The 56,981-nt window shown below is 35.0% G+C and overlaps 1 protein-coding gene across 1 annotated transcript; it reads left to right on the forward strand.

Annotated features, from left to right (window-relative positions):
- Nucleotides 1-862: 862 nt before the first annotated feature.
- On the forward strand, nt 863-46,966 carry LOC306865182 (SRC kinase signaling inhibitor 1-like; the record flags this gene model as incomplete). The annotated part of the gene is made up of 18 exons (XM_079409640.1): nt 863-983; nt 12,561-12,815; nt 18,182-18,205; nt 25,525-25,729; nt 26,787-27,112; nt 28,700-29,478; nt 30,587-30,670; nt 30,839-30,879; nt 32,941-33,101; nt 34,211-34,386; nt 34,486-34,616; nt 35,630-35,777; nt 35,877-36,097; nt 36,687-36,919; nt 37,422-37,710; nt 37,840-37,982; nt 38,942-39,118; nt 46,808-46,966. Exons 2-18 carry the CDS (start codon nt 12,624-12,626, stop codon nt 46,964-46,966), a joined length of 3,489 nt encoding a protein of 1,162 aa, XP_079265766.1. The 5' UTR covers nt 863-983; nt 12,561-12,623.
- Nucleotides 46,967-56,981: the final 10,015 nt, after the last annotated feature.

Here is a 56,981-nt window from a genome sequence, read left to right on the forward strand (position 1 = left end):
GCGAACCGTGCCACCCCTACTATCTATCTATCTATCTATCTATCTATCTATCTATCTATCTATCTATCTATCTATCTATCTATCTATCTATCTATCTATCTATCTATCTATCCATCCATCCATCCATCCATCCATCCATCCATCCATCCATCCATCTATCTATCTATCTATCTATCTATCTAAACTGCTATTAAGCTCTATATCCTGCAGGGATGCTTTTACATTCATGAAACCACATTTCCCCTTAACAAATCTCACAGCACCTTTTCCTAGATAAAACAAATTCTTTCCAGCGTCTTTATACCTGCGTCTCTGGAGATTCAGCCCTACACTGAGCTATTGCTGCTGAACGCTTCAAATGCTAAAACGTCACGCTGTTGGTGAAGCAGTAACATATGAAGTGATGAGATGTCAAGAGGGAGGAGAATGTTTACAGTCTTTCATTTGGGTTTCAGATCGTTCCATCACTCACTAAGGGTTCGGTTTGTAAAATAGACATTTTAGTTGTGAGTAATTGTGACGCTGTTGCTGACTGAACACCACTGCATAGCAACAGGCTAAAATTCACTCAGAAGAGCTTTGGCCAGTAAAAAAACTGGGTAATACTCACTATTACCAGTTTCTTCAAATGACTAACCTGAAGATTGAGCAATATATGATGCTTAAGAGATCAGCACTTAGATATTCTTGATGAAAGTCTTAAATCAGTGTGAAAGAGGACGGTCAGCTATTTATATTACACAAGCGTCGTACTTTCTTCTTTCGGAATATTTTGTTTTGTTCAGACAATTATCTGACACGACAGTTTCTCCTCCCGCGAGGCTTTGCATTCTTGTCAGAAAAGACAGTGCAGAGAGGAAGACAACGACTCTCTTTCATTTTCACCCTGTCTCTCTCTCTCTCTCTCATTACTGTTTGGATTATGGATTTTCATATCAGGGCAGAGTTTCCTTTGAAGGCCCCTGCAGCGGTGCTGCTGTACAGTAAGTGGGTTGCGTGCTTCTCTTCTCCATCATGCTTTTCTTTTTTCTCTCTCTCGTTCTCTCTTTTCCCGGACATTTTTGAAGTCGCTGGCTGTTAAACGCCTTTGGAGCCGTGCGAGTATTTTTAAACGCCTAGACCTCTTGCATATACCTCACACACACATGCTCAAAAAAAATAAAAAATAAAAATCTCTTCATGCTCTGAGGTCATGATGTGGGCACTCAAATCTCTCCATTCAGACTTTCATATGATGTAGGACAGCTGCTGCCCTGCTTCTGTTTCTCTGTGTCTCCTTCTCTGTCTAGTAAAATGGGAACATAGGATCATGTTTTTGAGTGAGCAATAGTACAATTAGCACTGTTGCACTGGTATTTGAAATCTTCAAGTGTTAGGTGCCAACTATCTCTGATTGAACAGTCATTGTCAGCCCACAAAGAACAAAATCATGTTTTTAAGGTACGATATTGACATTATGAACAACTGGGGATAATAATCACTGGGTTCTCTCGATCTGTGAAATAATTGGTATTTATTACTTTTAGGTAGAAATTCTGTGCAAGGTCTAAACCACATGTTTTTTTCTGTATCACTCTTCACAAAGACTGCTGCAACATGTTGAGCTTTTTTCCCCTGAACGACATGTATAAAGAAATGAATTGTGTTTGTGAACTTTTATTTGAGTTACTTGGCCTCTATCTGTCTTAAGACTGTTTTCAGACCTGTAGTTTGCTTGTTTTTTTTCTGAAATAGAGACTAAGCTGTTACAATGCTGCATTTTCTCCTTTTTTGGTTTTAACATAATTCCAATTGGACCAGATTTTCTGTTTGTGATCTCATTGTTTATGTTCCTAAAAGCAATTCCGAATTTCAAGATTGACAGACAATGGCTCTGTGAGCTAATTATGACTTTCCTTCTGTTAATTACGAGAACAAACAATACTGGAATGCTAAATAGTTTCGAGCAAGAGACATGGTTATTATGAATTATATAATGAACCGTAGAATGTGGTCCAAAGATCCATCAGTATCTGTAAGGATATTTCATGTTTATAGCGGTATTTGGCTAGATATTTTTTGCTTAGATAGATAGTTTGCTTGCAGCGGAATATTTAATTTTTTTTGTAATTCCTTACTGGCCAAAGCTGTTCAGACTGAATTTCAGCATGTTGATTTGTGTTTGCTTGGGTGTTTCAGATGGTTCCTACATCTAAAAACTCACCATTCTCACCAAAACCGATTCAGAGTGTTGCAAATAAATCTTTTTGAAAGTGAAATTCACAGCACTGTGTTATGCGACAACCTATAGCTACACTGTAAAAAACAATTCCTTAAAATTTACTGTAAAATAATGGCAGCTGTGGTTGCCGGAATTCCACCGTAAAAAAAATACGGTAACAACATTTTAGGTTTTATGGTTTTAACTTAAATTTACATTTAAATACCATAATTTCATTAACTGATATAATATTAATATACCAACCTACTGAAGTACTGAAATCTGTTTTGTATGAGAAAGTCACATGATGAACCAAAGCCCATCACAAGCAGCTTTTAAATAACATATATAGAAGGTGCACAGTGTCATTCACACAAGCACTAAACACCATCATGCTGAGACTCATTAAAATGAAATATGCAATAAACATTCATTTAACAACATTAGATGTAACATACAACCCTAATAAACATAACTGATAAGAAATAAATTAAGAAACATAGTTATTTCAAAGAAAAAACATCAAATTCAAACAACATTTGAAATGCAACGCAGGGAATTTTGGGAACATCAGTTTACGTTTTTTCCCTGTAAATTTTACAGGAACTTACCGTTAACCATTTAACAGGTTTTTACTGTAGCATTTTCACAGTTTTTTACCATTAAAGTCACAGTCATTTTTTACAGTGTACGCAATAAGCAATGTTGGGGAGCAACTAGTTACATGTACAGTAATGACGTTATGTAATTTAGACAGGCCACCAGGCCTACGGGGGTGCTAGAGGGTGCTTTGCAGCCTCAAACAAAATCAATAGCACCTTCAGATAAAGCTGCAATAATAAAGCATTTCGTTGCATATTTGGCAAACTATCTAGTGCATTATGGTTTGTGCTCTGGAGATTGGTTTCTATTTCAACATGGTTTTGCAGCGTTGAGCAGTGTAGCCAATCACAGACATATCTGTTGATTTCTTGAGCGCAACAGCCAATCAGACGTTACATCAGCGTTTAAGTTAGAATCCACTCACCTCTCAAATTGCAGGAGTTTGTTCAGATATTGTGTTCAACACAAATCATTTCATCATGTCATCATCAAGTTAGGACAAAAGTATTCAAAAAGTAGTCTGATTATATTATCTAAAATGGGTAATGTAATGGATTATGTTACTAACTACAGTTTTGTCATGTAATTTGGAATCAATTACAATTGGTAAGTAATCTACGCAGCACTGCTCTCTATACAGTCTTTTTTTCAGCCAACACTGCATTGATGGCTACAGTTTAATGTGCATGCATATTTAACCAGATTTGGTCTTCTGGACATGTTTGTGATTCTTTCACACAACATCTGTAACCCCATATGTTGGTTTTGACATCAATATGCATGCTGATGGGTTTACATGCATGCTTACAAATAAAAGCATTGCAGTTGCTGCAAGCAGCCATTAAATCTGCTTTTCATTATCGCTAGATGACACTGAGGTCAGCGCAGCATGTTTTACCACTGATGAAGCATGCAGATAGGATGGTTATTCATTTAAGACACGTCCTCCGACACCCGGCGGTGCTCCTCACGAGGGGACTGACCCTGAGAACGGCTACATTAGTGTCAATCCTCAATCTCTGACCGTTTAGAGCCTCCTGTGGGCGGTCTGTCACAAGGTCAAAGGTTAAACAGAATCCCGTCTCCGCCGAGAGACTCCTGAGAGACTGAGGGAGAGATGTTAATTAAAACGTAGTGGCGAGGGGTCAGATTTTGTGCCTCATTTAAATCTACTGGTGTGAAATCTTGGTCCGCTGACGATTTTCGTGATGCGGGTTTCTCCTCGTGGCAAAATTAATTAACATTCAGCCGTCGCCGCAATGATTTAATACTCATAGTTATAATTAGATAGTTTCCTCGTTATTTTCCCAAAGCAACATGCCTGTTCGATGTGTGCGTAATAAGTTGTGCGCTGGATAACAAGCAGAACGAGTTGGAGTTTCATGTCCTGCTGGTTTATCCGCTAACGCTGATTAGTATCTAATCAGATGTTCACCTTCCAGCAGGTGTTGCATGTACTCTGAAATATCAGCCTCAAGTTATGATTGCTTGTTCATTTCCTCATCACTTCAGTATCATGATATCTTTAATTTGGGATCATGCATATCTTGCGGCCTAATTTCCTGTGAGTAACTTGTGAACTGCACTGCAAAGAGTATTTTTGTCTTGTTTTCCAGTACAAATATCTTAACATTTTTAAATCAAGAAACATACACTTGAGAAGCACAATGACATATTATCAAAATTATTATTAATGTACAGTACATATATATTATCAAAATGTGTATGCTTAAAAAAAACAAGAAAAATGTCAGCCAATGCGGTAAGAAAAATAAACAAATAAAAGTAAAAAAAAAAAATATATATATATATAAAGTTTGTTTATTTATTTTTTATTTAAATTTTTCTTGAATACTTTGATATTTGGACTGGAAAGCAAGATTTTTTTTAACAGAGAATCCTGACAAAAATGTGACCCTGGAGCACAAAACCAGTCTTAAGTCGCTGGGGTATATTTGTAGCAATAGCCAAAAAAACCATTGTATGGGTCAAAATTATCTATTTTTCTTTTATGCCAAAAATCATTAGGATATTAAGTAAAGATCATGTTCCATAAAAATATTTTGTAAATTTCCTACTGTAAATATATCAAAACTTAATTTTTTATTAGTAATATGCATTGCTAAAAACTTCATTTGGACAACTTTAAAGTTGATTTTCTCAATATTTAGAATTTTTTGCATCCAGATTCCAGATTAGTTGTATCTCAGCCAAATATTGTCCTATCATAACAAACCATACATCAATAGAAAGCATATTTATTCAGCTGATTTATGGTGATGTGTAAATCCCAATTTAAAAAAATGGACCCTTATGACTGGTTTTGTGGTCCAGGGTCATAAATATGAAGCAGCACACCGTTTTCAACATTGATTATAATCAGAAATGTTTCCTGAGGTGCAAATCAGCATATTAGACTGATTTCTGAAGGACCATGTGACACTGAAGACTAGGGTAATGATGCTGAAAATTCTGCTTTACATCACAGGAATAAATTACATTTCTAAATATATTCAAATAGATAACAGTTATTTTAAATTGCAATAATATTTCATAGGGCTGCAACTAACGATTATTTTGATAATCGATTAGTTGGTCGATTATTCTTTCGATTAATCGATTAATCGGATTAAAAAAATATTGACCAAAAAAAACACTATTCCACATTCTGCCCAATGTCCTTCAAACAAACGTGACAACTGAATGCTATGAAAACATACAGTGCTTAATTTATTAGACCACTTAGCATAATAAAGAGAAAACATATTTTAGAAATTTGTCAAAAATTTGTTTAAATTTAAAAATGTTATTGTCATTTATTAGACATAATAATAAAAAATGTCCTCATAACAGCTTGCATTCTTGCTGGTATTGTTTATGTACTTTTTGACTGCAATTCGCGAAAAAAAAATACTCAAATAAAAAATACAAGAAAAAATAAGTGCTCTGGTTTTCTTTCATAGATAACAGCAATAATGATAGTATAGCATTAAAAATAGCCTACTACTGTTACTAAAGAGCTTACACATATTGGAGTACTAACCAGTACAGAAAGCCGAAAAATGATTTTGGTTATCACCAATACTGTTACTTTAGAGCAGCAGTGGCACAAACCTTACATAAACACATTGTTAAAAAACTCACATAAATTTGTTAAGCATTGTAAAAATTGAATATAGTTTAAACCTCTATTAAAAATTAAAATAATAAAGATAATAATAAAGACGAATAAAAACACAAACTCAGTGTTAACCAACAGGTAAGAGTAATGTTCTGCAGGAACTACTTTGATCACAGTCACCTCGTCATTTCTTTATCCTGTAAAAGGCCGTTATGGAGCGTCTCATGTTTATATTCAGACAGACAATTACATGCTGTTATCCCTTTAGAGTTCCTACTCTCATAAAATATTTTAATTTATTTTAAACCTTAAATTAACTTTCAACAACAGATAATTCAGCACAATGGATATGTTTGCGCTGAAAAGCCTATTAATTGTCTCCCTCTCTACTGTGTTCTGTCCGTCTGACGCGCGTGCGCGCGCCCGCCGCGCCGGCGCTCATTCGGTATTTTAAACTTAACGCAGACTGTCAGGACGGACCTTTATGCAAAAATGGATATGCTCGCGTGAATTTGTGGCATTTATAGATAAGGATATGACCGTAAACTGAACGTTTTTGCGCTGAGGACGCACACGCATCTGTCAAAGCGCCTGACAGGGCAAGCCATTACTCTTATGCATTAACTTAAAGCTTAAAATAAAGAATTATCATGTTTTGGGCAGCTTGGATCACGTGCTTCTCCGGCAGAATCTCATTCTGTTTCCTCCACTATTTTTAGATGCATTTTGTCCATAGAAATGCATTATTCAGTGCCGTAATTTGACTAACCAGCTGAAGTTGGACGTGCACTGTGGGCAGACCCGATTAATCGATAATGAGAATCGATAATAATCGATTTGATCGATTAGTTGTTGCAGCCCTAATATTTCACAATATTACTGTTTTTACTATATTTTTTTATCAAATAAATGCAGCCTTGGTGAGCATAAGAGACTTCTTTAAAAAAAATATTTGAACATTTTACTAATCGCAGACTTTGAACAGTAGTGTAGAATCACATCTAATTGCACTTGCTTTTTTGTAAATGAGGCCCTTAGACTTTATTTTTCATTTGCTAGAAACATTTTCCCCCTGATTCATGTGATTTCATCAGTTTCTCATCTGATGGTGGGAATTCCCTGCTAGTGGAGCCTGATAACAGATCATGAGATTCGCTGCTGGGGTGCAGATGTTATAACAGCATAGTAAATTGCTGTCAAACAGCGTTAGGCTTCTCATGTTCTCTGATTTTCTTTCATTTTCATTTTCTGGTTAGGGGGTCTTTAGATGAACTTCTCTATTACTGTGTGCTGCTGGACTGGTTATTGAAGTCCAGCCCAGTCCAGACTGCTTTATTAAACACCTGTAGATGATGGATCATCTCTTTTAGATTTCTGCATTATGATATCATATTATTAAACTCAGCATGAATAATCCTTATTATTGCCTCTTTCCTTATTCTTTCTTTCTTTCTTTCTTTCTTTCTTTCTTTCTTTCTTTCTTTCTTTCTTTCTTTCTTTCTTTCTTTCTTTCTCATGTCAGCCGGTTTGCTCACTCTATGGCACACAAACGTATATTATATTATGTTATATCATAATTAATTTATTTGTTGTATTTACTTATTTTGTTTTTTATTCATTTGTATAATTTCCTGCAGTTAAATTAATAATCACACTTAATTAATTTCTTATTTTTTTTTCACTTATGCAATGTACAGATAATTTAAAATTAGATTTTTTTTAATTAGATTTAATTAAAATTGGCCAGTGATCAATCTGTGTGCACTCTGTCACACACAAACACATGGACACATGGGTGATGATCACTAATCAAGTTCATTTGTCATTATAGATGATTTCATGATATCTGCGGTCATAACCAAGGACAGAGAATAAGCAAAGAGAGAATAGAACTAATCTAGCTTTCAAATAAACCTGCCATTAGCCATACAAATATGGTTGGCTCTAGTTATTTATAAGCTAAATGCAAATGTAAAACTGCAAGCCCTGATTGGTTCTTTGACGGCTCTGCTAGCTGCTGATTGGTTGTCACAACTGGTATTAAAATGAGCCTAAAGGTTAAAGTGTAACTTTGTAATGTTTAAATACTTTAATTCTTAGAATGAGTTTAAATGTTGTGCTGCTTTTAACTTTGCTCTTTTTGTTTGAGAGGAATAACATGTCAACCTCTGTCTCAACCACTGCTGTGAATGTACGACTACCAAAAATAATATTTATCTGAACATTGGCAGATGTTGGCATGCAGGGCACAAGGGCTGATATAGGAAGCCTGTTTGGAAATAATTATTATCATTATGTTTGGTGCAGCCAGTGGCACAGAAATGACATACTTCAGCTTTGATGGAAGTTTCTGGTGGCCATCCAGGCGTAATTATTCCTGTCAGTCCTGGATGTTTTTCTTAATAGTTATGATACACCTTGAAAACCTGCTCTCTTCATGTCTTTGTCTGTAGCCATAAAAAATACTTACCATAAAAAACTAATAAAACGCAACCAAATGACTTAATCTTTATCTTAAACAAAAAATAAAAACCTTTCCAAAATATTAATAAAAACTACTGTATAATAGTATCTCGATACTAAAATAAACCTGAATCGTAAATTTGAACCGTAACTCATTTCTTGCTGTTTATGCTACAGACACGAATCATAATTTACATTCATGCATTTGGCAGGCACTTTTATCCAAAGCGTCGTACATATTTTAAAAAAATCAATTTATGTGATATATTACACACACACATATATATTTATATTTATATATTTCAAATCATGCACATTTTCTTCAAAACGATGAAAATGTAGTTTAACTTAACTTTAACCTGATGCATTGTTTGCTTTTAAACAAATATTTATAGATATTATAATTTACTGCAGAAATGACTCAGGTGCCACTCACATAGAAATATAATATTGCGTTGAAAAACACAAGATGCAACAGTGGAATGGAAAAAAAAAAGTCTTCAAGTGGAACAAAAACTATTTTATTTTACCTAGAATTAAGCTGTAATTGTACTTGTATGATACACTTCTACAGCATTTACTGCCTATAATACTGAGTAAGTGCCTTCTATAGCAGGTGTATTGTTTACTTGACTCCATCCCAGTTGTTGGTTTCTTCCAAGCAGCTCGCGTTATGAATAAATGATCTGTAATTAGCATTAAATGTTAAGTAGAGCTGTGTCTGGTTGTATTGTGTGCTCACCTCACATTGCTTGTTACTGTCCTTGCCTTCTGGTGGGAAAAAGTGTGTTAGCCCAGCTGGGAAGACTGTTTACACACTGACAGACATGACTTGTGTCCCTAGAAAGTTCAGTCATAGTGCTCTCAGCATCATATAATGAGATGGAAGTGTATTTTTGAGTGCTAACTTTTCTACTTAAGCCGTCTACTTCATGATGAGCTTTATTTTTGAGCTTTTAGGCATCATATCTCTTAAAACTTGGAACATAGTGCACAAGTATGTATGGACTACTTGCTTTTTAATGTAAATGTACCTAAAAATGTTCTCAATTTGTTTTAACTTGTGGCTATGCGGATTTGTAATATTCAAATATAATTTCAGGCTGCAAGAGACCCAAACACTCTCTCATTGGTCAATTGCTGTAGTCTCCGCCCACTTGTCCATCTCATTAATTACAGCTGCTCTGGTGTAGAGGAGGTTTAAAGCTCTTGTAGATCAGCATATGATGGACTCTGTGGCTTAATCCATTCCTCTCGCTCTCTGAAATGCTTTCTCCATCTATATTTCCTCCCAGCGGTATGCTAATATAATGTTTTTTCCTTTGATCTCCCATCTCTTCTGTGGGTTTTGTTGTTTTGGGTGTCTTTATTAGTTTGGGGCTCTATTTTGGGCTCCTCGGTGGGTGTTGAGTCTCCACAACACCTTTGAAAAAACTTTTTTCTTTCGAGTTGTTTTGTCACCAGTTTTTGTGACCAGATTTATTTTTTTATTGAATTTTTTTTTAAGCTGCAAACTGGGCCATAAAGGGAAGGTAGTATTTTAGTAGTTTATTTAATTTTAATAATATTTATTAATAATATATCTATTTTTTTATTTATGTAGCTTTTTATTATTTATTTATTAAATTGTTTTGTTTTATTTATTTAGTAGCCTATTTATTGTAATTTTATGTATGTATTTATTATTAATTTAATATGTTTTAATAAGGTTTAATTACAGTTTTAACGAGTCAGTTTTAAGCTATTTTCTTTTTTATTTAGTTGTTTGTTTATATTTGTTTTATTTAATTTGTTTATTTTAGTTTTGGTATTTTTTGGTTATTCAGTTATTTATTTAATTAGTAGTTCATATATGTATAAATTTTTAATAGTGTTAACTTTTTCATTAATTAATTAATCAATTTAGTTTTTAGTTATTTACTTTATTATTTAGTTGTTTGTTTTTTATTTATTTATTGTTATTTGGTTAGTTATTTAATTAGTACTTTATTTTAGTGCTGGTCAATGATTAATCGCGTCCAGAATAAAAGTTTTTGTGTACATAAAATGTGTGTGTGTACTGTGTATATTTATTATTTATATATAAATACACACACATGCATGTATGTATTTAAGAAAAATATGTTATGTTTATATATTAAATATATTTATGTATAATCTACATTTATAAATGCATTTTGTTGCTCTGTGTTCCTCACATTAGGTGTGTGTTAATGAAATGCAAAAATGAGCAAAATGCATCTCTCTTCGGGTGTATAATGATTTTCTGTGTGCATGACATCATTCTCAGCTTACTCGTGGTATTGTGAGCGAGTCCAGAGGCTGTAGGCTGTGTTTCTCAGTTTGACAGGTCAGACAGCATTAGTGTTAGCTGACATGTGCTAGAGCTCACCGTGTTATATATCCTCCAGCGAAACACACACGAATCATAATTCTTCGATCAGCATGTGGTTGCCAGGCATTGGTATGACAATCTGCCTGTTTTATCATGTACAACATTTATCACATTATCACACAATTTCCGTCCCACCATCTCGCCGTCTTATCTACATCCCTGATTTCCTCTTCCCTCCTTTAACACGTCAGTTTTCCCTCCCGTTGGGTTTGAGAGATAGGACAGTATCGTACACTGCTGTGTGAAGACATCAGGGTTTAGCTGTATGTGAATGTCACATCTTTACTGTCACTTTGCACGGTTGCTTCATATATTACTGGATCGGTTTTCTCAATCATTTTAGCTGTAATTAATAATATTCACTAATGGAAGGAATATTATTATTGCTCCTTCTTCAGGTTAGTGATTTACTCAAACGCTGCTACATGATGCTGCTACAACACGAATGGATATGTAGTAATTATAATATTCGAAATTTCAACGATGGAACCTTTTGACTTTTTGGGGGTGGAGTTTCTCCACTTACCTGGCAACAACATAGCAATATTGGCAATGCTGGCATGTTTTCCATAGGTAATTTCTATTTATGATCTATACTTACATGACAAGATGCACAGCAGATTTTTTTTTTCTAAAACTTAAGTTATAAAACAGTTTAGTTTTGGTTGATTAATAAAGTCTGATTGTACCTGTAAATGTCTGTACACAATATTATTTATTAATATTTTAAATTGGCTTTTATTTTTATATTTTCAGTTTTATTTTAGTTTTAGCAATTTAATGTGCTTTTTGTCATTTTTATTTAGCTTTAGGTAATTTATTTATTTATTTTTAGTGCTTCAATTTAAACTTATTTTATTTCAGGTAGTTGCCAAGCAATTTCTTTTAATTTTTTATTTTTTTAATAGTGTTCACCGCTTTTTTAAGTTAATTGACTCTTTTTTGATAGTACATTTACATAGTTCTGTGATGGTAAAATTATTTATTAATGTATTATTATTTATTTATTTATTTTAGTGCTGGGCAATGATTAATCACGATTAATCGCATACAAAATAAACATTTTTGTTTACATAATATATGTGTGTGTATTGTGTATATTTATTATGTATATATAAATGTACACAAATGCATATGTATATAAGACAATTTTTTATATATTAAATATAATGATATATAATATAAATTATATGAATATAAATGCAATTAATCATGATTAACCAGTGCCCAGCACTAATTTATTTATTACTACTATTATTATTAAAAATATTGTTGTTAATATTTAATTTATTGCAATTTTTTATTTAATTATTTTTTTACATTTTATTTTAGCTTTATTGCAATTAATGAAAATTGTTTCATTTTAGTTAACAATAATAACACATCTCTAAATCCAAGTTTATTTCTGCAAAGCGTGAGTTATGAAAAGTGTGTGTGTGTGATAAAGCATGTACTTACAACTATACAGTAAGCCAGTACACCGAAACTAGGACATACAACATCAAATTACACAAATTAGTCTTGGAAACACATCAGAGAACCAGTCCTCATTTGTAGCACAAGGGGTTGTGAGTAATATTAGCATAAAAACATTCACTAATGCAAAATACATTGAAAATAACATACCATCCAGTCACTTTAGACATCATATTTTACAATACATTGACTCGGGAAGCTCTAATCCTAATCTTGCGAAGCGTTAAGTATGGAACTGCTTCATCCAGCATACCAGATATCCAGCTCTTGACCTTTTGCTTTCCACTGTTTGCTCTCCACAGGTTTGTGAGGGAGAAGGAGAGAGGGAGAACTAGAAGAAAATCTGGCGAGATAAAGTGCTTGTGATGTTGCGTGGGGATGATGCCGAATATCAGCGCCGCTATCACACTCTGGGCAGCAACACGCGCCGCCTCTCCAACCCCGACATGGAGGCCTATGCTAAGCTCCACAAGAGCGGCGACATGGAGCACCAGAGAAACAAATACCCTCCGCAGCACGCTGCCACGCTGGTCAACACCAACTGTGCACGGCAGCAGGTAACACAGGACTGTCTGTGTGTGTTTGTTGAGCCTTGGTGGTCGTATGGGAGGTGCAGGATTGAATCAGGGCCCGTTTTGTCCCGATTCCACCCAGCTTAGAATTAATATTCTAAAAATGCTATTCCATATTTATGTTCTAACATTATTATGTTTAAATATTGAAAAGGCCTTTGATGAGGGTTTTTCTGCTTGTCATGGTTTTTGTTCTCCGTTTTTTGTGTTCCTATCTCCTCTTCTGTCTGTCATACTTCCTCCCACCTCAAATTATCTCTTTCATCATCCTCCTCCTCCATTCTTCTCTAGTAGTGGCTGTTGATAAGTCAACCATCACTACTGTTATTGCGCATATTGTGTGTGTGTGTGTGTGTATTCACATGAAAAAAATGGTGTAGAAACAATCTTCACTCATTATTAGTAAACATTCAGCTCTGAAGTAGAAAAACCAAAAAACCAAAATAGAATTTTCTTGTAAAAATCTATCTATCTATCTATCTATCTATCTATCTATCTATCTATCTATCTATCTATCTATCTATCTATCTATCTGTCTATCTGTCTATCTGTCTATCTGTCTATCTGTCTGTCTGTCTGTCTGTCTGTCTGTCTGTCTGTCCGTCCGTCCGTCCGTCCGTCCGTCCGTCCGTTAACCTGTTACTTTAATATTATTTATATACTATTTAAATTGTTATTAATATTTTTTAATTAGCTTTCAATTTTATATTTTCAGTTTTAGTTTAATTTTAATAAGTGTATGTGCTTTTTGTCAGTTGTATTATTTGTAAAAATATGTTTGTATATTTTAAAATTTAATTTTCATTTCAGTTTTTGTTAGTAATTATTTCACCTGGTTGCAAGGAAATATATAAAAAAATCATCTAATATTTATATTAAATTTTATTTCTGCATTATTTAAATTAACAAAATTCTTTTAAACAAAATTCTTTCAATTTTATGGTTCGGTCCCAGTTAATGTTCAATGAAATTTCACAGACAAAATCCAGTCATTATTTAATTTAGTAATTAAACTTACAATTAGTTACCAAAGCAATGTTTAAAAATTTTGCGTAGTTTTAGTTTTTCATTTCAATTAACAAAATGTTTTTTAATAGTTTCACTGTTCTGTCACATTTACCGTTATTTGGCAAAATTTTTGTGGACAAAACTGTCGGTCCAATAGGAGTTTCACATTAGGGTGAAAAAAATGAAAAAAATTGCTGATTTTCAAGTTTCCACACCTTTAGTTTTAGTTAAACATTAACAACGTTCTAAAATACCTTGGAAACCGCATAGCGACACCCTGGCAACCAGCCACAACAGTCTAACATCATGACTGTGCAACTTTCAAATGCACAATCACTGAAATTCTCACTATAGGAAACAACAAATGTAACTTATATTTGCAGCTGTGTGCAAATCCATATAGCCATTTGCTCTTTTCTTTTAGCCATCCCTCACTCTCTCATGATCAATCCCCTCTTTCTTTTTCCTCTTGGAATCTCTCCATCCTTCCTTGTATTTGCTGTGTGTATTTGCCCGTCTGGTTGCATCCGTCGTCTCTAAACACCACTGGAATGAGAAAGAGAGAGGGGAGTCTACCGTTACCATGGTAACCGAGCTCATGTAGGGAAATCAATGATATCACATAGCTAGCTGGCATACAGGGGACTGAGACCCAGAGAGAGGAAGAGCGCTGAAGGACAGAGATGTTCGCGTTTCACTTGCATAAAGTGACATATCTGTGCGTGAAATGGGAGGAAATGTAGGGCGGGACTTGGATTTGTTCTTTGCGAGCTGATTGGATCTTGCAATGTGAACATTATGAATCCGAATGTGAGTTTGCAGTGGATTCTGGGGGTTTGTTCTCCTCCTCAAAAACCACACTTTTGAGGATTTTAGACCGGGACGTGGAGGCTGAAGGTCAAGTTCACCCTCCAGAGCATCTCCACGTATCCCAATGGTAATGATCTTAAAATCTGCTGTTATTTGGTTTTATTGCTTTTTGCATTTAATGTTAACAGGTGTTAAATTACTGTATTAATATTGGCAAGATTTCAGAAAGCCTGCATCACCTACAACAGTAAAATAAAACTGACTAATAGCAACATTTAACCATCAGATGAACTTGTTTCACAGGCAATTATGGTGAGAGGTTTCTGTTGGAAAATGTGCACTGAATCGTGACGTTCACAATGAGACCAGGAGTGTGTGTTGAAGTAAATGGGGTCCATTGTGATTTCATGTCAGCTGTTAGCTTCAGGATACTGAGAGAGAGACGAAATAAGGAAGTTATTACAGTCCATAGATGGAGAAACAGCAGATGAGGAGAGGAGAACTAGAAGGAGAAAGTCGGCCGACGATCGAGCTGATTAATTAGTGATGGTCTCATACCTTCATCAGTCTGTGAGGACATGAGAAATCCACAGTGAGCAGGCAGAGAGAGAGACTGAGCGAGAGACTGACAGCTTGATGGTATGATTCAGGATGTAATCAGGTGCAAATAGTGTGTGTGTGTGTGTGTGTGTGTGTGTGTGTGTGAACAACATGTATCATGGTGGGACTGAAGATATGGATGCTCTCAACCTGAAAGCATGACCATTCACATACTGTACCATTTTACTTCTGTATTTTGAAATACTTCAGAATGAAAACGAGTATTCAACATGATTTTTGCAAGCGACATCTTTCCATCCATTTTATGATTTTATTTAATTTTTTATTTTATTTGGTTTTATTAACTATAGATGTAACTATTTATTTTGTTTTATAAATAATTTAATAGAATTTAATTTAGTAATTAATTTAATTTAATAATTGTTGTTATTATTTTTTTTAGGCTTTTTGACATTTTCTTCCATCTAGAACAATGTGCACTGATGAATCACTCACAGAAAAATCAGGAATGTGTTTTAAAGGAAAGTGGAAAAGGTTTTTGAGCATTTTCATATGCATTTTACTTCTGTATTTGAACATACTTTAAAAAGAAACAATATACAATATTCATTATTTTATTTTATTTTTTACTTTTCGATTACCTACTGTACAGTTATAGTTCATGAACAGATCCAAACAGTTCCAAATTGAATTTAAATATGCAGTTCTATTTTTATTTGTTACATAATAATAATAATAATAATAATAATAAATACTATTATTAATATTTTGTGGCAATCTAGAATAGCGTGCACAGATGAATTATGCACAGATCAGCAACGTTTTACGAAAGTGAATAGGGACAATTTTGATTTCATGTTGAATTTAATGTATGCTAAATTGTAGTGATGTTATAGATGTCTGTGTCGTCATAGCAACAGTGTAGGTGGTTGTATGACATGCAAGTATAGAAGCAGGTGTGGCCTGCCGCAGTGTCTGAGTGTGTGTGTGTGTGTGTGTGTGTGTGTGTGTGTGTAAGAAACACACACACACACAAGAGTATAATGCCTGTGTGAGAGAGACATAAACAATGAGAGACAGACAGCAATACTGTATGATGAGAGGCATGTGGGTTTGCTTGTCATGCAGGTCAGGTCGGGTCTTCATCTCATCTCTGGTCCTCCTCACATACTGAACTAACGTTACTGTAACTAAAGCCCTTCTGCTGCTGTATGTGTGTGTGTTCGGACGTGTGAATTAAGTGGCTTTAGTGTTATGCTCTGACGCACACACTTCTGCTGGTCTTAGCGATTAGCTAAATAGCATCTCAAAACATTGTGAGCTACTTACCTACAGTAGACAGCATTTTAAGGCATGTTTGAATATTTAATTAGAACAATTGAACATGTCTGGACAAAAATGTTTTGAGGTACACCAATATGAGAACTCAAAGAAGCACTTATGTTGCCCTCTCAGGCAGTATCTGGAGGTATCAAGGGTTACATAACATCCAATCTATTAAGATATCTACTAAGAAGCAGAGATTTGCCCTTCCTATCACTGCCAATGATATCTTACAATCATGTGTGTGTGATGGTTGATTGAATGGATTGTGGCATTTAAGACAGTAAAAATACTTGCAAATATTAAATTTAGATAAATAGATAAATAAGTGTTTGAAAGTATTAAATATTTGCTTGGTTATCTCTAAAGCTCACATTTCTAGATCAGAAAATTGATGTTGTGGTGCCTTGAAAGCCTGAACCTAAGCCTAACCCTTCATACAAAAATGCTGTGTTTAGCCATAGAGTTCAAGTATATCCATATTTTTCTGTTCTATCCTGATTTTTTTTTTTCCATAGGTGAGATAACTTCTGTTCAGATTTTTAGTGTTGTTATACTTTTTTAAAATAAGTCTCTTATGATCTGTTTAAATATGTGTCACGTGACTTTCAGAAATCATTCAAATATGCCGATGTGCTGCTCAAGAAACATTTTTTATTTATTATCAATGTTGAAATCAGTTTGCTGTTTTTTGTAAACCATGATGCATTTTTTCAGTTTTCTTTTATGAATAAAAAGATCTGAATTTATTTGACATAGATATCTTTTGCAGCATTATAAATGTCGTTGCTGTCACTTTTGATGAATTTAATGATCAAATAAAAGCTGAACAAAAGTATGAAAAAAAAAAACAGCCCGATCTCACGGCAATTCGTACATATTTTACGAAGTGGCTAATTCGTACGGATTCGTATGACCTCACTCGTACAAATTCATACGATTTTTTCTAAATTCCACATATTTCACAAGTTGCCAATTTGTATGAATTTGTACGAATGACCTACAACTAACCCTGCCCCTAAACCTACCCGTCACCGGGGTTTAGACAAATTGTACAAAGTCATACGAATTCGTACAAACAAACAAACAAACAAACAAACAAAAAAAAAAATACTAACCCCCAAACTTTTGAATGTTAGTATATGTTTAAAAACAACTAAATTTTTAATTTGCAAGTTTTTGCAGGCATATTTTTTGAGTAAAATTTCAATACGGAATTAAGTAAAATCTACTTAACTAAGTTATCTAAAATTAGCAAAGGAAATAAGTCAGTTTAACTTGGCCAGGTAGAGTTTGAGTAATTTCTACGTAATTATTTTAAGTTTACCCTGAAATACTCAAGTACATTTCACTCAGTCACGGTTTGTAAACTTTACTGAAACAGCATAGCACTGACAAAAAAAACAATCTTTGTAAAAAATAACAAACAATTCCAAGTAAAATATACTTGTAAGTTCAAACGCTAAATTCTACAAGCTTAAATTGAGTACTAATATTGAATTGACTCTTGCATTAACTAAATTATTTAATGTAGAAATTACATTTGTTTTTCTGTAGTATTTACTTCACCACAAAATAATTTTGATCTATGTGGAAATAAACATGCATAACTCATGACTCTTTCCCTTCTGTCTCTCTTATTCTTTTAGCAGCCACATTACTGGAGTTTTAAGGTAAGATGCCTCTTCCTCTCCAGATGTTTGTGCATGCATGCTTATCTGTGTTTTTGCATGTCTGTGTGGTTTTAATGATCCTATAGGAAAACTTCAGATGCAAAACATCACAATACATCCACACAGTGCAATCAAACTAACAATGCATGACACAAAGTGACACTGAATGAATGAAATGTATGAATAGATTAGCTGATACTGGTCTACTGTATGAATGGTGAAACGCTGCTTTTGCACAATGCCTCACAGGGAGCAACATTAAACATTAAAGTCCGCACAATGCATTCTGAAGGTGCTGGGATAATCCAGCAGCTCCGTAGGAACATTTATTATGGAAACTATAAGGTGAATAATTTATTTATAGCCTCCATGCATTTCCTGGAAATCCACCTTCAAGACAAACTCCTACACAAGGTTCCAGTGCAATGACTCACCTCCATTGTAAATGCAGCCTACGACATCGGAGTCATCGAGGGACTTCTGCAGGTCTTCAAGATGTGAGACGTGAGAGCAACCGGTCTGTATCCCCTAGGGGCACTCAGGACACCTATCTTTGGCACAGGGACAATGCTGGAACTCCTCCAGAGCTGAGATACCTTTCACAGCATCAGGAGAGAGAGAGGACAGGTGTTGAAGAACCCCACGGAGCATCCCGAGGCTGATTTGGTCGAGCTGTGCGCGGCCTTAAACGTCTTTTTTAACTCCCTGGAGAGCTGAACGTGACAAACCTGAGATCTGAAGTGTTACTGAGATCCTTTTGAGCAAGAAACTTGCCTTCAGCTTTTCTTCTGGCCTGCTCTAATGCTGTATAAACCTTCGGATAAAAAGCATCTTTCAGGTGGAGAATAAGGTGATCAGATTTCTGAAACAAAAACAAGAAACATTTTCTATTTTGGTGGTCAAAATCATTGAAATCTCACTTTACTTTATGAATTATAAAATGCTGACAGTACATTTTTGTTTTTTAGTTGTTGTGGTTTCCATATATACAGTACCTAATATTATTAATAATTTTATAATGTTTACTGACCCTTACTGGTTTTAATAATTTTTATATGTATTATGTAAACTTTTATTTGCATGCAATTAATCGCAATTAATTGTTTGACAGCACTAATCAAAACATATCACAAAATGATGACTTTACAAAAACATGAAACAAAAATATGAAAACATATGAAACGTATTTCATATTTTCATTTTCACAAACTGTAATTAACACCATTTAAAAAACACCATTTATACTACCCCTAATTAGGTTTATTTGCATTTTAGACTTATTTTTGAGCTCAAAAGTATATGCTTTCTTCAAATGTAGATGTTGCAAGTGTAACCATTTAGTTGATTATTACTTTTTATTTATTCACGTCATTTATTCATGAATATTTATTCATGTTCGGCCCATATTATATGCTGCAAACAAACAGTATTACTTTAATTTAACATGACTATATCATTACCTTGAAGCTTGAAACCATAACCGTGTCTTTTGATAATTGATGATAATAGTGCTCTGCTCCAGGGTTGCCAGGTCTGCGTAACAAAACAAGCCCAACTGCCACTCAAAACTAGTTCAATTGCGTTCCAGGGAAATTTGGTTATCAGAATCGCTATCAATAAAAAAGTCGACTTGGCAACCCTCTAGTTAGTTCTTCACGGCTGAATTGCCACCAATCTTGCAGCGTCCTCTGTTGTTAAAAATAATCAATACACATTTGCTTTGGTAAGCAGTGCAGGTTTTTCTTTTTTTTTGCAATGTAAAACGGGGACATTTACAAAGACAGGAAATGAAAGTCTGGTTAACCTAGACTGGAAGCTCTTTGACAGCTGGCATGTGGAAACGCACGGCTCGCTTTGGTTAAATTGGCCCCAGGTGTACCCATGGGCTCGCGGCACGCTGGACTACAAGAGAACCGTCCAATGCACAGAAACAGTACTTTATCGCTGTTGGATTTTCTCACATGCATATATTAGGTCTGAATATTAATAATGGATATCAATAATGAATAGATTATGTGAAAAATTAAGCAATTTATAATTAGTTGCCATTTAGACACTTCATACTGGGCGATTAAAAATGCATTTATAGCTGGGACAGTTCTGTCCTGAAGCGTCCTGGAGTTAAGTGTCTCCGGTCGTCGGCTCTGTTGCACTGTTGATCCCTGAATCCTCTTCTCTAAATAGTTTCCTGTCCTCAAGTGTCCAATCCTGTTAAAGGTAAAAATCCCATAAAATATTTTCATATTCTTATGCTCTAAAAAGTCTCTTATAGGCTGCATTTATTTGATCAAAAACACAGTAAAACAGTACAAATAGGAAATATTATTAGGTAATTTAAAATATCTGATTTAGATTTGAGTAGGTTTTAAAATGTAATTTATTTCTGTTATGTAAAGCTGAATTTTCAGCATCATTATAGTCTTTAGTGTCACATGATCCTTCAGAAATCATTCTAATATGCTGATTTGCTGCTCAAGAAACATTTCTGATGTTGAAAACAGTTGCTATAATGCGCTGCTTAATTTTGGGGAAACCATTATACTACTTCAGGTTGTTTTTTTTCACGAATAGAAATAGTTTATTTTAGAATAAGGATATCTTAAATAAAACATTTTTGCAACAGTGTAATAGTCTGAATAGTCCGTTTGGATAAATGTAATTCATCCTGAATAGTAGCCTATACGTGAGCATTATGGGTGATAATTAGAGCGTGACAAAGTTTTTCAGCTCTCAGTAAATAATAAATAATGCTAAATAAATAAAGAATTGCTTTGTGGAGCTTGCACGAACTTAAACGTTAGCTAAAATATAATTAAAAAAATTCTGAATTTAATTCAAATGTAATATAATCTAAAACTGGTGCAAGTCTTGTTTTCTGTTGGTTGTACACAATTTCTTTTTTTTTTACAAATTCAGTTGTGTGACCGTAAAGATATTTTAGAAAGATTTCTGTTTCAAACAAATGTTGTTGTTTTGAAGCTTTTTCATGCAGGAAGAAATTCCATTTTAAGCATATATTAACATAAAAACAGTTATTTTCAATTGTATTAATGTTTCACTGTTTTTACTGTATTTTTAAAATAAAAAAAATGTAGCCTTGGTGAGCATAAGAGATGCCTTTAAAAATATCTTATTAAATCAAGTCTCTACTAGTGCTGTGCATCATTGCTCAAGATGTCAGTCCTGGATTAACATTTTCCTCCTCTGATCAATTGATTAACAGCCTTTGACCGAGGTGAAGAATTTTGCATCTGTATGACAGCTGGATCAATATTACAAGGACTGAGTTCCTCGACTTCCCACTGGATGCTGTGTGTGAATCTCTGTTTCCAGGAAGAGTGGAGCCGTGGACCTCAGAGCGTACTCAGATCAGTGTGACGCACCAGAGCTGTAACTGTCTGTGTGAGGCGTTCTTACTGAACCCAGGAGTGACACTACACGGAGCTATCACTGACAACAAACCACTCCAGTCAGAGGAGACTCATGGAAGATGCAGGCAGTCATGACAGGTTAAGAGATGCTAGATGACTGTGCACCTGGAGAGCCATCTCGTTTTTGTCAGGAGCACATACTCTCAAAAACTCTCAACGACATTGACATTTCATTTCCATTTAATGAGATGCGCTTTTTATTGTCTTGACAGAACTCTGTGTGTGTCAGGGTTATTATAGTTAAATAAAGCTTAAATTAAAACCATAAAAATGTATTTAAAATGGTTGTTACTTGAAATAAAATAAACTTAAAATATTTAAACTCTTAAACTTATTTTATTGTATTTCAGCTTGTTGCCAAGGCAGTATTTCTCAGTTTCATTTAGGTTAACTTGATGCATTAACATAACTGAAACTAAAACTGAAATAAAAATGAATAAAAACTTCATAGAAATTAAAAACTAATAAAAATAACAATTATGTGTGTTAGGGTTAACCTAAAATTAATTGAAAATCAATTTTGTTACTTTAATAATAAATAAAGTAAACTTAATTTATTCCAGCAAATTGCTAAATCAATATTTCTCATTTAACTTTACAACATTTTTCAAGTTTAACGTGATGTAGTAAAATAACTAAAACTGAAAAAAATATATATAACAAACAAACAAACAAAACAACTATAAAAAACTGAATTATAATAAACAAAAAAACAACATAAAAATATAAAAGAATAGACTTTAATCAAAATAAAATAAAATATAAAAAAGCCTTAAAATATTTTCTCAGCGACAACATTTTTCATTGTCATTTAGTTTAACTTGACACTAAAATAACTAAAACTGAAATACAAATTAATAAAAAATATATAGATCAAAAAAACAAAACAGGGTTATTCTAATTAAGGGTCAGGGTTATTCTAATTAACTAAAAACACAAGTTTTTTAAAAACCATAAGTGTTATAGATCAATTTTAACTGAAATAAAATAAAATATAATAAAAAAAAACATCAGCTACAACATTTTTCATTGTTGTTTAATTGATCTTGATACTAAAATAACTAAAACTGAAATATACTGAATAAAAACAATACTGACTGAACCAATTCACTGTAAAAAAAAAAAAAAAAAAAAAAAAAAAGTTGAGCCAACTTAAAATTTTAAGGCAACTAGCTTTTTGCAGATTTTTGAGTTCTCTGGACTTATTTTTGTAGGAGATTCTCAACTTTTTGCTGTATAAACTTAAAACAACAAGTTGAGAAAACTCAAAATTCTGCTGAAGTTTGTTGCCTTAAAATTCTAAGTTGGCTCAACTTTTTTTTTTATACAGTGACAACAATCACTAAAACTTTCAAATTAAAATGAATACATAGTAGCCTATATAAAACTAAGTCTAAATATGAACAAAAACTATATATCTCGGGATACCAAAATAACACGTGTGTGTGTGTAGTGACGATACATACACTGTACACACTCTCTTGTTGTTGTCAAGTCAATAGCAAAGCTCCCTCTCTGGCCACATAAACACACGGCCACACTTCTCAATCAATGAGCGCTGTCCTGTTGATGCTGTCATGCTAATTAAAGTATTTATTAAAGGGAAATGAGGTTAATTCACACTTATTGTGAAGCCATTAACCTGTAGCCCATGCAGAATCAATGATGCTGTGTTTCTCACTAGATTTCTGCATCCAACTGCAATATATTACCAAACTGTTCATTTTATTTGGTTTGTAGTTAAATGTTTGAAACTTACAGCACATTCCTGATTACATCTCTCACTACAATGGTATTCCAGGACTGTTAACACCCGTGGAATTTGGCATGGAGGGGCACAGCTGCAAACATCTGTCCTGTCTATCAAGTCTACATGCATTCTGATTGGCTAGAATGCATGTCAATCAAAACCTATTAGCCAATCAGAGGTGCATTGTGATCAGGTTAAGAGGTTGCAAACTTTTTCTTTTACACACTGCCACATCTCTGACATCCACATGTGCTGTACTGAGATTTAAAGAAAGCAGATATTGGTGTGAGTAGAAAAAATTCCTTTGAAAAGTTGTAAAAATTGAGTGTTTGCATGTAGTTTTCCTCTATCTGATAAACCGTTTGACATTTTGGTTTGTTTAGGAAACCTCTCGAACATCATACTGACTTTTTTGTATTATACATTATAAATTTAGCTCTATTTTAATTATGGCGATTGAGAATATATTGTTTTATTTTAAATATTTAGAAATATATCAATATTGAATGGGTATTTTAAACAGATATGTCTTTGTCAATACATGCACTACTGTTCAAAGGTTTGGGGTCAGGTCGATTTATTTGATTTATCTGATCAAAAATGGCATTTAATAATGTTACAAAAGGTTTCTATTTCAAATAAATGCTGTTCTTTTGAACTTTCTATTTGTCAAAGAATACAAAATGTATCAGTTTCCACAAAAACATAAAGCACCATAACTATTTTCAACACTTATAATAATAAAATGTTTCTTGTGCAGCAAATCAGCATATTTTAAGGATTTCTGAAGGATCATGAAGACTGGAGTAATCACAGGAATAAATTACAATTATCAAATAAAATAAAAAACATTTAATTTCAAATGAAATATTTCACTACCATTTTTAGTATATGTTTTATCAAATAGCTGCATCCTTGATGAACATGAGACCTTTCAAAAACCTTACTGACATCAGATTTTTTAACAATAATAACACTTTAAATGAAAAGCTAAATTGCAAAATCGACATGAATTTGAGGATGTCTAATGTGCTTTGTCTTCTTTTGCTTCAGAGACAGCAGCAGTCGAGCTCACATGATCATGTTATCAGCATGATTTGAGAATGCAATAAAGTCATTTTAAAGCATTTTCTGCATGGATTAAAAAGATAAATAATTCACATAGGCCTATTGCGTCGCAGCAAATCCTTTAAATTTCAAGGACAAAGATTTACATACTTTTATTATTATTATTATTATTATTGAATACAATTATAAAATAAAACGCAAATTATAATCGGGCCTGTTTTAGGCTTTCCCTTATTTTTATATTTTAGACGGTGATATTTTTGCCATCTCCTCATTGAACGAGAGAAATATATGCATCTTAACGGATTACATAGCCTAATGAAGAGTTTTTGCTTTGCTTTGAATTATTTCGTTTTAAAGTAGTAATTTAAAGCTTTCTATAGATATATTTATCACATGTGAGCCAGTTTCATCATTGAAGCGCTCGTGTTCAAGACCGGCAGAAAGCGCATTCTCTGTTTTCCTATTTTATAAAAGCACAACGTTGATATGGTGAATGCACGCAAATAAAAGTAGACCTTTACAGTTCCAAATGATATTTTACTCTTACGTTTATGAGCAAAAATCACACGGCATTTATTGTAATCGGCAACAATAAATCTGATTGGTTAATAATACACATCGTGATTTGATTTGAATTATTGATTACTCAAAACTCAAACATAATCAAATCTCTTTTCATAGTCAAATCCCAAATAATCAAGTATAAATATACAGTATATAATATATATATATATATATATATATATATATATATATATATATATATATATAGCCTATATATATATTTTTTATTATTATTATTCACAACAGTTTACTGTTGCCCCGGGAAAAAAACAGGGGGTGCTGCAGCACACACACACACACACACACAAGACGCACGCACGCACATCCTAATTTTCCCTAGGCGCTCCTTTGCCTTCCCATCACAGGGGTTTCATTAACCTTGCAAAACTGCGACTCCTGCAATACGGGCAATTAGAGAGAGCGTTCCCTCCCTCCCTCACACACACACACACACACACACACTGATCCGTCTGTCTCTGTCTGTCTCCGTCGGTCTCCTGCAGGCGCGGACTCCACGCGGCGCTGCGGGGCTGCAGCAGCAGCAGTCTCTGGGCGAGCAGGCAGGAGGGCGACTGTGTTATGCGTCTGCGGAGAGTTTGGAAAGCATGGCCGACGCCGAGCTGCCGCTGGGCTTCAGTCGCTCCAACATCCTCAGACAGAGTCTTCCACTGGCACGATCGCCCAGCCAGGCTAAACTGAGAGCGCCAGGTATGACACTTCAACTCTTCCTACTGTTAGTGTTAGTCAAGCTTTCGTGCTACATTTCATTAATTTAGACATTAGATTAATTTAGTTTTGCCCTCTCTATTTGACCTGGCTTTGTTGCTCATGAAGCTTTTATACTTCTATATAAATAACCTCTGTTTTGATTGGCTAACCTCCATATTGGGCGTAGATTACAATCTTCAGAAAGGACCATGATGCTAAATACTGAAGATAGCTTTTTTCCATGTAAATATTGGTATGTTCACGTGTTCAAAAAGTAATATTTTAACAAGTGTTTTAAATCAGATGATATTAGAGTTTTTATTTATATAGATTTATTGAAGTGTGTGTGTATACTGTATATATATATATATATATATATATTCAGCATCATTACTGTAGTCTTATTATTATTATCAATGCTGATAACTGATTTCTGCTTAATATTTTGTACAAACGGTGATTTTCTGGATTCTTTGATGAATAGAAAGTTCAAAAGAACAGCATTTATTTGAAAAAGAAAAATCTTTTTTATTAAATTATAAATATCAATTTAATGCATCGTTGCTGAAAAAAATTATTAATTAAAAAAATATATATATAGAAATTTGTCCTACAATTGAAATACATCTACATTCCTGTAGCTCAAACCTTAGATTATTGCGCTTGCAACATCAGTGTCATGGGTTTGAGTCCCAGAGAGTGCATGAACTGATAAAAATATGAACTTTGAATGCAGTGTAAGATAAGCATCTACATAACTATAGATTTATTTCCCTGCATGAGTCAATTTTGCAGCTTAATTTCAATGAATGCTCTGGGTGAATCAGGGAAGGAGTTTTTACACTCTTAGCAGTTATGCAACCATTCAGACTGAGTCTGACTAATTCAATTATATACAGTTAGTTCTGGTTCACTAATTTGATTGGACAGGCAGCGTTCAATATTTTGTATAGCTGCAAGAGTATGTTTCACTGTTTGTATAACTACACTTTTATACCATTTTACTGTTGTATTGCATATCAAATATCAACTAAATAAATTTTTTGTTTCTTTATAGCGGTGCTGTTCTTGCAGTTCGGTGACGAGACGCGGCGGGTGCACATCACTCATGAGCTGACCAGCATGGAGACGCTTCACGCCCTCATCGTGCACATGTTCCCTCAGAAACTGACGATGGGCGCGTTGCGTTCGCCCGGCACGGCTCTGCTCATCAAGGATGAGGCTCGCAACATCTTCTATGAGCTGGAGGACCCTCGTGACATCCACGACCGGTGTCTCATCAAGATTTACTGCAGAGAGGCTCCGATACGAGACACACACTACAATGCTCAACACACGGCCCACCCTGTACACCACGCACATATCGCCAACGGAGACCTGCGGGTGAGTCAACACACCTGGTTACAACCGCTAGCTGTGTAACACACATTTAATCATCTATTTTATGTCAAATAAAACACCTGAATGTCAGTAACTAATAACAAAAAAGAAACATAACTATTGTATTATTCCAATTTTTAAAGAATTATTCATAAATTATTTAAATTAATAATAATAAAATAATAATCAGATGGATTATGCTCTCTTGGTTTTCACTTTAAACTGTACAGTAGTTCATACATTGAATAAAATATAATTTTACTGTATTACTGTAAAAGTGCATGCATTATCATTTTAGATATACATTTCCTCCCTAAATTATAATTAATTCAAAGATAATTAAGATAATGGAAAAACATAATGCTTTTTCCATAAAATGACATTTTTACACTCTTTTACAGTAAAATAACATTTTGTTAAATATAATGTAAATTCACATCATTATATATCTGTAAGTGTGTATGTGTATATATATATATATACAGTGGTGTTAAAAAGTGTTGGCCCCCTTCCTGATTTTTTTATTTTTTTGCATGTTTGTCCCACTTTAATGTTTCAGATCAAACAAATGTAAATATTAATCAAAGATAACACAAGTAAACACAATATGCAGTTTTTGAATGAAGTTTTTTTATTACGAAGGGAAAACAAAATCCAAACCCACATTGTGTTTACTACTGTGTTATCTTTGATTAATATTTACATTTGTTTGATCTGAAACATTAAAGTGTGACAAACATGCAAAAAAATTAAAAATCAGGAAAGGGACCAACACTTTTTCACACCACTGTATGTACACACACGCACACACACACACATATATATACATAAATATACAGTCATTTTAGATATGCCCTCTTTCCACAAATTATAATTTATAAAAAGATAATTCATGCTTTTTACCTTACAATAATATTTGTACACTATTTTACAGAAAAATAACCATTTTTAAATATAATATAAATTCACTAAAAAGTAAGGTGATCCATATATTTTTTTTTACCATATAAACAAAATAATATATATTTTCTAGTATGCATAAAATTGATGAAATATTATATGTTTCCCCCTGTTACATAAGAACTTATACTACCAAACAAAAGTTTGGGTTCAGAAAGATGTTTTTATTTATTTATTTGGAAATAAATTAATATTTTAATTCGGCACGGATGCAAAATTCAGCTTTGGTCACAGGAAATAAATTACTTTAAAAAATATATTCATATAGAAAACAGTTATGTTAAATTGTAATCATTTTTCACAATATTTCAGTTTTTACTGTATTTTTGATCAAATAAATGTAGCCTTGGTGAGCAAAAGAGTCTTTTCTAAAACATACAATTTTTACTGACCCCAAACTTTTAAATTATTGTGTACAGTTAAACTATTTCCAGGCTTTAAGAAATTTGAAATTGTTTTTCTACTAGATGATAATAATGAAGAACACATCCAATCCCTTCCTCACATCTATATTGTGTGTGTAAATGACAGAAAACATGCAATAGCGCAGTTCTGTTCTTATACTATGAATCTTTCTTGTCATATGTCATGTGCATTTAACTTCTCCTGACTTCTTCCTCTCTCCTCCAGAGAGAGCTGGTGTACACCTCGAGGGAATCGTCTCCCACGCGGCGGTTAAACACACTCCCGTCTTCCTCTTCTCCTTCTGGATCTCCGTCACGCTCGCAATCGCGTCTGTCTTACACGGGTGGGCGTCCTTCCTCTTACGCCGGACCCCATCCATCGCCTCAGCTCCACCCCTATCAGCAACACCACGCCCACCATGGAGGCCACGCCCCCCAACAGTCTGGCCACACCCACCCTGCATATTGCCCCTCCCCAAGTGCCATTCTAGAACGGCGTGATGTAAAACCGGACGAGGAAATTGCATCGTCCTCGAAAAGCGTTGTATTGTTAAAAAACGAAGCGATATACGCAGACCCTTATTCGCTAGTCCAGGATCCTCGGCTCAGTGTGGCTTCGCCACAGGCTCTGGCGTACCGCCGCGGATCTGTGCGCTCTATTGGTGGCTACCCTGCCGCGGCATTGCAATGTGAGCTCGATGGCGCCCTCTACAGGCCTGGCGGTCCTATATATGCAGATCCGTATGCTACAATGGGTTTCCGCACCTTACCTCCTGCCTCACCTCAAAAACTGTCTGATGGCAGGGATCCGTATGGGAGCCACCCAGGACGAGGGTCCCCAGGGAGACATGGGTTTCGTAAAGATGGCACTGTGTACATAGAGAGTCCCAAGAATCGTCCAGGAGGGGCACCTCTGGAACAGATATGCATGCTTGGGGGCCCCGGAGGAGATGGAGGGCCGATGCCAGTGTACGGCTCAACATTACCTGGTAACGAAGAGACCAGGTGAGACCAGGTTGTCTCTCCTTAAAGGGACAGTTCACCCAAAAATGAAAATTCTGTCATCATTTACTCACCCTCATGTTGTTCCAAACCTGTTTCTTTCTTCTGTTGAGCACAAAAGAAGATATTTTGAAGAATTTTGGTAACCAAAAAGTTAACGGTAGCCATTGACTTTTGACATATTTTTTTTCCCGATGCGATGGAAGTCAGTAGCTACTGTCAACTGTTTGGTTACTCACATTCTTCAAAATATAATTTTTTGAAGAAGATAGAAACTTGTATAGATTTGGAACAACTTGTTGGTGAGTGATGACAGAATTTTTTCAAAAGTTTTACGAGAACAAATGCAGTTTTTTCAGGCGACCTCAAAAGTTTTGCAAGAGAACTCAAAAGAAATATAGTTTTTCTTCCCACTGCAAAAGATTTGTGAGCAAATGCAAATATTTTTTAGTTTTTTTAGTCAAACTTTTTTATAGTTTTTTGTATGCATGAATAAATCTCATATATATATTATATTATATTTAATACATTATTTATTTGAATATTTCTATATTTTTAATTATTTATTATAATTTATAAATATTATAAATGTTATTTTTAGATATTTTATTTAATATTAATATTTATTTCAAATATGTATTATAATCTATAAGAAATATTATATTTTAATCATATATTTATATATATATAATATATAATACTATTTAATATTTACAATAATTTAAAATGAATAAATCTGACATATTTTATTTATTATTATTTATAATAATATGTATTTTAGGGCTGTCAAAAGATTAATCGCATCCAAATAAAAGTTTGTTTACATAATATATGAGTGTGTACTGTGTATATTTATTATGTATATATAAATACATATGCATTATTATATTTAAGAATAATTATATTTATATATTAAATATTTATATTTATAATAAATATGTATATATATATTATTAATAACCTTAATTTTTGTTATTGTTTGACAATCCTAATTTTTATTATATATAATTTTTTTTTTAGTATTATGAGAGAATGTACACATTCTCTGCACTTTTTGGATGAACACTAAAGCTTGTTGTTGATGTGTTTAATGGTATTTTGTGGTTTTTAGAGAGCGAATGGAGGCCATGGAGAAGCAGATAGCCAGTTTAACCGGACTGGTTCAGAGTGTTTTGACCCGAGGACCAGACAGCCCGTAAGAAATCTCAGCTTGAGTCCAATACTATTGAATATCATATTAAACCTGAATGACTTTTGGATCCCTCAACATTAATTTTAATGTTATTTTTAATGCACATCCATGCAACTTCTATAAGCATGTAAATGGAGTTTGTCCTTCATGTTTCCTGTGTTTGTCTTGCAGTGAGAAAGCAGAAACAGCGAGCGACTGCTCTGCACCGGAGAGTGAGTACCATACGGTTTAAGTGTGTTTGAATGTAGCTTAAGCACTTCTGGGAAATATAGTTAAAAAAGTTTCAAATATGAAGACATTTTATTACATGCACTACAGACCGTCACATTAAAAAACCTAGTTTTAAATACACCCTTTCTGACGGATATATAATAAAAATGAATGACAAATTGTGCTGTCACCTGTAGTTTTGTCCGCATTATTTACTTTACTAACAAACACAATCAAAATGAATACAATTAAACATAGGCCCATGAAATTAATGCTAATACATGAGGTTAATAGAATAATCTTATTGATATGAAGAGGTGACGGTGATGTTCCAACAAAGCCTGAACTGTTTGTGCTTCAGAATAGCTGTTACTAAACTAATTATGTTCACAAGAACAATTAAGTGATGCAGAGTAGGCGTATCAATTAACAGGTCATTAAATGAGTGAATCATGCATGGTGATAATAAGACACGACTGTGTGCCGCACTGAAGGATGTTTGTCTAAATGATAGAAGCAGGCAGGCCAAGTCCTCGAGGACCACAGTATGATCTTAAAATGAAGCTCATTTGGATTGGTTTATATTAGCTAATGTTTGTTTGTGTTGTACGGCTGTAGTCCATGACTGAGTTCATGATTTGAGTGTCAGTAATGTAAATGAACAGAATTCTTGCTAATGCCGCAGACACATCACAATGCACTAATTCATGTAAGATGTGCATGTTAATAAGCTACTATATTATATTATATTATTTATGTTATGTTACATATTTCTTTATTATTTATTTGGATATTTTATTTGAATATTTCTTATTTATATTTAGATATTTTATTATAATTTATGATACATCTGATACATTATTTGTTTTATTATTTATTATTATTTTATATTTATTATTTTTTAATAATATTTATTTGGATGCATTTTAATTAACATTATAATTAAAATATATATAATATACAGTATATATTGTTTTTTCTATTGATTATTTAATATTTATTTTCATTATTTATGCATTTGAATTTAATCTAATAATTATTATTTTAAATATATTTTATTTATTATAATTTATAGTGATACATTTTCCATTATTATTATTATTATTATTATTATTTTATAATATGTGCATTTATTTATTTATTCTAATTTCTTGTGCACTAGTATGTATCATTTTGGGGACAGTTAACTGGTGATATTTTATATTTCAGCTGGAAGGTTTAGAAAACAAAAAGGTATATTACTTCATGTCTGGTTGTCTGTCACTTTCTCGGTTTCCCCTCGTGTGTTGCATTACAGATTGTTTTGCATTGCGATATGTGCAATTTTGCGTCAGGAGTGTGTACAGAATGTTTGTATTGAGGGATCTCAGATCCTGGACTTTGAAAACCGTCTGTTTATGTATATACAGTGTCTATAAAAAGTATTCACATCCTTTGACTTTTGCATTTAATTAATTTGATATGTGTTATTGAAGATTGCAGAGCACTTTGTGTTGATAAACAGCAAAATCCTGAGTTAAATACATAATGATTCATGTAACACAAAAGGTCCAATGAGGAGTTCGCTTTTATAGGCACTGGATATATATGTCTGTCCTATGGATTCTTCCCGAATGTTTTTGTTGTATGGAAATTCCCACTAACACTTGAATGTCAGTGTACTCGAATGTTTTGTCTTCCTTTTCCAGTTCTTAAAATGACCAAATAAGGACATCAGAGTCTGTTTCTGAGATTCTATCAGTGTGAATGTATATGCAAACATAAGGGTCTGAATTTGAATGTATGTTGCATGAATATAAAAAGTCATGTAGATGTACTAAGTTGTGCTGGGTTTGTTTTTGGATGTGACTTACAATGTCTGAATCAAGACAGAATCAAAAGCCTTTTGTTGTTGTTTTGTGGTGAATATGGAAATGAGATATTTTCAGAAAGATTTAAATAGATTAGCAGAATGACTAACAGGCTTATGGATAATCAGATTTCACTTATTTTAAATGAAACTGCATGTGTTTTTTTGTGAGTTAAATGTTTTATGTATGACTTCTGCTCCTGTGGATTGTTAGTGTCATCGCCGTCTGCTCCTCTGGCCCTGATGCCGCCTCCGCCCACTGCAGCCTCTCAGCCAATAGCGATGTCCCGTTCCCAAATGCATCTGCACCTGACTGACCTGCAGCTGCACACAGCTGAACTGCGCAAACAGCTGACACAACTGCGCCAGTTACAGGTGTGTGTGTGTGTTTTGTGCATTTGTAAGGCTCATGCAAGTTCTAAAAACTGCTGTGTATTTATATAGATAGATATTATGATGTATATCAACTCTGACATTATATTGTATTTTTATTCATTTTAATTATGTATATATTACTCAATTATTTTTATTTGAAATTTATAATAAATGCATTAATATAAATATATTTGTTTACATATTTATTTTTTATATTCATTAAATAATATTTATATTTATTTTAATCATTTATGTATTTTAATGACAATATGTCATTATTATTATTATGTTAAATGTAAATATCTGTTTAAATATATTTATTTACTTTATATTATGTAAATGAGAATATATTTTCATATAGTTGAATTTATTAATTTATTATATATTTCAAATAAATAATCATATATATATATATATATATATATATATTTGAAATGTATAATAAATTAATCTATATGAAAATATATTCTTATTTACACATTGACTTTAATATTTGATATTTAATATTTATATTTATTTTAAATATTTATGTATTATAATTTATAATATTACATTACTTAAATATATATTAATTTATAAAATATATAAAATTGATATATTACATAGAATGTATATAGTACATTAATTATATAAATATAATAATATGTATTTTTGTATATGATATATTGTTTATTTATTATAATTAATTGTGCACTAGTGTGTATTATTTTGGGAACAGCTGAGTGGTAATATTTTATATTTCAGCTGGAAGGTTTAGAAAACAACCCCTGTGTATTTAATCTTGTGCACATGTGGGAATGAAAAAATATTGCTTGATGAATAGCAAAACTTCTAACTTATGACATATTCATTGGGGTAAAATGATTATAAATAATGCCTTAGAGAAATAAGTTATTTTATTCACACAAAGCTATGAAATGGCTTCAGAAGACTAGGGAAATAACACATAAATAATACATTTTTATGTTTTTGGAGCTTGACAGCCAATTGCATGGGAAATGTTTACTGTATGAAAAACATAATTACATTTTAATGTATCCATTCTTTCAGTTCATATCTAATAATATTGTATTCATATATCCAGGTTTGTATATCTGTGTGTCTTACAGTTGCAGAATCAGGGCTCTGTTCAGGCGTTACTGAGGCAGACGGAGTCTGATTTGGGGATGTGTCTGATCGAGGCGTCTCGCACACAAGAAGATCCATTACAGCGGCAGCGTCTTCTCGTTGAGGAGGAGAGGCTACGCTATCTTAATGAAGAAGAACTTATTATACAACAGCTACAGTGAGCTAAAGCACTTACGCCTCTAAATGAGAACACATGCTGAAAAACAGTGCCGCATTCGATTTGTGTTGGATGTGATGTGTTCCCTTGTGTGTCCAGTGATCTCGAGCGCTCAGTAGAGGAGATGAGGACGGGGGCGGGGCTTAACCATCACCTGGTGACCGAACAGGAAATAGAACAGAAGACTCTGGAGCTCAGGAGACTTGGAGAGACCGTCACTGACCTGAAGAGTGAGTGAATGATAAATCTGCACACAGTATACCGTTCATGCTACTGACCGTTAATGCATATTTTAAAACTTTTAAGGAATGATTATTTTAAATAAATAAATAAATGGATAATAATAATAATCCATCATCAGATGATAGTTTGTTTGTTAGTTTGTTTACACAAAATTTGTAATGTACAGTTGTAATGAACAATTAGTCTGTAACTATTGATTCACAGGCTAATTGGAGTCATTCATTGGGGATTCAGATTGCACTAGTTGAGCTGTATACATTTTTGATTTACTAAAAAGAAACGTTCATGAGTTAGTCTATATTGATTGCATTGTACATTTCTAATTTACTATAAAGGGCTGGCTCATACAAGTCATTGGTTCAAGAGTCAGATTAGATACTGGTTGTGCTGTAATCCGTTTTTGATTCATTAAAAAGAACCGACTCATAAGAGTCATTCTTTCAGGAATTGGACTATACTTGTTGTCCTGCATGTTTTTGATTCTATGAAAAGTGCCGACTCCTAAGAGTCATTTGTTCATGAGTCAAACGGTACAGGTTGTGTTGTATGTTTTTGATTCACTAAAAAGAACCAATTTACGAGAGTCATTAGTTCAGGAATCAGACTTCACTGATCGTGCTGTATGTTTTTTTTGTTTTTTTATAAATTTTAGGAGTTGGATTACACTGGTTGTGTTATATATTTTGATTCACTAAAAAGAACCATCTCATTAGAGACATTTGTTTAGGAATCAAACTGCTTTGGTTATGCGATATAAATTTGTTTATCTAAAAAAAGGCCTCATGAGACTCATTCGCTCTTTATTGGACTACATTGGTCTTGCTCTGTAATCACTACACCATAGCGATGTTGCACCTTTGCTCAGTACATAATTAGTGCATAGTTGTTTTGTGCAGTGTTCTGTAGTCAACATGTTTGTTTGTTTTTGAAAATGTGGAAATCTCTATAACTCAACTATAAGCTAAATCTATGTATAATGTTGTACAATTTATGTGTTTAGATCAGTTCCCCACTTTACAAAGTAAGATGCGCGTGGTGTTGAGGGTGGAGGTGGAAGCCGTCAAGTTTTTGAAAGAGGAACCGCTCAGACTGGAGGCCCTGTTGAAACGCTGCAGAAACATCACCAATACACTCGCTCTACTACGAAGGTAACACACACACACATAAACACGTAAACATTCACTCCTGTTCGGATACGTTCTCTAGTGCCATGCCTAAAGCATTCCTCAGTGTGTGTTTGTGTACAGGCAGGTATCAGAAGGTGTGTGGAGGACACCCGATGACTTCAGTAGTTCAGTTTCCAGCGCGAGTGACGCTGACTTCAGCAGGAGCTCTGATCTAGATATTCTCAACAGCCCTTCTCTAAATCTGCCCGACCTCGGGGGCACCTTATCGGCCACTGCCACTCTTTCTGCCTCCCTGGACACTAATACCACAAATTCTGGCCTGACGAGTGTGTCTAGTATAGGTAAACACCAGTTTTACATTCTATTTGACGTGTTGATTTATTTAAGGACTAGTTCACCCAAAAATGAAAATTTACTCACCCTCAGGTCATCAAAGATGTAGATGAGTTTGTTTCTTCATCAGAACAGATTTGGAGAAATGGATCCTCTGCAGTGAATGGGTGCCATCAGAATGAGAGTCCAAACAGCTGATAAAAACATCACAATAATCCACACCACACCACTCCAGTCCATCAATTATTATTATTTGTTTCTTACAAACATGCAGCTTTTCTCTTCATAAGATGTTAATTGATGGACTGGAGTGGTGTGGATTATTGTGATGTTTTTATGAGCTGTTTGGACTCTCATTCTGACGGCACCCATTCACTGCAGAGGATCCATTGGTGAGCAAGTGATGTAATGCTACATTTCTCCAAATCTGTTCTGTTGAAAAAACAAACTCATCTTGAATGGCCAAGGGTGAGTAAATTTACAGCACATTTTAATGGTGAACTATTCCTTTAACTGATATATTTACAAAATAAGCTTTGGGAACATTTATTGGTTGATGCACGCTGGATAACTGATTCATTGATTTATTGATTTTAGGAGGCACCACTAGTCTGTCTAATGTGCTCGGCTCCACTGTTGGTGCCAGTATGAGCAGCTGTGGTATTCCTGGCAGCACCACACTGGGTAACTGGCTGGCAGGAGCCGGGGCAACAGATCCCATCATGCCTGAACTGGACGGCACCTCCACAGGTCCAATGAAGACCAGTGGCTTGGAAGACCTGCCCGCACGCAGAGAATCTGACAAAGGAGTGTCTGTGGAGGTCCGACTGGTAATGAACACACTTAAGTTTCATATTTGTGTTTTCACAGATGTCAGAAAGGATGTGAATATTTACCGAAGGCTGACAGACAAGTATTTTTGAGGGTTTAAGTACAAAAATATTATTTTATTAAATTAATAGTTTATATTTAATATTTAGTAGTTTATAAATGTAAGATTCTTGCTTGAATACTACTACTACTACTAACAATAACAATAATAAATTATTAAAATAATATATGGTATACAGTATAAATCTTTTGAGGTGGGACTGTTTTTTATGGTGATTTCCAGACATGAAAGTTTTAAAAGTACTATAAATATATTCTAATAAATTAAAATTTTTCTTTTACATTAATATTACAATTTTAATATTTTTAAAGGTTTAAATCATTTTGCTAAATTCATCCTTTTCCTCTCTTCAAAATCCAGCATGCATTAGATCCCTGGTTGAGATTTATTTAAAGTTTGGGAACCTCTGCGTGAAAACACATGTGGGTGTGTGTCTTTAGGCTGCAGAGCGAGACTGGGAGGAGAAGAGAGCCAGTTTGACTCAGTTCAGCGCTCAAGACATCAATCGTCTGCTGGAGGAAACTCAAGCTGAGCTGATGAAGGCCATTCCAGATCTGGACTTCGCCGCCAAGCAGATCACGAAACCAGCTGTCCCGCCAAAACCTCAGCTGTCCTCCCTCCCAGCGCCCGGTTCGACATCCTCCACTCCTAGCTTAACACCTGAACATCAGCCCAGCAAAATCCCACCAAAACCACCCAGCAAAGATGGCATCCCACGCAGGGGATCAGGTGAGGTTACATTATCATTGCGCCAAGAACTACAGAAACTGGCTTGTGATTTTGGCTATATAGTTTTATGATTTGACTGATCATTAGACAAATGAATAGGTTTATTGATTGATTTGATTGATTGATCAGGGGAGTTGACAGTGCCACGGTATCGTACAGAGAAGCTGTCCAAGTCTCCACCCCCTCCTCCTCCGCGGCGAAGTTTCCCATCAGGTCTTGGGCTCACGACCAACAGCAGTGGAGAAGTTATCACCATAAACAAGAGTGTGAAGGTGAACCACAATTTTCAAAAGCTAAGCATTTTTGTAAAAAGCCTTATTTCTAATAAATGTTAGGTGACGCTGTCTTTAATTTTTCAGGCGCGTTAAGGGCATGCTGTCGATTATTTGTATCAAATTTTGTGCGGATACATTAAAGCATTAAAAAAAAAAGAATGCTGTCACAGGCAATATTCATCCAGTCCTGGCAAAATTAGTATCAATGGATTCAACATGACCCAAGGAACAAACACACACAAAAAAAAAAATTCAAAAGTTACGATCAAAAATAGCCATTTCTGGAACTCGTGACCTGTAGGTGGTGCTGTTCCAAAATTAGGCTAGTACCTCAGATCATAGTGCTAATGAAGTGTGCCAAGTTTTGTTTCAACAGATCAAAATTTGTCAAGATATAGCATCTATTCTCTTTTATATATTCTAATTTTGAGTCAAAATCATTAGACTCACATGATCATAACTTTTGAACACTGATCTCAAGACCTGTAGTTGGTGCTGTTCCCAAATTTGGCATATACCATCAGATCATGGTGCTGATGAAGTGTACCAAGTTTCGTTTCAATAGGTCTATGTTTTGCCGAGATATAGCATGTATTCTTTTCTATATATTAAAATTTTCGGTCAAAATGATCAGATTTACATCATCATAACTTTTGAACAAAAAGGAATATCAAACTCTGTGCAGTCATTTCTGCTTGGTAAACTTATCATCTGAACCAGTTTGGTGATAATTGAACTATATTTCAAGGAGCAGTAGCTTAGTAATAAATTCAAATGCTTTTCATAAAAGCAGTTACAAAATAATTAATATGTACTTTGCACTTGATTGGCTGTTAACTGTAAATTAAAGCTTTACTTTAATTTGCCGCAGCTGTTAATATTTCTTGTGCTTCATATCTTGCTGTGCCTGCAGATGTTTATTAGGTTGCTCTTTCATACACGTCTTATTTTTGTAGAAATTGGAGAACAGAGAGGAGGCTGAAGTACCGACTCAATCCCAGACGCCTCCCATCAAACTGAGACGTCCGTCGACCACCGACGGGCCCCGACCGTCATCCACACCTCCGGTCATCGCTGCTTCTGGGATGAAGGAAGATGAGGATGAAGATGAGAAGATAATGGCAGAGCTGGAGGTAAAAAGCTGATATACAGATATTATTCTTTTCACAATGCAGTGTGTGTATCTACATATAGCGTGACATTGAGGTACATTAACTCATTGGTCTGTTATTCACTAAATGGACAAGAAAGCATTTTTTTGCTTTGTCAAAATTTTAATACAGCAGATTTGGAAATAATGTGTTGTTCATTTTCCTCCAAACCCAAACATGTCAATGTTAATCCACACACACCAACACGACAGGCGTTTCAGAGAGCCCCAGTGAGACTGAGGGTCACTGCTGAGGCCCAAAGCCCTGCTGAGGTCACTCCTAACAGTGTTGACAGGGCAGGCCAGTGGATCAGCAACTCTCTGTGGAGAGAGGTAACGTGTTAACTGCCAGTCCTTCCTCTCAGGCCTCCCTATTAACTTCTGGCATTGAGGTTTTTCTTGAACCTTACTAATGCACTCTGACACAAAACCTATTAATCTGTCATCTCTTCAAGTCTTTAACCAGCTGTGCTACTGCATGTTATTAGATGGCTTGAATGAGGTCTGGTATTGAAACCCGGCTATAAAAACTCATTGGGAACTAAACATGTTTTTCTAACCTTTTTAAGTGTTTCTTGACTTGTTATATGTGATATGTGAAAGTCTGTTTCCACCTCAGAGATTTTATAGTTTCTAAAAAATGGCAAATGTTTCTCTTTATAATATAATAATAAATAAAATATTATTATTGTATAGTATTTAATTTCTTAATATTGAATTGCTTTATTTAATAATATATTATATTTGATAATACTATTATAATATTATATAATATAATAAAAGCAATTAAGCAATTAAATATTATACAATATTTTTTTATTTAATATTGTTATTATTAAATAAACATTACATTGAATATTAGTAATTTAATTTAGTTTAATATATTATATTATTAAAACTATTAAGTCATTAAATATTGTATAATGTTGATCATATTTACAGTAATAATAGTTATAATTTATTTGTATATAATAATAATTTAATAATTATACATTTAATTCGAAATAATTATGAATATTATAAATATACACTTTTATAAATGTACATTATGAAATTATTCAATATTATTAAATAAAAATTGCAAATGTATCTCTTTAATTAATAATATATTATAGAATATTAAGCAATACAATTTCATATTATCTCATATGTATTATTATTATTAATTTTATGTTTCACAATGTGACTATTTCTTAATTTGAACTTTCTCACAATTAGTTTTATTTTTACTCTTAGGTGAAAATGAGCTTCCATACTTAATACCGGTAGGGTCAAGACACTGGGAGTTTAAGATATCGCTCATAATTTTGTGTGCAAAGTCACACATTTCCTCAAAGCAAGCAAAAAAAAAAGCTTAATATGTTTAAAAAAATAGCAACTCTGTAACAGCAAAATGTACATGCAAATAATGATTATATCTGTCATTTTTAACAGATATAACATTCTGAAAAAAGACAGTTCGCTTGTTTTCTTTTGAAGCTAAGCTGACGGAATAAACAGTGTTATATCAGTCAAGCCCATCTCTTCTCTCTCTCTCTCTCTCTCTCTCTCTCTCTATCTCTCTCTCTCTATCTTTTGTTATGTCAAGCTGTGCCTCTTCTGCACAGTGACAGTAATGTTGTGACACTGTGGTAACAAATCAATTTTAACAAGCTTAAAGTCTTTAAAGCAAAACCTTCAAGAGCCAATAACAAACAGACAACACAAAAAACATGTCAGCTACTGCGGTCTAAATGAACTCCTGACTTTACCCGCTCATCGGTCTCGACAGCATTTCTTAACTATGTACTTGCCTCATTTTCACTCGTTCTGTTTACTGTATCGACAAGCCATTCGTTACAGGAAACTATAGTGAAATTGACCAGTGAATTCAGGATGTCTGAAGAAGAAAACTGGCCGTTATCATCAGATATCTGGACAGCCTGTGTCTGTATATATGTGTGTGTGTATCTTGTCAGCCTGCAGAGATGTATTGTGATGAGTACTACTAATGTCTCACAATGAAAGAAGTGTGAAAGAGTGCTAATATCAGCTTCCTCGCACACATGCAGGGTGTCAGTCAACACTACTGCTGCATGCTGCTCTGTAGAGATTCCCTGTGTCTCTTTCTTTCATTCAATTAGTGTTTCTATTTCTGTTTCTTGGCTCTGATCCAAAACCTAGCGAACTGTGTCTCTGTCTACATATGCAGCAACCGAACCGGACTGTAATGGATCATGACGCTATGCTAACGGCATCATGTGTAGTACAGACAAATATACATGAAATGGTGTCATTTCAATTAGACAGATTTATTGTCTTTCAATTTTCACTGTGGAATAAATTTGTGTTTTATTTTGTATTATTGTAACCCAGCTGCCATTAAAATCGGGGAAAATATCCCATAGACTTACAATAACAGAACGTAACACACATATTTTTTTGTATGTCTTTTTTTAACAGTATTATAGAATATTAAATAAAGAAATTAAGTATTATGAAGTTATTATAATTTATTTAACAGTAATAATAATAAACAATATTAATAAATTAATTCTATTGTTAATCATATTTACACTATTAATAATAACAATATCATAAAGCACATATAACATATTATTATTTCTCATATTGTAAATAATTGTTTTATGTTTCTTATTAAATAATATTAAATAACTGCAAAACAATTAAGAATTAAGCAGTATTACTAAGTGTAAATTATTATTATAATATTATAATTTAATAATAATAATAGTAATTAAATTATTATTATTATTATTGTTTATTTCTCACATGGTAACTACATTTTTATATTTCTTATATAATATATTGAATAAAGCAATTGAGTATTAAGCAATTAATAATAATAGTCAGTATTAATAATAATAAATAATGAATTACACATTGTAACTAACTATTCTTATATTTATTATTACATATATAGAATATAATATTAAAGCAACTAAGTATTAAGCAGTATTACTAAGTATTATTATTAATAATAATGATACTAATAATAGCAATCAATATTATTAATAATAAATTAATAAATTATTTCTATTAAATTATTACTATTATATTATTATTATTATTATTTCTCACATTGTAACTGTATCTCTTATATAATACATAATATGAAATAAAGCAATTGAGTATTAAGCAATTAATTGTAATTATAATAATAATAGTCTGTTACGGGGCTGACGAGACGTGAGACGTGCGGATCCATATGCAAGGCTTTATTACTAAACATGGTCAGAAAACAGGCAGGGTTAGACAGGGGCAAACAGGTATGGCAAGGGCAAGACAGAGCAATCCGTGGAGCAAGCGTGGGTCAACGATGAGCGAACAGTATCCAAAGGGGCAAGGCAGAGAGAGAATCCAGAGACGAGAGCAATAATCCAAACGGGGAGCGACCAGAGTCCAAACGGCAAGGCAAAGGGGTAAATCCAGGAAACAAAGGCAGGGTCAGACACGGCAAGATAAACAAGGCAAGACAAGACAAGACTAAGATAATGGCTCTGTAGAGTTGCTATCGCTATGCAAGTGATATACGCTAACAATACTCGGCCCCGATGCTGAGGAAGTCCATGGTTTATATAGTGTGTGTTTGGGTGATGGTGATTGCGAGATGGTTCTCAGGTGTGGGCGTGATCATTGTGAACAGCTGTGTATGAGTCCATGTGGTGAACGAGTGACCTCTGGTGGCTAGTGAACGGAAGTGCATGGTCAGGATTCGTGACATAGCCCCCCCCCCAAGGAGCGGCTTCCAGACGCTCCTATATAGTCCAGGAGGGCGGTGGAGCGGAGGCGGAACAGGGGGAGGGATGGAGGGCCAGGTCCGTGAGGAAGTGGGAAGACCGGGGACTGAGGCAGAACCGGCAGAGCAGGACACCCAGGCGGAACCGGAGACCAGGACAGAGCAAGAGCCCACCAGGGCGGAGCAGACGGACCAGGAGCCCACCAGGGCAGAGTAGATGACCACCAGACCGGAGTAGAAGACCACCACGGCGGAGCAGACGACCACCAGACCCGAGCAGAAGACCACCATGGCGGGGCAGACGACCACCAGACCCGAGCAAGAGCCCACCAGGGCGGAGTAGACGGACCAGGAGCCCACCAGACCGGAGTAGAAGACCACCACGGCGGAGCAGATGACCACCAGACCCGAGCAGAAGACCACCATGGCGGGGCAGAGGACCACCAGACCTGAGCAGAAGACCCTCGCCAGGAAGCAGACTGGGCAGGAAACCATGGCAGAGTGTGAGATCTGGGGGAAACAGAGACAGACAACACAGGGAGAGCAGAGACAGACAATACAGGGAGAGCATTCATGATCTCAGGGGGCGTGGCAGGGCAGGACGAGGATTCATAGATTGCGTTTTTAGCCGTGACAGGACAGGGCGTGAGCTCACAGACGGCCTCTTTAGCCGTGACAGGACAAGACGAGAGCTCACAGACGGCCTCTTTGGCCGTGACAGAACAGACAGTGAGTTCAGGGGCGGCCTTCATGACCGTGACAGGGCAGACAGTGAGTTCAGAAACTGTCTCCATGGCCGTGACAGGGCAGACAGTGAGTTCAGGAACGGCCTCCATGGCCGTGACAGGGCAGACAGTGAGTTCAGAAACTGTCTCCATGGCTGTGACAGAGCAGACAGTGAGTTCAGGAACGGTCTCCATGGCCGTGACAGGGCAGACAGTGAGTTCAGGAACGGCCTCCATGGCCGTGACCGGGCAGACAGTGAGTTCAAGAACGGCCTCCGTGGCCGTGACAGGGCAGACCGTAAGTTCAGGAACGGCCTCCATGGCCATGACAGGGCAGACCATGAGGTCAGGAACGGCCTCCGTGGCCGTGACAAGGCAGACCGTGAGTTCAGGAACAGCCTCCGTGGCTGTGATAGGGTAGACAGTGACGTCAGGAACGGCCTCCATGGCCGTGACAGGGCAGACCATGAGGTCAGGAACGGCCTCCGTGGCCGTGACAGGGCAGACAGCGAGTTCAGGGACGGGTGCCACCACTTCGGGAGGTTCTGCAGCGGAAGCCGCCACCTCTGGAGGCACTGGAGCAGACCCGTGGACAGGAGAGGCCTCAGGAGCACAGTGTGCAGCCCACACACTCAAAATGGCAACCGCCATAACGGGAAGTACCGAGGTCAGGGGAACAGTCTCTGTAACAGACAGGGTTGAGGCCCTGGGAATGCCAGCTACTCGCACTGACATCAGTGGTGGGTCCATCACACTGGATATCAGACAGGGAACTTGAAGGACTGACCTTAAATCCTTGGGTGTGACAGACTCTGGCTGGAGCACTGTGACGTGGTGTGACTCTGGCTTGACAGCGGAGACGTGGTGTGACTCTGGCTTGACAGCGGAGACGTGGTGTGACTCTGGCTTGACAGCGGAGGCGTGAGCAGACTCTGGCTTGACAGCGACGACGTGAGCAGACTCTGGCTTGACAGCGACGACGTGAGCAGACTCTGGCTTGACAGCGACGACGTGAGCAGACTCTGGCTTGACAGCGACGACGTGAGCAGACTCTGGCTTGACAGCGACGACGTGAGCAGACTCTGGCTTGACAGCGACGACGTGAGCAGACTCTGGCTTGACAGCGACGACGTGAGCAGACTCTGGCTTGACAGCGACGACGTGAGCAGACTCTGGCTTGACAGCGACGACGTGAGCAGACTCTGGCTTGACAGCGACGACGTGAGCAGACTCTGGCTTGACAGCGACGACGTGAGCAGACTCTGGCTTGACAGCGACGACGTGAGCAGACTCTGGCTTGACAGCGACGACGTGAGCAGACTCTGGCTTGACAGCGACGACGTGAGCAGACTCTGGCTTGGCAGGGACGACGTGAGCAGACTCTGGCTTGGCAGGGACGACGTGAGCAGACTCTGGCTTGGCAGGGACGACGTGAGCAGACTCTGGCTTGGCAGGGACGACGTGAGCAGACTCTGGCTTGACAGCGACGACGTGAAGGGGTGCTGTTGCTGCCGCCATTTTGTGAGTGAGTGCGGTGTCGCGTTCCTCCGCGACACCCACAGTAAAAGAAGAGCCCACACACAGCAAAGCATAGTCCATAAATTGACTGAGTGACGCACGGGGACCCTCACGGATTAACTGAGATTTGAGCGGCTGATTAATGCCCTCACAAAAAAAGTCTATTAGTGCATAGTCTGGCAGATCAGAAAAATAGGCGAGGTCTAAGTACTCCTGTATGTATTCCTCGAGCGGTCTCAAACCCTGCTTGAGGGTTAACAACAGTCGTGCAGTGTCCATACCTGGCCAATGTCCTCTGGAAAAGCTGCTGGATCCTTGTGTGGCCGAGTATTCTGTTACGGGGCTGACGAGACGTGAGACGTGCGGATCCATATGCAAGGCTTTATTACTAAACATGGTCAGAAAACAGGCAGGGTTAGACAGGGGCAAACAGGTATGGCAAGGGCAAGACAGAGCAATCCGTGGAGCAAGCGTGGGTCAACGATGAGCGAACAGTATCCAAAGGGGCAAGGCAGAGAGAGAATCCAGAGACGAGAGCAATAATCCAAACGGGGAGCGACCAGAGTCCAAACGGCAAGGCAAAGGGGTAAATCCAGGAAACAAAGGCAGGGTCAGACACGGCAAGATAAACAAGGCAAGACAAGACTAAGATAATGGCTCTGTAGAGTTGCTATCGCTATGCAAGTGATATACGCTAACAATACTCGGCCCCGATGCTGAGGAAGTCCATGGTTTATATAGTGTGTGTTTGGGTGATGGTGATTGCGAGATGGTTCTCAGGTGTGGGCGTGATCATTGTGAACAGCTGTGTATGAGTCCATGTGGTGAACGAGTGACCTCTGGTGGCTAGTGAACGGAAGTGCATGGTCAGGATTCGTGACATAGTCAATATTAATAATAATAAATGAATTATTGCTATCAGTTGATACAAATATTTGCATTATTGTTATTTTTCTCACATTGTAACTTTATATTTTTATATTTACTATTTGATAATATTATATAATAAAGCGATTAAGTAAATAATAAAATACAATTTTATATATAATAATAATAATGACAACAACAACAACAATTTATTAATAGACAATATTAATGATAATAATTATTTGTTAATAATAATAATAATAATTATTATTATTAAGTAAATAATAAAATACAATTTTATATATAATAATAATAATAATAATAATAATAATGACAACAACAACAACAACAATTTATTAATAGACAATATTAATGATAATAATTATTAATGATTAAGTAAATAATAAAATACAATTTTATATATAATAATAATAATAATAATAACAACAACAACAACAATTTATTAATAGACAATATTAATGATAATTATTTGTTAATAATCATAATAATACTTATTGTTATTATTATTATTTATTGGAGGTTTATGATATATAAAAGTGACATGTTTCCTTAAAGCAATCAAAAACAAAAGGCAACTCTCACATATTCTTCATAAAATTGTGTGCAACAGTCTTCATTCTCATCAGGAGCAGAGATGCTGGGCAGCTCGCTGGGTTTTGGAGCAGAGCTTTCATCGTGACGCTCTTCTTCCAACAAACGTGAATTATTCAAACTCAGTCCCACGACTTAAGCAAATACGGTCATTTTCCAGCCCAGCCCAGCCTGCTGTTGTTTATTCACGTTTGTTCTCTCTGGTTCTCAGCCTGTAGGCACTCCTCCGGGCTCCGCCAAACTGGTGCAGCCATCTGCCGCGTCCCGTCTGCGGCACCTGCAGCAGAGCAGCCTGGAGCGCCGCAGCAGGAAACAGCAGGAGGAATTCCCAAAGCTCCAGCAGGGTCAGCAGCAGGTATTCCACTTCTAACAATAGCTGCGCCCTGCTATCGGCCGACTGACGCTCGCTCTCGCTGACTTTACCTCTGCTCTGCACTAAACGAGTCAAACTCATCTGTCCACTCCAATGTCTGTAACACTTGCAGCCGAGCACGCACTTCCATATAAGCTGCTACGTCTCCCAGTTGCTGCACAGATGTTATGGTTTTCCACTGTGCGATGGGGTTCAGTATGCACAAGTCCTCTGATTTCCCCGTATGCTCACAGATTATGTATTTTTCTCTTCCATGCTACATGAACTATTCTTCCAGAACAACAAAACAGCACAATAGAGTGTATCACAATGCCAGGGAACAATGCCAAAAGACAGTCGCTAAATTTCTCTCTAGATTTGTAGCTTGTTTCTACTCTAGGAGGAAAAAGTAAGAGTATTTAGGCCTGAAATTTATGTTACGTACACAGATGCGAAGGCAGTGTTCACATACGCTATCATCCAAAGCTTTGGGGTTGGTTAGCTTGAAAAGGCTCTTTTACTCACCAAGGCTGCATTTATTTAATCAAAAATACCTAAAAGAAATATAATATTGTGAAATATTATTAGAAATTAAAAGAGCTGTTTTCTGTTTAGTCTTTAGTGTCACATGATCCTCCAGAAATCATTCTAATATGCTGAGAAGCATTTATTATTATTATCAATGTTGAAAACAGGTGTGCTGCTTCATATTTTTGTGGAAACTGTAATATGTTTCTGTTTTCAGGATTATTTTATGAATAGAAAGTTCAATAGAATCGTTTGTAAAATAAGAAGTTTCTTTACAGTCACTTTTGATCAATTTAATGCATCCTTGATGAATAAAAGTATTAATTTGGTTAAAAAAAGGGACCCCAAAATGTTTAAACTGTAGTGTTCTTGTGTAGATTATTTTTCAGGCCTTAATGTCCTTAAATATTTTAGAGACTAATTGAGACTAATGAAGTCCTAATGATGCCAGCTAATCGGCCGGCAAACTGAAGTCCCTGTCCTTGTGCTATCTTTGAGTTTTCCTTTCAGTCTCTTTCACTCTTTGTCTATAATCTTTTAGTAACTATACTGGTCTGAAGCGCTACATTTTGATGAGTACTCAAGCTGTCAGATCCCAGCCGAAAGAAGCTTTTGTGCTGTGCCTTCCCTGTACTTATGACAGGACAGGTCAAGGTGAGATGGCATACGTGACCTAGATACTTTCTGACATTGTCACTGTGATGCTTTAATGTGTCAAAACTTTTGAAAGATCGGTTGGAAAAGAGAAGGAATTGGAGATGAGACGTGTGCTTTGATCATGGTCAGGTTTGGCTAGCTACCAACCTGGAAAAAAGCCATTTATTGTAGGATATGTTAAACTTGAAATTACTTTTTTTTTTTTCTTAATCTGACATATTTATGGGGAAAACGGTTGAGATTCTATCCATAGGAGTTGATTGGATTGTATAAAGTGGGTGCTCTACAGCAAAATAAGGGGAATTTTTTTTTTTTTAATAATGCATACTAAATCATGGACAAAAGAAACAGGAATGAGTATCAAGAATGTAAATTAGGTCAATTTTAATATAATTTTTTGCTTATTTTACACAAAAAATCTAAAACTGTCTATTAAAAGACTAGGAATGTGTATTAGGAGAGTAAATAGGGTGATTTTTGATTTCACTTTATGCTTATTTGACAAAAAAAACGGCAAAATGTTGGATAAAAAAGACCAGGAATGTGTATTAGGAGAGTAAATATGGTGAAATTTGATTGAACTTTATGCTTATTTGACACAAAATGGCTAAATCATGGATGAAAAGACCAGGAATGTGTATTAAGAAAGTTAATAGGGTGAACTTTGGTTTTACTTTATGCTTATTTCACAAAAAACAGCTAAACCATGAAGAAACAGCTGAATCAAAATGGGTAAATCATGGATAAAATGACTAGAAATGTGTTTTTAAAAAGTAGTAAACACTTATAAACAGCGTCTCATTTAAAATCACTTAACGTTATGAGGACAATTTAATCAAATAATCTATAGAAGAGTGAAGAGGAAAGGTAAGACTGCAGTGTTCCTATAGTGTTGCACAGTCTCGATCTATCAGAGCAACTCGCAAAGTCAGCGCTCCCCAAAATCCATCCCGAAAGAATGAGAGGAGAGAGATTGCGTGCAAACCCTGAGGGAGGGAAGTGAAAAATTGGGTGGAAAGACAGAAAAGGAAGAGATAAGACGGCGAGGTTTGGTTTCTCTCCTCCATCTTCTGCTGTCTCTCTCTCTCAATCCTGCGGGGTTAATCGACAGACTATTAGCTCAGTGTAAGCTCAGAGTTAGCCGGCCCGCTGCAGACTGTCTGATGCACTCCAGGGGCAAATTAATGTCTCCAAAATGAAACTAGTGAATCTTTTAATTGGCAGTGACATGACCGCAAGATAGGATGTTTTACAGACAAGCCAGTTAAAGGAACAGATTACCTTAAAAGGACAATTGTCATTTTCTCACCCTGATGTCGTGCATGACTTTCTTTCTTTTGTTGCGGAAGAAAGGAGATGTTTGTAAAAATGTTTGAGCTGCTGTTTTGAAGGTGATTTTTATTGCCAGGCTTCAAAAAGGGCAAAACTATGGGAGCCCATGGAATAAAACAAATAAAAAAGGTAATTGCAACTTTATCTCTCACCATCCTGACTTTTCACTCACAATTCTGAATTTAAAAAAGAAAAATTGTGAGATACTCATTTTTGAGTTGTGAGATTTTTATTTTTAATTGGGTGGTGAAAACCAAAAATAAAAACCAACAACAACAAAAAAAACATTTGGGAGACTTAAACTCAGAAACTCAAAAAAAAAAAAAATCAGAATTTCAAGAACTAAATAATAACTAATAATAAATAATAAACAGAATTTAGAGAAAAACATTAGAATTGCGAGATGTAAACTCAGAATTTAGAGAAAAAAAAATTCTAAATAGTGACGTGAACTCAGAATTCATAGAAAAACATTCCAAATTGCAAGATTTAAACTCAGAATTCAGAGAAAACATCAGAGTTGTGAGATGTAAACTCAGAATTTAGAGAGAAAAAGTCAAAATTGCAAGATTTAAACTCAGAATTCAAATAAAAAAATAAAAAACTGCAAGATTTAAACTCTTCTTTCAAAATTGCAAGTTAACTCAAAAAAAAAAAAAAAAAAAAAAAAAAATCAGAATTGTAAGATTTACAGATTTCCTTGAAATTGTGAGAAAAAAAGTCTGAATTATGGAATAAAGCGTGCAATTACCTTTTTTTTATGTATTATGTGGAGGAAACATGCTTCCATACAAAACAGCTCCATAACAGCACTATAAATGTAGAAACGAGTAAACAGGTTTGAATGAGGGTGAGTAAATGACAGGTTTTGTCTATGGCTGCATGGATTTCTGTCTGTCACGAGTGTTTCTAAGGCACAGACTGAGAGGATTAAACAGACAATCACCGTGGCAACCGTGGAATGAAGCAAGCAGCCCCTCTATAGCAACCATTGGAGACTGTGATACCTGCATTCCCACACATTTATAAACTGCTGCTGCTGCTCACTTGGTCAGATTTAATTCGGCTAAATAACTGTGTTTTTATGTTCACAATGGAATACTAGCATGCATACTGCGTTCCTGTAGCTCAAACAGCACGGCATTACAAACACCAAAGTGGGTTTAATTCCCAGGGAATGCAGGAAATAAGAAAGTGTAGAATTATTTGGATGCAGCATAAACACAGAAGCATAAAGGTAGTGGTATACTGTATGCTGACTATACTTAATTATGCATTAACCTCAATTCAAAACTCAGTCAAGAAAACCAAAATATTATTCTAAAAAGACACAGCTGATAACACTTGTTTATTAGTCAAGATGAGCGCATTACATAACGGGACATAGAATTGTGTCAGTTACAGTAGCCGGTGTTATTTAGTATTGTTTATATGAATATACAGTAGTATTTAATAATATTTTGAATTAACTTTTACTATTTTATATTCAGATTTCATTTTAAATTTATTTTAAGTTTTAGTAATTTTTTTTTTAGCTTTTTTTCTATTCAGCTTTAATTTTAATTTTGGTATTGTTTTATTTTATTTTAGTACTTCAGTATATTTACCATTTTTTATTTCAGTGATAATGCAATGCAACATCTCTTAAATAAAAAAAACAAAGAAACTTAATTTTTTTCATCAAATGTTTTTGTCCAATTCAATTTGACTGTATTTTCATTTTAGTACTTCCAATTTATTATTAAACTTAAATTTTTAGTTTTATTTTTTAATTTATATCAGCCTTTAATGGCTCTAATTTTAATTTAGTTTTAGTAATTTTAGTACTTCAACTTATTATTTAATTTTGTATTTAATGTATTATTTTTAATTTCAGACTGAAAGATTTTTGCAAAAGTACCCTAGTGTATGCTACAGTAACGTCAGTCTTTAAACTCCACAGAAACCTTGTGAATTCAGTTCAAGCACTTTACACAGTGTTCAAGCAGTGTTTGTGATAAACAGCACGTCTGGAAGTGAGCTGGAAGTGTGCACTTGATAGTACTCGGCCTATTTGCTTTAAACTAGATACACTAACTCAATTAGTTTTGTCGCAGCTAGTGAGTGATTAAAGACGCTGCTAAAACAGCAATACTGTACAAGCCAGAGTCTGTTCTCTAAAGGCACGTACACATTAGTTTGCTTCTAATACCCTTCTGGAAGGGCCTCTAATCTTCTCTTGACTGTGCATGCGCTCAGGCAGGTGTCTTGATTAGCGCCGACAGCAGATCAGTCTCGTCTGTGTGCTTCACTGCGGTCTCAGCAACAACTGGACACAGTTCCCAGTCATCAGTCAATGCCCAACAACTCCAGCTTTGTTCCCAGGCAAAGATCTGGCTAATTTGGCACAGCACCGAGTGCGGCAGGCCACCATCTCCCGGAAAGAGTCTTCGCTCAGGCTTAATGGGAGGTCTGTGCCATGAATCGGACAACAGACTGTCTGGATGCTCGCTCTGCTGACCATTTTGGCTCGGCGAGGGCAAACACAGAAGGCTGTGAAGATTCAGTGTTTGAAGAGATTATTTATTCTTGAAAGGTCAAATTGTTTGCTGGCCCTGAGTGAGAGATGTTGTAACGGAGTGTTTGTGTGTCGTTTTCTGGGCCTCTTTCAGCGGTTTGTTTGCGTCCCAGGGTTGCTGAGGGCTTTGCTGTAGATGTTTAATAAGGTGAATGAAATCGTGCTTGTAGAGACGCTCTCAGCACTGCGTTCTCTGAGTGTCCTTAAACAAACTGAGCGCTGTGGGAAGCAGTGAGGTGGAAAAATGATTCAGCCTGATTTTCTAAGTGGAGTCTGTGCTGCTGTTGTGCACTTTTAAGCTTAGCTTGCTCGTTTGTTAGGCAATACTTTAAATATCTACATATTCAAAAGTGTTTTTGAAAGAAGTCAATGCTCACTGAGGCTGCATTTCTTTGATAAAAATACTGTAAAAACAGTAATATTGTGAAATATTATTAGTATTAAAAATAACTATTTTCAATAGCAAATAGCAATATATGTTAAAATGTAATTTATTCTTTTAATCGAAGCAGAATTTTCAGCATCATTCTGTACACTATTTTACAGAAAAATAACCATTTTTAAATATAATATAAATTCACTAAAAAGTAAGGTGATTATTTTATTTTTTTTACCTTAAAAACAAAATATGTATTTTCTTGTATGCATGAAATTTATGAAATAGTATATGTTTTCCCCAGTTACATAAAAACGTATACTACCAATCAAAAGTTTGGGTTCAGTAAGATACTGAAAATTCAGCTTTGACCACAGAAATAAATTACATTTTAAAATATATTCAAATAGAATACAGTTATTTTAAATTATAATAATATTTCAGAATTTTACTATTTTTTATGTTTTTTGTACTTTTTTTTTTCATCAAATAAATGCAACCTTGGTGAGCATAAGAGACTTTCAAAAACTTATTGCAAACTTTATTCCAAACTTTTCTGGCAAATAATTATTTTATCAGAGTAAAATACAAGGCTTTCCAGCACAGTGCCTCAGAAATAGCTTGCTTGCTTTTGAGGTTGCAGCTAGTTTAAGAACTTAAATTAGAATGATTTCAGGTTTTTGCCACCTTCCTCCATTTCCTATCATCAGCCTCAGTAGGTGGGTAAATTTAGGTACATTTCCACATTCTGTGAATATGGTTGCTCCTCTGGTGGCATAGTTAATATCTCTCTGCCCTTCACCAGACAATATTTTAAATCAAAATCCAAATATTAACATGATCACAGATGGTGTATTTGCCTCTTTATCACCCTGTACCTGAGCACACAGATATATCTCGTACTTCATATCAAACAGTGCTATTTTAGTATTATTTATATATAAATTATGAATATTTACTTTTAGCTTTTATTTTTATATTTTATTTTCATGTTAGTTTTAGTTATTTTTTTTATGTGCTTGTCATTTTTATGACAAGCTTCAGGTGATTTTGGTTACTTTCCAAGGCTACATTTCAAATTTTCTTGTAATATTTATATTTTATTTGATTTCAGTTTTATTTCAATTGACACATTTGTAATAGTTTTAGTGTATATTTTTAGTTTAAAGTCCAAGACCTTTTCTTTGGCTGAAAAACTATTTAGCTACTTTGAATTGATAATCTCAAAACCATGCCTGTTTTATGGTTGACTATCACAGTAACTCTGAGGAAAGACTGGCTCCTCGTGGCCATTATATGTATAACAAAAGGAGGAAGCCAAAGGCACTAGTCTCTTTCTGGCTATGCATTGCTAAATGTTTAGTGGGCACATTAGAAATTACAATGTACTGATTATTCTTTCTTTTCCCTTCTCTTATCCACTCACCTGTCCTAACTTGCTTGTATTTTATCCCAAGTCCATCCTTTCCTGACCTCTTCTTATTATGCTGAGGTTATAATAGCCCAGCGACTGTATTTTTGACACATATATTGTTAACACTAGCCCCTATCTATTCCTGCAGTCATGCATTTTTCCTTTACAAGTAAATATAGTTATAACGCTTATTGAAAAGTAAGTAAATAGGATTTTAATTCTGTTTAGGATTATGATTAAGAATTGAATTGACTTTAAACTATTGTATGAGTCTGATTTTATAAAGGAAGGAAAGATATTTTCCTTTTTTGCCTCACGGCCTCAGATTGTCTTAGCATTGCCAATCATTTTTTGTAGCGGCATGTTGACTATCAGCCTCCAAGTACTGCCCTGAGTGGTCCTACATGCACCCCCCTTTACCCAGATCTGATCCTGTCTAAGGTGAACGCTTCATGGCGACGATGACCCTAGAAACCAGGGGAAGCACAGGTGACCTCTGAGCCTAAATCATCTCCCAGCTAAAGCACAGTACTGAAGAGCTCTGACGAAGGTACGAGTCTAATTGTAATTTCATAGTAAAGCTGGTCGATGGATGCAAATAGCAGCCAATTTATGTACACTGAATAAACAATGTAAATTATATATGTTATATAAAATATAAAGCGGTTACAATCTCCTATGTAAACAAACTTATGGCAATATATTTGAAAATATTTTAGGGTGAATCTCACTAAAACATGCGCAGATCACATATCATTGCAAAATTATTTAAAAATAAAATAAAATGCATTTTACCTTTATATTTCATGCCAGTTTAGCATAATTCACCCAAAAATGACTAAAAATGACTAATTATTTATTATATATATCATTGATGATTTGTTTTTTAATGTGTAAAGTGTGTATTTGTTTTTAAGTGTAATATATACATTTTAGTTTATACTTTTTTTTTATTTAACAGTAATTCACATAGCAGGTTAATAATAAATACAGCAAATAATAAATATAGTAAATGCATATTTAATACAATTAGCAATTTAAGTAACTATTTTGAATTGAAGTAATGACAATTGAGTGGAAATTGTGCTTAATTGGCCTGAACGCATTCTGTAAGCAAAATATAATTTATAATTTTTTCGTTTTTATTTCGAGGTGACATATGACTGGGAAAAGTTTTGACAGGTTTTATGAGATTCGCCCTTTAGCTGATATGTAGTTTGGGTCAGTTTTAGAAAATTAGAAATAATCTTAGCAGATTAGACTTTCTGTAAAAGAAAATAGAAAATATCTGCAGCACAACTAAATAATTACCTTCAGAGTTAAATAGTAAAAGTCCTCAAGCTACTGACAAATAATTGGTACATATTTATCGAGTATAAGCTAGGTATTTTATATAAGATTAGATTTTGTATTTTTATACTAAAAAAGGGAGAGTGTGTTAAGATTAGATAGCGTGAGGTACATGCCTTATCCAAATTCATACTGTATGACTTGTTGAAATGAAGAATGAAGCCTGGGATCTATTATGTGAATCGAATCAATTTTCTATGTGTTTCCCCCAGTGGATCTGAAGTGTGAGAGCGGCTTTCATTTCAAAGCATATATTTTGTTACATAACATTTGACAGCACATTACACTGTACGTGTGAAGCACTTTGTGTCACTGGGACGTATGATAAATAACCAGTTGGCGGTGAATAATAAACTGCTATCGACTGTTGAGATCAATATTCTCATTCATATTTAATGGATTCCCAAGGGTTTGCAAACAACTGCCATTGTTTTTCCCATTTTCTGCTAAGAACTATATAATAGCTACAGTATATATATATATATAAGACGCTGTAGTTTGGTTTGGTGGTCGTGTCCATCAGATCCCTGATACATACCTCATACCTTTTTTCGTGTCTTAAAATGACTGCATTGAAGTAGAATAGACCCAAACTCTGATGTGACACACGTCCGAGCACCATATGCTGTGTTAAAACACTGAGAAACATCCAAAATATATGTACATAGAAACTGTATATAAACTGTACGATCATGGATATGTTCATTTAGGGTATTTTTTTGTAAGCTTTTTTTTTTCTACTACGTTTGAGAGATCTGAACTGCATGTAGATATCCTCTCAAAGTCTGCATGCAGAATCCTCTCTCTGTAAGTTCTGTTTACAAGTGTAAGATAGATGGATTTCTGTATTAAGAGATTTTTTTAATATAAATATAGTTGTATGTGAGTAGACGGGTCAATCGGATCCTATTCACTGTTGTCTGATCTGTAACAAACCATTCAAGCATTCCAAACCTCTGAATTTAACATGTCCATTTTTCATTAATGCTACTTATAGAATGTATATAAATCTATCGACGACGACTTGTGATAAAACAATAACAGTGTGAATGCAATGTTGACCAATAGAAATATATCTGTATGGAAATGTTATAATGCAAAAGTTGTTTTAATGTTGAAAAAACTTTGTCTGGTTGTGTATGTTCAAGAGACTGTTGGTTTTGAATGTTCTTGTGCTGTTTTTGTGACTATTAAAGTGAATATCTTCTACTACAGTCTTGTGCGCTAATTGTAATTACAGAAATGCTGTACTTTTTTTTTGTAATTGTAAATGCCAATTTTTATCCAGTATAAAATATTATGTCATATGCAGAAAGAAAAAAAAAACTGATTCATATGAAAAAAATAAATATACACATACTAGACAAAGCTAGTTTTCAGTAGTTGGTGTACAGTAAGCATTTCAAGAATACATGAACAGATCAATACAGTTTCAAAATGAAGCTGAAAATGCTGTAGTTATAGAGTTCATCTCACGAAACCTGTCAGGAATATGCTGCATTTCACCTAAACTTTAAAAGAAAATTATAAGGAATTACTGTTCATTTTAAAATTATTTTTGATGACTTTTATTCTTTTTAAGTCAAATTCTTTAAATTTCCTTTTTTCATTAATTTCGGATCAAAATATTAAATACAAAATGTTCAAATTCTTTTTTTTTTTTACATTTTGGGGTGAAATATGAAATATACAAACACATTCAAAATCTTAAAATTTCTTAAATGTATATATATTTTTTTTACAAAATATGAAATATGCAAGCACGTTCACATTTTTCAAATTTCTTTTTTTCCTTTTAATTTTGGCACAATTTGCACAA

Source organism: Barbus barbus (assembly GCF_936440315.1).
Source record: "Barbus barbus genome assembly, chromosome: 46".
Classification (NCBI taxonomy): domain Eukaryota; kingdom Metazoa; phylum Chordata; class Actinopteri; order Cypriniformes; family Cyprinidae; genus Barbus; species Barbus barbus.